This window comes from Chlamydotis macqueenii, chromosome 2 (assembly GCF_036417535.1).
Source record: "Chlamydotis macqueenii isolate bChlMac1 chromosome 2, bChlMac1.mat, whole genome shotgun sequence".
Classification (NCBI taxonomy): Eukaryota; Metazoa; Chordata; class Aves; order Otidiformes; family Otididae; genus Chlamydotis; species Chlamydotis macqueenii.
The window spans coordinates 117,044,894-117,116,982 of record NC_141557.1 but is presented as its reverse complement, the minus strand read 5'-3'; the positions used below and the strand labels follow the sequence as shown (position 1 = coordinate 117,116,982).

At 39.6% G+C, this 72,089-nt stretch overlaps 2 protein-coding genes across 2 annotated transcripts in view; both read right to left on the bottom strand.

Moving 5' to 3' along the window:
• The window catches only part of LOC104474099 (desmoglein-2), a 23,112-nt gene extending 2,060 nt beyond the window's left edge, over nucleotides 1-21,052 (bottom strand). Inside the window, exons 1-15 of the mRNA XM_086742282.1 lie at nucleotides 20,958-21,052; nucleotides 14,824-14,859; nucleotides 13,822-13,956; nucleotides 12,407-12,565; nucleotides 11,997-12,141; nucleotides 10,652-10,812; nucleotides 9,717-9,851; nucleotides 9,386-9,571; nucleotides 8,277-8,536; nucleotides 7,271-7,413; nucleotides 6,361-6,588; nucleotides 5,445-5,675; nucleotides 4,295-4,423; nucleotides 2,829-3,169; nucleotides 1-718 (exon numbers count right to left, since the gene is read on the bottom strand). The exon at nucleotides 1-718 is cut by the window's left edge and continues 2,060 nt beyond it. Coding sequence (XP_086598408.1) covers nucleotides 1-718; nucleotides 2,829-3,169; nucleotides 4,295-4,423; nucleotides 5,445-5,675; nucleotides 6,361-6,588; nucleotides 7,271-7,413; nucleotides 8,277-8,536; nucleotides 9,386-9,571; nucleotides 9,717-9,851; nucleotides 10,652-10,812; nucleotides 11,997-12,141; nucleotides 12,407-12,565; nucleotides 13,822-13,956; nucleotides 14,824-14,859; nucleotides 20,958-21,002 — 3,052 coding nt within the window. The 5' untranslated portion in view covers nucleotides 21,003-21,052. The remainder of the gene's footprint in view (nucleotides 719-2,828; nucleotides 3,170-4,294; nucleotides 4,424-5,444; nucleotides 5,676-6,360; nucleotides 6,589-7,270; nucleotides 7,414-8,276; nucleotides 8,537-9,385; nucleotides 9,572-9,716; nucleotides 9,852-10,651; nucleotides 10,813-11,996; nucleotides 12,142-12,406; nucleotides 12,566-13,821; nucleotides 13,957-14,823; nucleotides 14,860-20,957) is intronic.
• Nucleotides 21,053-31,578: 10,526 nt separating this feature from the next.
• Nucleotides 31,579-56,217, bottom strand: LOC104478843 (desmoglein-4). Its single transcript, XM_010119329.2, has 16 exons — nucleotides 56,166-56,217; nucleotides 49,352-49,387; nucleotides 48,844-48,972; nucleotides 47,978-48,133; nucleotides 47,690-47,837; nucleotides 46,632-46,795; nucleotides 46,239-46,373; nucleotides 45,506-45,691; nucleotides 45,066-45,325; nucleotides 43,988-44,130; nucleotides 43,609-43,827; nucleotides 41,893-42,435; nucleotides 39,875-40,023; nucleotides 39,317-39,377; nucleotides 37,473-37,681; nucleotides 31,579-36,003 (listed from the first exon to the last, which is right to left on the bottom strand). Exons 1-16 carry the CDS (start codon nucleotides 56,211-56,213, stop codon nucleotides 35,029-35,031), a joined length of 3,561 nt encoding a protein of 1,186 aa, XP_010117631.1. The 5' UTR covers nucleotides 56,214-56,217; the 3' UTR covers nucleotides 31,579-35,028.
• Between the last annotated feature and the right edge of the window lie 15,872 nt (nucleotides 56,218-72,089).

The window sequence follows — 72,089 nt, the reverse complement described above, 5'->3', positions numbered from 1 at the left end:
CATATTGGGAGTCAGGGAGATCTTGAACTGTCAGGGCTCCTGGCCCAGCGCCCTCCGATTGCACCAGCCTCTCCGTAACCACCACGTTACTTCCATGCGGCAAGTCAGGGATTTCCACCATACCCTGCAAGCTTGACGCGGGTGCCAGCACTCTCTCTGTTACCACTATGTTCTCCTTAAACTGGGGGTCTAGAAAGACAGCAGCTGAGCGGGCAGGTGCCCCTGCAGAGTAGGATGTTTCTGTCACGGTGAAATTGGTCTCCGCGTGGGCCGTGGGAAGGGGCCGGGCATGATGCTGCCCAGAGTGGGATGCAAAGGTTGCTTCTGTGACCACCTCCTTGGACACGGTGTCTTCTCCTGCACCACCACCCATATGCAGTGGTGGGGCGGGCTGGAAGTGGCTGCCTGAGGCAAAGGCTTGTTCTGAGCTGGAAGCATTTTGCTGATCTAAGAACTGCGACTTTGCGTCATTAAGACCGAAACCTGATTCACTCCTGGAGCTACCGTCTTTCATGTTGATATGCCTGCCTATGCATATTTCTGCCAGAGTCTTAAACTTGTCTCCTAAATCATCGAGAAAGTGGTCGTCAAGGTCACCCTCAATAAAGCTGCAGCAGCCGATGGAGCCGTGGGGGGAGCCTGACTCTCCCTGGCAATAAACCAGGAGACAGTCATTTGCAGCTTGGGCTTCATCTTCATCCGCAAAAGAGACAGCTTTCTACAGACAGAAAACAAAAGCAAAAGTCAGCTCTAGACTTAAGAAATTTGAAAACCAGGAACTCTTGATCAAAAAAGGTTAAAAGAAAAATATTTAACTGAACCCACAGAAACCATCAACAAAGCAAGGGCAGAACCTAAAAGTGCTTTTTGGTTTTTTTTTTTTCAGTTAGTCTGAACTTGACTGCTGATGAGAATAAAAATCTGAAATTAAATTAAAAACCTTGGGTACTATCAGGACCTGCTGCTATTCCTACCAAGAACTGTGCCATTTGATACTGCTCTATCTTCACAAAGAGATTGCTTTTATTTCAGTTCAGTGAATGAACTTCACCTCTAACTAAATGTTTGCGGGCGAGTGCCAAAACCATGCCTGAGAGTATCTTAACATTTAAATGAACGTTTAATGAGTACACGCTGACATGTTATCACCTGCCAAGGCCCTTTTTACTAGCTCTGCTTGCAGGATCACACCCAAGGAGCTCAACAGCAAACAAATCACAAAATTAAATGGCTTGATAAGTACGGGAACAAAGTCCAGCATACACATATTTAGGCTCTATGCAGGCCACTTCGCAACAAGGAGGGCTCACGGGCTCTGACTACAGTGCTTCCAGGGCCAGCTCAGTCTGAAAGCAGCATCTGCAATGGAGTTGCTGCTGGTGCTAGCACAAATATCCGTGTACATGCTTGCACTAGCTCCAGTTTCAGGAGTGAAGACAGCCAAATCCTCTAGGCCTGCTGAACCAGCTTTACCTAACACAGTTGCTGGCTTGTACTCAGAACCACTTTTCTGCCACACTTAAAGTTCTGGAGTGCATACTAGCTCAGTCTTCTGTGTAATGTGGTATATATCCAGACTCGAATTGACTCTGTATATTTATCTGTGTTTGATCCTGGAAGAAGGCACATTACCCGAGATGCTTCTAGAAAAATCATCACACATCTGAAATTATTGGGTTTGGTAACTTGCCTAGTTTTGGGAGTTTTTTTGTTTTTTTCTTCCCTGTAATCTGAGATATTTTCACCTCCCAGAAGTTGTAAAGGTTACTCTAGTACGACCTTTATGAAGCCCTCCTGCAGGACTTCAGCAAGCAGCTGTGCTTAAAATGTATCTTAATATTAGGAAGCACAAAGAGTGGAAGGAAAACAGAATTGCTACTGTTGTGTATGTTCACTCAGAACATACTAGAGGACCATAGCTAGAGCACTTCAGGAGACATGCAAACATCTTAAGCTCAACTCCTTCCCTGGCCCGAGGTGGTGATTGAAAGCTGCACAGCTACTTCCCTGCAGAACTCATTATCAGCCAGCTGCAGGGTGTGAAGATGCTTCATTTGTACAAGTGATGGACAACCTGTACAGTCCCTGGCATACGGAAGTGAAACTTCCACTATAAGCAGCTCACCAGCCTGAGGACTAATGAAGTGCATTACGCAGAGAGGAATAGCAGCAATGAGTAGGACTAGTCTACTTGTCAATGGTTAAGTCACCAAAAAAAAAAAGTCAGAAAGGAGATTGCAACATGTGCCTCATACACCGCTGATGAACAGCCCTTCACTCAGACTACTGGGCAAAGAGCAAGTCCAGCACCACTTACTTCAGCTGCTTTGAAAATGCAGACCCACCCTCTACTGTTTGACATCTATGGCTCATCTTTCAAAAACCTGCTCCATTATAAAGTCTGTAGCAGTGACTCATGATGAGTCACAGGTACCTCCCTACAGGCCAGTTGAATGTGCTTAGGTCCCTGAGATTTGTATCTCTTAGTCTTTCTCATGGCTTCTTCCTGGGCAAAGTGCTCCTTGGTCATTGCTGAATATTCCGGATCCCATTCCCAAGTACCTCCCTTGAGAGAAGGGTCTCGTATTGGGAGACCTTGTAAGCACCTAGTACTGCAAGACTGAGAGCACAGTCATACCGAAGACCCACGTGTAAGCGTAATCGAAAAACCCTTAACGCCCCCAGCTCCATGCACACAACATCGGCCGCTGTATCAGGACTGTTTATACATACAGATCTACTTATCTGTGTATGTAATAACAGAAACAGCATTTCACGATGCTAAATGTAAATATCAAAATAATGTTATTCGTGTGTCATATGCTTACGTCACTGAAGTAGTCTCTTAAAAATTCTTCATTCATGGCTCCTGCTGCTCCCACCATGACTCCTCCTGCAGCTGCCACTGTCTTGCCTTCTACGCCTGCCATGCCTTCAACCTCTCCAGCCGCCATGGCTCCATATTCAGCTCCAGAAAGGAGATGTCTTTGCTCTTCCCATCTTTCCTTGGTAATAGTGTTGTGATGCTCTCTTACATGAGAGACAGAGCTGCCTCCTCCTGCTGCAGTTTCCTCTCCACTCATGCCTGCTGCTGCCGCCGCTGCTGTTACTGCTCCGCTGGTTGCTCCTCTTGAGTTCCCCAGTGCAGTGGGTGGGATGAGGCTTAGCACTGGCTACATAAATAACACAAATTAGGATGTGACATGAAAGCTGCACTGTCTAGCACGTGGAACTCACCAAACCAGCAGCAGGGCTGGGTGGGACCTGGGAGGGTGCCATCTTAGGACTTGTTCGAATTCGCGCTTATACATGTTGCCACAAAGAGTAAATGGCTTCCTGAAACAGGGTGCAGCTTCCATAACTGCATTCCCAAGGAGGATGGAAATGTTTTTACAGATCACTTTTTTTCTTGGAACTCAAAGGGCTGGGAGTGAAAATGGGGAAAAAGCCCACCAAAAAAAAGGGCTAGCAAAACTCCAGGGAGCTCAGCTGTTCCAAAACAGACTCTGACCAGCTTTCTCCAGACACAAAGTGGGGGAGTGTGCACTGCCTGCTGCCTGTATGGTACTGCCTGGCCCTTTCCTCTTTTCTAGCAGTTTGGCTTCCCTGTTAACTTAGTTGTGTTTTATCAAGAATTTGGTGCCAATATTGGCCCTAAGTAAAGTCTTTTACCTTCTGTTTCTTTGTCATTGTGCAAAAGCGTGCCAGTGTCATGCCCTTTTTTTTTTAATTTGAAAACTGGGGTTGTAGCATAACAAGAAAGGGCAAACTTTTCTTGGCATTCACTGTTCCCTTTGCATATTTGCAGTTTTAATGCACTTTTTTTCTTTTAAGAATTTATTCTGTTTAAGAAGGCAAATACACAGGGAAGTAATTTAAAACACAACCTGAAACTTTAAACTAGAAGCTAAGCTTTATAACCCATTGTTTCGCTGCTTTACCATGCTCCTAAAGGAGCACAGAACATTCCAGACTTGCAAATGCAAATGCTTCATTCTTTACAGCTTCAAAGCTGTTCCCACACTCCTGTCTTCTGCTCAGATACCATCAATGCTTGATTGCTTCCTCTTTAGTTTGAGATTTAAACACCATGGTTGGTGTTTCTAGAGCTGCTGGTGGAATTAATCTTCCATGGGTCCTTCACTAAGCCTCACAGGGTTAATTTTAATTAATGTTCATGTGTGGTTAAAATCCACCGTACAGCTCTGAAACATCAGCCCATAGTGTGGAAGAGATGCCAAGTGCCAAACTGAACACTTGGATAGAAATCAAAGAGAAATGCCATTAGGGCTACATGCCTTTTCCTGGGGAGCTGCCCCTTCGCTGTTCCACTGACGCAACATCGCTTCGCTGTAGTCCGGTATCGCAGCAAATCCCTTCGCTCCTGAGCCGCATGGACACAGCAGCAGTAACAGTGGAATAACTACGGGGAAACAGAAGTTTGCCATTAACTATGTAATGATTAGGGTCAAAGCATGCTAACAGCCAGTACTGGAGTTTGGTCAGCTCTCATACCAAAATATATCTTTAGTGAGCTAGTGATGAGTATCAGGGCTTTATCAGCCTGAAGACATGTTCCCAAATATTCAAGGTACTACCTAGAAATGTATGCCAGGATGGTTTCCTAGAGAGTAAACTCACAATTAACCCATCAGGGCCTCAATCCTGCAGATCACCATGCATGCATACAGCTATACCTCTATCAAAGATCTTACATTCCAAAACCAAGCCCTAAGTATCACTGTACAGCCTCAGCATTTCTAACTCCTCCTGCTCTTTTACAACTAGATAACGACACGGCGTCACGTAAATTCTACCTTGCCACTCCTGTGACACATCTAGAGCATTGCCCGGGGAACTCAAAACAATCCAGTTACAGGATTAATGTGGCTTGAACTTTTTTTTTTGCCACAGCTAGATTGCTACTAGTTCAAGCAAGAAACTACTGCCATTTTAAACACAGCACTGGTACACATGGCCATACCCTGACTAGGAGCATTCTTTTATTTCTGAGTTTCTATTTCGCTTTACCAAAGAACAACGTCACGTGCTGCTCAAAGCAAGGCACCACACCTGGGCCTTAAGTGAGGGAGAAGAGAGTGGAGAGACTGCTGCGGTTTGAGTGGGAAGAGTTAGGGTTCACATGGGGAGGTGAGGGAAACACTGACAGGATTCCTTACTGCTTCCCCACCTGTTATTTACAGCGCCATAAACAAATACTACGGTTGTACATACTAATTTCAAAACGCACAGCTTGAAATCCTTTAAGGGTGAAATGCTGATGTTACCAAAATTAGTTGGGGATTTGCCATGATTTCACACAGACTAGGAGTTCATACAGAATATATCAAGATGATAAAACCTGGGAGCTGGACTGTTTCTTTCCTGATGCTTTGCAGGTCATATTTACAATGCTTCTGAAATAGTATGAAATAATTACTTACGCAGCAAAAGTAAAAACGCCAAGATGATTAGTGCAATCGCTCCTGGTCCCAGACCCACTAACTTCGTGCCGATAATTTTCTCTTTGCATGCGCCGTCATCCTCACAGTTACAAACAGTCAGTTGCAGAGACTGTGCTTGAGCACAGCTGAGCCCTTGGAAATCCTTTACTAGGATGGGAACTTCAGTTCTTCCCAGCTTCAGGTTTTGTGGTACCAGCTGTATGCTCGTGCCTGAGGCAGAAAAAGTGTGTCAAAGAAAAAAAAAAAAAGACAAACAGGAAATGAGTGGAGCCAAAGTTGAGTCCTGTAAACTAAGGGAAATAAAATCTTCACAGCCTCCTAACAAGCCCCCTCCAGTTAAGTCCAGCCAGTGCAATAGAATTAAGTTTAATTAGCTGCTGCTACAGCATACACGCTCTTATTCCTATCAAGTAATTCGTGCCGGTAACAAAGCAGCCGTGCTCACTTGCAGTCTCAAATAATTGCAGAGTTTCACACCAGCAGAGACTTATCATGGAAGACAGCCCATCCACCTATACAGCGTTAACCTTCACATCATCTGAATAGTTAAAGGCTGAATTCACAAAAAAAGAGCAACTTCAGTCATAAGGACATTTATCTGTCGTAGGCCACAGGCAGAGATCCATGCTGCTTGCTCCCGTGGCCATGTCACGTCAAGGACACCACTAGGCAAGAGATGCCCGGATGATGACTCAGTTGAGGAATGCCACTCTGGAAAAGCTGTGATCCCTACAATCACTGCTCGTTTAGAACCTGAGTGACGTGTCTTCATGCCTGACTCCATATATACTTTTTTTTTGGTCTGCATCAGTCAAACTGTCAGATTGACTGCAATTAACAAATTATACACTAGGACTCCAAAGAACTGAAAGTAATTAAAAATATATTTTCTTACCATTTTCAGATGCAATTATCCATTCCTTTGCTGTCCCTTCCGGCTCATCAATGACAGTGAAGGTGAAGGGATCACTATTTGGGTAACCATCCAGATCATTAGCTGTAACATCAACTAATTTTGCATCTGAACACACAGTCTGCACTGGGTTCACAAGAAGTGGGCAGTTATCATTCTCATCTTTAACTTGAATAACAACTGTGCCGGTGATCGTTTTCTTAGGAAAATCTAAGATTTTAAAATAGGAAAAATTAAATTGATTTGAGAAGTGCAAAAAATTAATCTTAAAATAATAAAAAAAACCTCCACCCGTATTATTTTCCAAAACCCAAATATTGCTGAAATAAGTTGAAAGAACTCTCCCTGGAGCTTATGGGTGCAGTACTTAATTCCTCATGTCAATAAACATACTGACAAAGTTCTTCTGAAGGTAAGCTGTTTTACTATTTTAACTTAAAGACAATTAATATATTTCCTTTGCGTGGTTACACAGTAACATGCAGATTATAAAAGGAGAATACTAAGTAGATACACAAGGAGTTCAGGGAGTCTTTCTTGCATAGCATTCAAGAAGACAAAGGTCTCTGAAGTCTGCTGATTAGCTGGCAATTTCTACCTTGACAAGGCATGTTCCTATTAGACTTGGTCTTTGCAAAGCTTTTAGAAAAAGTTCACCTCCATCTAGCCAAAGAAGAGAAACAGGCACTTTGGGAATGCATTCCAAGGTTCATCCTGTTTCAATAAGTTGCTTATGTCTCTCCTCCAAATACAGAGCCTATGAGAAACTGCACTAGGCGCCTAACGTTTTAGGCGGTGAAAGACAGGGAGGTTAAACCAACTATAGTTATAGAAAGGCAAATTAAACACTAAACAAAACAATACGTGTGAAAACAAAATTCTCTCAACTTACCAGTGGTTACACCCAACATGGTGATAGTGTAGGTACCATTTACTACATGTGGTGATTCGTAATCCAGTTTTTTGGCAAGTCGGACTTCACCTGTGGCTGAGTCTATTGTGACCCAGTTTGCTGTATCTTTTCCTTTCATGTATCTGATTAAAATTGCATAGAAAGATGTACAAATTTATAACAAGGAAAACAACCAACAGTGGAAAAAGCAGCTTCACAATATGTTTACTGTTCGTTTAAAGCAGAGACCAAAGCCCTAGGTCTGACGCTCCTGCTACTGGAACTGATTTCAACAATAAATCTAGATTATAAACCTACCCTGAATGCTGAAACCTGCTTTTCTCCCTCTAAAGCCAAGATTTAGGTGTGGAGGCATTATAAAAGAAGACTCAGCGAGCGAGACCAGAGCAGGAGAGGGAGCTGCACTGCTGGTCATCACCCTCCTCCCCTCCATTGCTGCTCCAAGCCAGAGCTGAGCAGAAGCCACCCGGGAGCGACTCTATTACAGGGGTGGGGGAGAGGTCTACTGTTGGGTACGCACCTCTGCTGGCCTGCACTATTTGTAAAAGCCATGGTGATGGATTAACAACATTTTAGCTAAGAGCTATGATTCAAAATCTAAACACACACACACAGACTTATCTACTTTATATCCCTTCTGCCCAATTGCTAGAGGTTTCTGTGTATTTCTTCCTAAACTTTCTGCAGACGATGAAGTCAGATGAGTAAATCTGCTCTCAGAAGTACACAAGCGTGACAAAGAGCATGCAGCACGGACAATCTCAGCACAAACACGTCTCACCATATATGACCAAACAAGTAGGATTTTCAAGTCAGTTATTTTCTACATAGTACAATATTGAAGATGATGATGTTGTTTTAGGTGTGAATTATACGCAGTAGAAAATTATTGCCTCTGAAATTATTTCAGTTCAATATACACATTTTTACAGTAAGATGTGACTTCTGACATACTCAGTTATGATGGTTATAAAAAGATTCTTACATTATGCGCTCTGCTACTTTTCCAGTGTCTTCATCATAGGCTTGATACTGTCCAATAACCTGTCTTATCTGCAGGCTCTCACTTGCTTCAATAATTTTTGTGCCACCAGGGAACACAGGGCCTTCTCGTACATTAATCACATTAATTTTGATTGGAATTGTTTGTGCTTTATAACTGTGTTTAATTGACTTGTGGAACTCAGCTTTGTTTGTTACAACAATTCCCAAGTTTAGACTTTGCATTTTTTCATAATCCAGCTCCTAGAGCAATTAAAGAAAAACATTATCACTCAGAATTTGACAGAATCTGATCTCTAGACAACATTCATACATTTAATATTTAAATAATATTTTTAAAATAATACTGTAGCATCCTTATTTAAATAATTATATTATTGAATTTAAATTAATTTAAGGTAGATGCAATATAAGTTCTACCCATATATTGTCTTTACTGTCAGTGAATCAGTACTCATTATTACTTGGCTCTTCCAATTATTTTTTTTAAAACCAATTCATTTACTCAATAACGTTTACCTATTTTTCACACTTTTCAGATAAGGAAACAAGAGCAGAAAAAAAAAGAAAAAAGGTACTTAGGGCACTATGCATCTTCAGTTCTTGCGGACTAAAGGGGAGTGAAATTAATAAAGCAGAAATTTCAATTTATGGAAAATATTTCCATTATTTCAATTTAAGGTAATTCATAAAATAGGCTGTAGCCCATGGCTTACGGAGTAGGTGTTGCCTGCAGTGCTATCTGTGGTCATGGGAAATATGGAAATCTAAACTGAGACCAGCAAGGAGATTAAAAATATGGGAAAGTTCACAGCACATGTTAGCATTGTCATCCAATGACAAGGAAAGTTTGGGGACTTCTGCCCACTAGAGGTATTTGAGATCACACAGAATGTAAACGGTAAAGCTGGACAATATTATTATTTTGCACAAAATTACTGAATACACTAACAAAGAATATACCAAGGGAGGAGTGTCCGCCATGTAAATGTACAGTTTACATACTGAATGAGTGTAAATAATTTGTATGTCAATTTAAATGGAATAAATTATTCTAATGTTTAAAGAAGACTCTCTAAAGAATATGCTAACCTTCAGAAGAGTCAAAATTCCTTCATTTGTTCGGGTATCTGTTACTATACGAAAAAAGCCGCCTTCATTACCAGAAACAAATGAAAAGTTTGCCAGCCAGTTATCAGAAAACTCTTCATCTTTGTCAAATACTTTTATTCGTAGAATTTCCACATTTGCTCTGTTTTCTTCAATGCTTCCTTCAAACTGCAATCGAAAAACATCCTTCTTTAAAAAGTTGTTGTGATTTACCCCATTTCACCAGTGCAAGAAAGTTTGCATAACTTTATATTAAGCAACAGGATACTGGCAGGTGTAGAAACATGCCAAATATTGTGATAAATGTACTTACTGTACGACTTTCAACCACAGGCAGATTATCATTGACATCCAAAATCTTGATTTCTAAAGAACATGTTGCAGCATTCCCACCTACTTCACCACCACGGTCTTTTGCCTCCACCATCAAAGAATAGCTACTTTGTGTCTGCCATAAGAACAAAAAAAGTGTTTAAACCAAGATAATTTTTTTTTCCTTTGTTATATTATCTCTGTTACACTTTGGTAATCCCTCTTACGGCCAATTATAACTTTTCTTCTCTCTAGCTAGTAATGAATCTCACACACAACCACCTTGACAGGCTCTGCTGGAGTAGAACTGAGACTCTGAAAAGGATTTGGAACTCTTGCATCTCCTCCACAAAGAGTCAGACTGTACTTATATGGCAACTGAAAAGTTTCAGTGGCCATAAACAGGGCCAGGACCACTGAGTGATACCTGCATGTCAGGACAGGGCTGGAGGCAGAGGCCTTGCCATCAGCTGCAGAGGTAACATCCAGATCACCATCTGCTGGCCAGTGAAAATTCATGCAAGCACAGGTAAAGCTGCTGGTAATATGTGGCTTGCAATGCTGCCTCACAGCAGCACCCATGCTAACTCTTTGCACTGTGATTTGGGTTGTCTTTGCCATACGCTCTCCAGCACAGAGAAACGATCCCTTGCTTCATGTAACTGCTGCCCTGGCTGCACGGGAGGGACAGAAAGGAACAGGTTTCTAGTGCTGTGCTAGAGAGATGGCAGGCAGAATACAACCTTGATCCTGTCACTCCACCCACTCCACCAAATCCCTGAAAAACATGCATCAGCCAGACAAGGCTTTAATCCTAAGGGAAGTGAAGGAAGGTAAGAGGACCAGCTCTCCAACCTGGTAGGCGGAGCTGGAAGTGACACAATAGGCATCAGAAAACTTCTGTCAACAGATAAAAAAGGGGAGGGTTTCTTTTACCTCTCTGTCAAGGTTTATTTTTGCTACTCGAACCTCGCCAGTATCCTTATTCATACTGAATGCAGCACTAGGGCTTTGGGAAATGATCCTGAAAGCAATTTTGGAATTCAGATTATTTGGTTCATCTGCATCTGTTGCATTTATTCTCATTACAATTGTTCCTGGAAAAAAGAAAACAAAATATATCATGTTTACACTGCCATGCACTGCCAAGTATTTTTACTGTAATGTCACAGATTAAGAGACTGTTGTCAGGTACACTGCACAGTTTTCTGATGCTCTTGCCTTTACCTCCTTAGTGAATAGAGCTGAAGAAGCATTCCTAAAATCCAAATAGTACATGTTAAAAGTATATCCTCTAGCAAACAAAAAGCTGCATCAACACATCTGTAACTCACAGAGATCAGTGCATCAGAATTACACAACGGGTTGAATTCTCACAAAAATTCTGTCAGAAAACTGTAGATACCACACAGAAAAGAAAGAAAAAGTTTTTGAACAACAAACTGCATTTCCCAACAGCTTCACTCAAAATACTTGGTGGTCCCCATGGTGCAACCCCCTTACAACTCATGGCACAGGATTTTGTCCTTTGGGAAAGGGTGTACCTCAGTGGCCAGTGCCTGAGTTTGAACATTAGCTGGAATCCAAGCAAAGAAGCCATTACCCTACAGCTGCTACTGACTTGAAAGAGAGCTGAGGGAACTCAATGCCTCACTCAAGTGAATCATCATGGTCAATAATCTGTTTCTCCAGATTATCGTGACATTGAAGGGATACAATGTCAGGTATTTATTAAGTTGTTTTACTCTAGCTTTCCTTATCTTCTGCGAAATAATCTGCTGCTGCTATGTTTACTGACATCAATAGGAAAACTGCCACTAACTTGTTCTTTGAGGGTTAGGTCACAGCCATCTGTGCTTAACTGTGAAATACCTCTCCAGTCTACAGATAAAAGCATGGCTTTTCATGAGCATGGTAGAGTGGAGTCCCTCCCAAACAGGCTGCGATTGCTAGGCCAGAAGGTAGACTGCATTTCCCCTGCAATTTCTGATGAAGGACTCTGGTGCCTGGATTTGTACTAGCTTTCATATCAAATCAAAGATGCCGTAAAAGGAAGCGTTGTTCTCTGTTGCCTTTATGTGGATGCTTTCCTGTCATCACACCACACAGTTTAGCCCTGGATAAAAATTTGAATTCACAGGTGGATAACCTGGCCTATCCAACCAAAAGAATGCATCCTTGTTACTGCAGATATGCTGCTGAAAAGAGTATATTCACTTGTGCCCTTGCATGTGTTGGGAAAAGGTAAATGAAAAAAAAAAAATTCTAAAAATAACGTTACCTGTTTCACTTAATTCTTCAATCGAACCAACAAAAACTTCGTGTGAAAACACTGGAGAATTGTCGTTTATATCCAGAATTTTAATCGGGAGGTCTATTGGCTCTTCCAGTTTTGCTCCAGTCTTATCTAGTGCGTGACCTCTGAGCTGAAATAATACAGACAGAAACAATAAACAAATTCAGTGAGTGTCTGTAATATATATGAATAAATATGCAAAATAGAAATATATAATAAATATAAAAAAATGTAAGCATAACGTAAACATATATAATATGCTTATAAATATAAGCATGTATACACACACAAAAATCCAGACGCATTAAAACTAATTGAAGCAAACACATTTGAACACAAGAAGGAAAAAATGGATAGATGGGCACCTATAAGGAAAAAGTTACTACTCAACTTACAAGAAGCATTGGAGTCTTTTCTCTGTCAACAATTCCTGTTATGTTCAGGTCTCCAGTCTTTCCATTGATAACAAATAATCCATAAGGGGGTTCTGTTACTCCTTGACCAGATATAGTATAAGTGACCACTACCCCTGTATCTTCAAGATCGGAATGTATCTAGCAGGAATATAACAGATTAAACAGCATTTGGTAAATAAAAACATATTTAAAAATGCAAATATATTTTTTCCACCATTTTTGTAACAAATAAAAAAAATTAATACTAAACACATATTTTTTTCTGCACTCCTTTTGAGTGTGGAGATCTTGAGATGAATGCAGGCAGAGTTACATGTTCTGTGTGAGGATCTCATGCAGGGAGATGAGGAACACGAGGGCCAGCACAACAGCTGGGAACCATGAAATGGAGAGATCTGTGGGAGAAGAAAATTGGTACTGCTTGGACAAAGAGCGTGGGATAGGATGTAAGTGTAAGGAAAGGCTGGAAAACCACCATGACGTGGTGAAAAGCTGGAGTGAGGCAAGAAGGAGGAAACTGGCTGATCAAACAGGCAGGGGCAAATAAAATAGGGAGAAAGACCAAGGAAAAAAAACCAAGAGAGTCTGGAACAATGAGTTGAGCAGGGGAGACTGAAGTTACTTGAGCAAAACCTGGAAATAAAATACGACAATTTTTTAAGGCAGATTAGACTTAATCTAGCGAGTATGACCGGGACTGAGGAAGTGATAGGGTGGAGGAAGACAGGTCAGACCTGGGAAGGAACAAGTAGAAGAGGCTGCATTGACTAGAGATTATACCCTTCCTCTGCTGTCAGCAAATGCCCAAAACATCTGGAAAAGCACACATGCACTGTGCCAGCTTCACCATCAAAGGGCAGTCCAAGCAGAGAGTAACAGCCTGCTACCATCTGCAGTTACTTTATATGCTGGAGTGACAGGTGTGGTGAATTCAGGTTTCAACACTGACGCTGAACCAAATGCGTACGACTCTTGCACAAAGGATAAAAACTTCGTTATTTTTAGCTCTGTTTCCTAAACAATTAGGCCTAGATAATCACGCTCCATGTACACCCTCCTGCCCAATCACCACCAGCAGTTCTGGGACCCATTTGCCAAGTTCAATCACAGCTGAGTAGGGGTGGTGGAGTGGAAAAACTCAAAGATGTTTTCGAAGTTTTATGAAAACTGGTGACTAGGAAAAGATGAGAAACCAAGCCAAATCAGGCTGCAAGAGCAACTCATCTGCTAAAGGAAGGAAATAGAAGGAAATGTGCCTATCTTCAACTGACATTCAACAGTCCTTTAAAATTCAAGAAATATTTGTGCATGTGTTTAGGGCAGCCACAACCTTGTTTTAGATTTTCATCTCTATTTTTATGTGTATTTTGTATTTACCTCTCTTCTGGACTTACTCTAGCAATTGGATTCTTATAGGAATTGTCCTCCTCTTCCCGTATGAAAGCTGGAGGGACTGTCCATTCTCGCTTCTGTCTGACACGGCTGTTGGGGTGAGACAACGCACCACTCATGCCATTTCGATTATAAACCTGTGAAAAAACAAGGCTGAATGTTAGCATTACATTTAGCCATTTCAGATGAATGCTTTATTGCTGCTGTAGCCCAGAATTCTGAATAGCTTTTACTCTTTCAATAACTTCGAAATCATGGAGCAACACTAGCCTTCCGAGCTACAGTCCAAGAGTTATATGTTCCTCAAGTTGTTTGACGAGGAAAACTACTCTTGTCTTTTTATCAAGACAGAATTAGGGAAGATAACTTTTAAATACATGAGCAAGTCCCCATGGCCGGGGTTGGTGAAAACACACCTGTTCTGGAAAGTTTAAGTGCTTGTCACCAGATGTAGGAAGAGGTTTGGCACTAAGGCTTTTTTAAACCATCACTTCTGCCTTATTACCCTGTTAGCCATCCCATCAATACTGCTTTGTACTCAACCTTCTCTCTGAAACAATACATGAAACAGCAGGCCTTTATTGAACCAACCCATTGTCTCTGCTATCCTTGCTCCACTACCTCTCATTCTCATCCTGCATGACAGCCTTCGTCCTTCTGTCCAGCTTAGTCCCAGATTAACAACTAGAACCGTTTCCACAATTAACATATTCCATAAAATAACAGTTGATTTCATTTATGGAGAGCTAAAAAAAGATATCTACAAATCTGCTGTTTTAGAGGAAGTTTCTAAAAGTTGAACGCCACTCAGTTTGACGGATGTAGGAATCTATTCACTTACATTTTGGCTTTTCTTTATTCATTACATAACTTTCATTTTTCAGAAAATATCAAAAATCAAGATTTATCAACTGAAATAAAGCACGCCTTTGACACTTGCTCTGTGCTCAGAGAACCCTTCTTCAGATACTGATAAAGAAAAGCAGTTTTCCATTATTTCCTACCTTCATGTAGAGTCCATTTCCACAATTCAAACAGACCTGCAATGGAAGTTATGATAATCATTATTAATTCTATGTCACTTTATGTACTAAAACTTAACTGACACAAGCACAGCAAAACCGTAAGGAAGAAGGCACCTGACCTCTAACAATTAATATTTACTATTTACTCATAGTAGCTTCTGAAAAATTTACCCATAACCATTCAGATCAAAAACATACACTATAATTATTTAATTATTAAGTTTCGCACTTTTATCCCAGTAGGAAACAGTTAATAAGCAATTAATTTTTTTTTTTTTAAATAAATGCAGACTTCACAGTCATTTAGTACTGAATAATGCTTCAGTATTCCGAAACAATGGAAATTTGCCTTCCATTGAGCTAAGTGTAGGTGGCCAGCAGCACCCTGGAGAAGCTCCCTCTTCTGGGTAAATGATGGATTATTCAGGCTCTGGTGGGTTACCCAGCACATCAGAAAACACCACAGGTTAGGTAACGTTTCAAATCAAGGACTAATCAAAACATCTGCTGAAGCATAAATGACAGACGCAGCCCTCTTCTTAGTGCCTTGCTGGGAGGCTAAATGTCATCCATACATCCTGTACCTAAACAAGGCAGAGACACCTGCATGCTAGCAAGCAAAACCTTACATGCCAACATCCAGTATTGGAACTGCCCTTCTCCTCATGCACCAGGACAGCCCAGGACAGCTACGTGTGCCCTTAAACACCATGTTAGATGGAAGGAACGGGAGCCATCAGCCAAATTACCAGGGACTCTTGTGTTTACGTTCACTTTCTGTGCACCAAAGACTCCGCAAGTAACAAAAACCCCCAAATAGTGAGAAAATGTAGGCACTGGGAGAAACAACAACAAAAAGTAGGTTACTAGAACATGTGAAACTCACAAATAGACCTTTTGAGCTTTGTATAGGCAGAGAATACTTTTAATGTTCTTAAGAATTATTACATCTACCAACATTTTGCATCTTAGGTGATTTTTTTTTTTTTAAATACTAATGCCTAAGGCAAAGCAGGCACAGAAAAGGTGACTTCCTACTGAAATAAGTCAGCGAGTATTTCTTTACATTCTTTTTAACTCGTTTCTAGACTGTTGACTGGGCTCTCCCTCTTCCTCCCTCTGAGTCAGCCTTGATTGCCATATCGACGACAGTTGTTTTTTTTTTTTTTTTCAAAGACATTATCTCTTTCCCACACAATGCAGCAATGCAGCGGACGGTGCTGAGTAATGTAGCAGACTGCTGTTTCGACTTGCACAACAAAACTGTTTTTCAAAGGGCAATTTTCCCAATGTATATATTCTGAAGACAAAAATCAGCAAGCACCAAGTTCCCTAAATAATATGCACTGTGACGGCTACAGGATCCTACACCTTCGACCAAGCTGTTTTCATGAATATTCTTAATCTTGTTTTTATTAGTTATATAGATTTTTCAAATTTATTTTTATGATTAATGAGATTGTACTAACAAGAGTGACAGGAAAATTCTGGTTGATAGTCAAGATTTTCCAACAGAAGCTGCAACTCTTTTGGAAGGTGAATAGCTGTCAAGATGTATTATGAACATTCTTGCTTTTTCTTACCAGTAAACTGAAGGGAAAGGTATTTCTGTGTCAATACTGAATGGAAACAACAGGCACAAGACGAGAAGTTTCCTTGTACTGGAAACCTGAGAACCACAGTATAAACAAAAGTGCCTGAAGTTCGAGAATAAGCAGGTCTTCCACTGAGATGCAAATCAAGAAAGCGGAGAAAATCCCATCAGTCATTATAAACAGAAGGTCTTTCATTAAGATAACTAAAAATAAAAATCAATTTGTTTGCTTAGTAGCAAAGTAGCCTCAAAACACTCTGTTTTATTGTTAAAACAGTAAAAAACACTTTTGCTCTTTTACTTTTCCATCCATAGTCTACAGATAATCTCATAAGGGACTTCTAAGATATTTAGAGAAGGTGTTTAAGAATGGCGATATTATTTACCAAATGCATAAATACTTATGGAATAAATATATAAAGGGATCTTGCATTTTTATTGAAAATTTTTAAAGGTTCCAAAAATTTTACAAAGGCAAAAGCACTTTTCAATGACATTTTCTTCAAGGACAAGTGAAAAGTCACACATCCAATAGGTGCTGAATTCTGAATTTCCCTGTTTTTTTTTTTTTAATATCCTATAGCTGCCTTCTATTAAACGGCTCAGTAAGAGCAGGAAAGTCCTGTCTGTCATTTGAGGTGGATCATAGCTTGGCACAAAAAATAGACATCTACCAATGACAGCTGTTGATGACAGAGCTGAGAAGGCATTGTCAAAAGAAAACTGGATGGTTACAGATAACGATATGGAAAACCTGAGGCCTGCAGTAATAGAAATGGAATGAAAAACTACAGGCAAGCAGCAGGAGCCAGCAAGAGGGCAGGGGAAAGAAGGGAGTGACTGCCAAGTACAGGGAGTGCAAGGCTGCTCTTGCTGAAATCCATGTTCACGTATAGTCAGGAAGTGACTAAAGGACAGATTTAACACACAACTTAGTTTTATAATGTAAAGATGCAGATTGAGTAAGCAAGAAGGTATGTGACCATATTTGCTACACTATGAAACAGTAAGTCCCAGAAATGTGGTCTTTCATGTAAGGTGTACGTCAGGAGATTTGGATCTTGCACCTCCTGTGAGTCAGTTTGGTGTTGAAGACCACGGGCCAGCAGAAATCTTCCATACTTAGAGAAGAAGGCTGAAGAAACCATACAAGGTTATCTACTAGTCCATCTCCTGGCCCTGGGGCAAGATGAACTACACTTGGCTTTCTGACAACTGCTTAACCTACTCTTAAAAATGAGTGATGGAGGTCCCACAGCCTCACTAGCTAACCTAAGGTGCTGCCTAGCTCATCTTACAGATGGAGAAGTCTTTGTTAATTTTTATCCTAATTTTATTATCCTAATTTTTAGCTCTGCAAGTTGATCATATTGCTGTTCGGATGAGATTCAGTTTCAGATTAAGGTATACAAATGTACATGGTCTAAATGAACGCTAAGTTAACTTCTGTTATATTCAACAGAAATATGGCCAATACAGACAAGAACATCAGAGAGCAGTTCACTCCACCCCAAAGCCAGCCCACATCTGCTGTATCTCTCATAACTCCACTGACTGTAGCTATGTCTACTCTGTAAGTTCAATACGAGAGGACTTGTACAGCAAAGCAGTTGCTGCTGAGAACCCAACACTACACAACCCATGTTTTGTGGTTGTTACTTCAGACTAGAATCAGCCTGGTCCCACAGACCAAACACCCATGAGCAGACGGATGCATCTCCCAACGCGGTTTCATGCAGGAGGGAGTAGATTCACACACTCTGGAGATTTGCTTCGAAAGCGCAATTTAATCCAACCAAATAGGTGCACTCTGCGTCCACTGCATCTCCATTTACCATAACAGAAACTCAAACATCTCTATGAGAGATGTCTTAATCTCAAACCAAATCCACCTCTTTGTCATGTTGATAATGTTCTCATCAGTGTAATTCCCTTTTCTTCACAATTGCCTTTCACGTATATGAAAGCTTACCATGCATCTCACTCCTTTCTCTTCTCAGTTCCCAGTTGTAAAATTTCACTTCAAGAATCACAAACAGGATTTCCCGAACTCAGATTGCATTTTTGCTTTCCTCTAGTCTCTCCTGGGTGAGTTCATTTTATTCTGAAATGTGGTGTCCAAAATAATACACCACTTCAGTTCAACAGGATGGATAAAACACTAGATCTTGCGTATTTCTCATCTGCTTTCGTATCTCCCTACAGCGCTGTTTTTTTCCCTCCTTTTTAGAACAATATTAAGTTGTTGAAGCAATGCACTGATGCTTGTAAATATTTTTACTATCTTTCAAGACATCACTGGCGATAGAAGCTAGGCTGCTTTGAATTATCTCACCTTTCCTCTTTCTAAAATTAAGCATCATGTTGTTTTGTTTTTAAATTTAACTTGTTTCTATGAATTTTGAAAAGTAATTGCTGCTGGCACTGACATGACAATAGTCATCTAATGTATTCTGGACTGAATTTCATCATATCCAGCCCAAGTCTAACATTCCAAACATCAAGGAAGTACAATCTGAGAAGACATTCAGAGAAAAAATAAGTTTTGTTCCTCACATAGTAAGATTCATACATCTGTCAACTCTTCTTTCCTCTCTTGAAGATGCGATTGTCCATCCCCTTCAGAAATGACCGAGAAACCTCCCAGCTTAATAATCCTCGATAGCCGTACCTGCCCGGCAGGCCCATGGCTCTGGGTGTGTGCCCTGGACACCCGCCAAGTCAAGCCCAACCCTACGGGTGCGCTATCGTCTGGAATGCCCGGACATCCCTGGAAAAGGGTCAGAGGCAAGGACATGGGGAAAGCCGCTGTGACCTCTGCGAGGTACTTAGGGATGAGGATACAGCGATGTAGCCTGCAGGCAGGGAGGGAGCGCAGATGACCAACAGATACTTCTGGGAAAAACAGAGGGAGGAAGAACTTACAGTGCTGGATATTTCCAAGATAGAAGATGCTTTAGGAAGACACTACTTTCAGACTGATTTTGTTTGTCAGTAATTTCTTAACGTTTTGAAGTTATCTGCATGATCTTTGCATGTCATAAGATATAAATAACCCTAATCTGTCACTCTCCAAGAAGCAACTAGACTTTCTGCCACTCAAATGGCTCTGTCCTCATCAGGGGAAAAAAAAAAAACAAACAAAAAACCCCACCAAACAAAAAAGACAAAACCCAACAGCACCTCTTTCTCCTGACATCAACCAATTAAGGCAGCTTTATTTGCTCTAATGTACTGTCTGATAACAAGGCATTTAGGCACCAAACCAAGTTCACTCTCAATATATCGCACCCTGCCCCAGCTTTAGCTGAGACTGAGAATTGAGGAAAATAATTTTCCGCTTTTCTTCTGGCAAAACCAACGGCATCCTGAGTCAGTGCAAGCCCAGCAAAACAGACAACGGTGTGGCTTCAGGAATTAAAAACTTTGGTACAAGTAGCACTCCACATGTTTCCCATTGCTCTTTTGGGCAAAACAAGGATAAAATATTTTCCAACCAAACCATAAATCCCAGCTTGCTGCAAAGAATGGGGTTAACTGTTGCTGTCCGACTTGTGGCCAGCTGCAACTCTACATTAAAGTTATCGGGCAGCAGGTCTCCAGCTAACAAATCTGATTTTGCAGGAACTCGAGCTGAGGGAGCAAGCTCCCGACCTACAGTACCTGCCAGTCTGACCACGCAACGTGCCGTTACTGAACCCTGCCCAGCTCCCCGGCGCAGCCCATGGCCTGGCCTCCACCCTTGCCTTCATCTGAGCGGCGGCCCGACTTCCGCAGGCATTTTGCCAGCCTGGAAAGGTGAAGAGCTAAAGAACAATGCCACAGATATGGAGGAGAGCTTCCTGTAAAATATCTAGAAAACAGCTAGGAAGCATCAGTCCAAATCAAACAAACCAGGCGTTTTGGTCGCCGTTATAAAACACTCCTTGCTTTTAGCCTGAAAAGGTATTTCACAGGATGGTAGGTCTAAAGGCTGATGGCTAAAGAAGAGTGAGGGCTTGTGAAGGAGAAAGCCTGAAGTGCCTTGGACTGTTAAGAATTTTGTGTAGTTTCTCTAAGGCAATAAAAATTCCCTTAAATCATACTTTATGTTCCATCTTCCCTCCTGGCAAAAGATGTAATGCAGCTTATTAATACAGATAATAGGCTGAGCACGAAGACGGCAACCGCATGAACTCCTCACCGCGTTCCTGTTCCTCCTGGCGCCACAAAAACCCCACCCATTCGAGATACCGCTCTTACTGGGTTCTCCTACCTACACCTCCTTTCGGACGGCAAACAGCGACCGCTTTTACCTGTTTTCCGAAGAATGGGAGAAAAACCCCTTCCCAGTCACAAGCAGCCGGCAGCGGGAGGGCTGCCGAGCCCCGATGGGAAGCGCTCTTCCCCGCACCCGCGCCGCCTTCCAGCACAGCTCCGCGCAACGCCCCCCTCCCCGCTACAAAGTAGCGCAGTCCCCCAGCCCCCGGTACCGGGGGCCCCCCGCGATTAGGCGCGCCCCGTCGGGGCCCGGACTCACCAGCAGCGCCAGCAGCCGGACCGCCGCGGCAGGGCCCCCCGACATAGCCGCTCTGCCCGGGACCAGGTCACCTTCTCGGGCCGCCCGCGAGGGGAAATGGCGGCAGCCCCGTCGAGGGGCTCACAAGTAGCCGCGGGTGGGTGGAGTGTGCCGGGCGGGGAGCCGCCGCCGCGCCGCGACGGCAGCGGGCAGGTGGCGCCCGGCCCGCCCCAGCCCCAGCCCCGGCTCCAGCCCCCGGCCCCGCCCGGCCCGGCCCGGCCCTCAGCGGGAAGCCCCGTCCGCCGCTCCCCCGAGCCGAGCCGAGCCGAGCCAAACCGAGCCGCGCCCGCGGGAGGCCGCTGAGGGCCGCGAGGGAGGCGGCGGTGTAGCCCGTGGGGCGGGCCGCCATTTCCCTGGGGCTTCCAGAGTTTGATTTTTTTATCCCCTCCTTCGGAAAAAAAACCGAGTTGGAGCGTGTAGGAGGCATGCAAAGGAACTATGACAACAAAATGATAAATTAACGAGTAATTGATAGGGGGGAATACAGTCTCATAGGGAAATAAAATCGTGAGTGGTTTTAGCATAACCTTCCTTTTAATCTTCTTTTTAATATGCTCCGAGCCATATTCTTCCTACTCTTATCTGGCAGAGATCTTTCCTGCATACACCTGATTAATTGGTGCTTACAAAGGCATAACTGATTCTTCATGATGGCGAAACAATTAAATATACTTTCTGTACATCCGCTCTTCTTTGAGGCACTTGCCTAATTAATCTTTCTAAAATCACACTCAATTGTCATAAATAATTTCTGGAGCGGCGGGTTAGGATACTGTGTGTAATACTGTCAGGGCTCAGCAGGGGAACCAACCGGCCTTATGGAAGTCTTTCCAATTACATTATGTCCCCTAATTACGTGCTGTAACAGTGCACGTTAAATAATTTCACATTGCGCGTGACATCCGTTGCAACAATTATAATTTACGTGGGGATCACAAGTGAAACAGCTATATTTCACAATTTGCTCTGAAGTTACATATATCTATTTGTGTTATTTACCTAGAATATCACAATTTACAGAGTTTGTCGATACCCTTGCATTAATATAATTTTCGTAACTTAAAGAAAACAAAGGACAGAAACAAAGAAGCCAATATACATGGAATGCACAGTATTAAGGGTTTTCCTGTTCTTGGTTCCGTCACTGCTCTGGATTGATCACTATGTAACCAAACAGAAATGTGTATGTTTGCACAAGAATATACCCCGAGATCATCTGAGGATCTTCTTTGGTATCTCAAGGCTAATGTTAGTAAAAGTACTGTGAAATTCTCTTGTAGTAATTCCTGTTTGACATAAATGTCTTGGAGAGTCTCCCTATTACACTACTTTTAATTTGGTGATTCTGATTCTAGCTGTATGTTACGTTTCCTCGCCCGATGGTTAAGCGAGACTTGAAAGCATTTCTTTACATCAAAAGGCTGAAAGAGAAGAACCTTGATTTGTGTCATCTGCAAGTTAGCTCCCTGGAATTCTGAAACAATTTTTGGTTGCTTATCCAATGCACTGTTAACGAGGTGTTAATAAATACATATATTTACAACTATCTGGCATTTTTAAATGCTGATATGGTGGAGTAAAAAGGTAATTTAATTTCAATTGAAAAATCCTTAGCCTTGATTTCCCTTTCAAGTTACCTATGTGTTTATGGGAGGAATAAGTAGAATCATCTCTTCTTCACGCAGCTCAATAGCCACAGAAAGACAGATGCTCTTCCGCAAACTATTATGCCAAAACTTAGACTTAGTTCTTTTGTTGCTTAGAACTTTCACATGGGTTAGCTACATGTCCTGCACATCCTGCAAGACCCTCAGTCATCATAAAAAAGTTTGGGGCTTTTTTTTTTTTCACATGTTTAATCAATCAAAGCAGAAATAATAAAAATATTATGACTCAGTTCCCATGTATGGAAAACTTCTGTTGATATTTTACAGAAATAATTTGCCTTATTTTAGGAAATAAATGTCAAACAGTACTAATTTATTTCTAACACAGTTAGTAGCTATGTCACTGACTACTGAAGTCGAATTTCTTTCTGCCTTTCCTCCACTTTAACCTGGCGGCTGTTAAACACTCCTCCTCCAATAACCAAGCTGCTCTGCCCCTGCAGTCAGTTTGCAAGGGAGGATCCATGGAGCATTAGATTTTTTTTTCCCTCTGGAGACAGCAGCAGTTCAGAGTTCACCGACACTGCAGAACAAAGAGGAACTTCATCTTTGCTTTTCAAACCGTAAAAGCAGCAGAGCCCTTCAGTGTCTGATGAGGAAAGAGACTTTCCAAGGTGTGAGGCATACACTAGGTTGCTCTTTTCTCAAAGTACAAATATCTGTCTAAATTCTCTTGATAAGCTTTTAACAGCAAATAAATTATCATCTAAAAACAGCCTAACTTTTCTCGGGAGGGAGAGTGCTTGCTTTCAGGAATAATTGTCAGCACAAGTATTCTAGCGAGTTACAATTACGCCGAGTGGCCTCGGTGTAAGAGACAGTGGCTGCCCCTTGGTGACTCCCCCGAAACCTTGCCTTGCCCCTACCTCTGCCCGCCACTCCCTCCTCACACTGAGTAATGCTTTACAGCAGTGCCAGGCAGCTCCTGGGTTCCCTGGGGTGGAGGACAAGGACATGCTTTAGCTCAGACCAGCAGAGCCCACCTCTGCTTCTTACAAAAGCAGAGGTAACTTTACTGCAGCTGTGTAGGTTTGTTTGTTTGTTTTTTTCCTGGAAAAGTACAGTTTCTTGTTTTAGGCAAGCGATTCAGTCCAATGAGACAAGTGCAGTATTTAGCAAATGGTGTTAAGGTGGAAAAGCCAGTGTATATTCTTAGTAATGAAATCTTGAAATCCAGATATGATACATATGAAGCTGTTATGCAGATGTTTCACATTGTTTTAAATTATTTCATTAATCTTTCCTGCATTGTTCAGAGATTCTTTGCTGCACCGTGACCCAGCTCCCACTTGGTTTGTGGAAAAAGATCCCAATAGAAAGTAGTGTATTGAGGCTGTGCATTAATATACCAAAATTACATTTAGTTATTGAAACTATATAATGGATAATGCATATTCTGTGAAAAAAAAATATGCACGTCATAAAGAGGGTTCCTAACCCCCAGACAGCTCTTGGGACCAGAGTGATTCCATCACTTACCAGCTTTGAAGTGCTTGCAGGACCAGGGCTCTTGGGGGAAAAAAATGAATGGACTGAGTGGAGAAGTACATTTACAACAGGGTTTGGTACTTTAAGTAAACAGTTCATGCTTTCAGAAAGGAACCATCATTTTTTTTTCCGTGTATGTTAACTGTGGTTTTGATTCTCCGTGCCTCCTGTCATGCTCCTTAAATGAATTCAAGCTGTTTAGTCCGTTGTGACCACCAGGAATAATCCTCCCTTTTTTTTTTTTTTTTTTCCCTTTATCTCCTCTATCTCATTTAGCTGCTTTCTCCTTATCTTTCTCTCTTCAGGTTTTTCACCTATGTCTGCTCTCCTGTTTCCTGCCTGCTTGGTTTTTCTTTTCCGGTGCGGCTGGGTTGTTTAACTTTCCAGGTGCCAGCTGCCGCCTGCCGAGCCGTGAGCTATGGGATTGGCGGAGCTGTAAAAGCCAGAGCAGATCCTTGCCCTGAACACAGGCGTTTTGTTACTGTCTGACAGCATGAAATATCGTCTTTTACGTGTACAAAACAAGGAGTGGCAGAGCTACTCTTTTGTTGTGTTCCTCTGCATAGCAACCGAGGCCGCTCTGAAGTTGCCTTTAGACTGTTTTTTCAGGGAAGCATGACTTTCTTTCTGGGAAAATGTACACGACAGAGAGTGTTTAGGCAGATAGAAATGATTGCTCAGACTCAGCCGGGCAACTGGTGGAACAGACTAGACTAGACTAGACTGAACCAGAATAGTTCATTTGGAAGGGACCTACAGCAATCGTCTAGTCCAAGTGCCTGAACAATTCAGGGCTGACTAAAAGTTAAAGCATGTTATTAAGGGCATTGTCCAAAATGCCTTTTAGACACTGACAGGCTTGGGGCATCGACCACCTCTCTAGGACACTTGTTCCAGTGTTTGACCACCCTTGCGGTAAAGAAATGTTTCCTAATGTCCAGTCTAAATCTCCCCTGATGCAGCTTTGAACCATTCCTATGCATCCTGTCACTGGATACTGGGGCAAAGAGATCAGCACTGCCTTCTCCACTTCCCCTCCTCAGAAGCTGTAGAGAGCAATGAGGTCACTCCTTGTCTCCAGACTAGACAAGCCCAAAGTCCTTCGCCACTCCTCATAGGACATGCCTTCCAGGTCTTTCACCAGCTTTGTTGCTCTCCTCTGAACTTTAACATCCTTCTGAAATGGTAGGGCCCAGAACTGCACACAGTACTCAAGGTGAGGTTGCACCAACACTGAATACAGTGGGATAGTCACCTCTTGACTGACTGGTTATGCTGTGTTTGATGCACCTCGTGATGCGGTTTGCGCTCTTGGCTGCCAGGGCACACTGCTGACTCTCATGAGGCCTGCTGTCAACCAGCACTCCCCGATCCCTTTCTGGGATGCTGCTCTCCAGCCGCTCCTCTCCCAATTTCTACTTGTGCTTGGCATAAGTAGAAGTGTTAGCCTTTTTTTTGATCCATGAATCTTCATCAATGCTGGAGAACTGAACTGTAGTCAACAGGATGATTATTTTGAAAAGTTGCAGCTTGGGCTATGGAAGCAATCTCTGCTCTTCTTATTGTAATTTGTCAAGTCCAGTATCAGCTGCAATGGTGCAGTACAGTGTAAGTTTTCAGAGACTGCAGATACAGGAATATCTCAGGAGAAAAGGAGTATTATTCTGTATTTTTTTTTCTGTCACATTTGAGGTACATGAGCTAATATACTTAAAATTATTGTGTATGCCTCTACACTAAGTCAGCGGGTAACCTTAGAAAGGGTTGACTTAACAAAAGAAAGAGGTCTTAATTTTAAAAGAGAAGAACAACACAGACACAAAACCAGGTATCAACTGATCTGAAGTTTAGTCTGGAAATTAGAAGACCTGTGAACCCTCAGATTGGTAGGGATTGGGGTGACTTTCAGTTGGAAATGCAGGGACAAGAATTTAACTGTTTTTTTTGGGCAGATTTCAGTCAGCTCTTAAAAAAGATTCTGTAATGTAGTTACCAGTTATCAATGGACTGGATGTGATAACAGAGAAAGTTCCTTCAAATTTTAATAGATTCATAGAACTGTAGAATGGTTTAGGTTGGAAGGGACCTTTAAAGTTCATCTAGTCCAACCCCCCTGCAAGAAGCAGGGACGTCTCCAACCAGATCAGGTTGCTTAGAGAGAGTTGAGAGTCACTGCAATACCATCCATGTGTGAAAACCTCTCATTAAATTATGTTGATGATGGTATAGTGGAGAGGATACTTTGACCTCTGGCTCTGCTTTTTATTGTCTTGGTAATTTGTCTGCATTGCTGTGAGGTTACAGCATTTGGAGCTGATACTCTTCTAGTGCCTACCCTGAATTTGTCACATGAGTCCACAAATCAACTCACAGCCTCTCAGGAAGAAGTCCTAAAATAACTCAGCTCATGCCAGCTGCAAAGAGCCATCTAAGACCACCTGAAAAGCCTTAGAGCAAAAAAACCTGCTCTCACCTTACATGTGGACGTTACCATCTATGATGGTGTTCATCATAAAAAAGTAAAATGTTATGAGAGAGAATCTATGAAAGTGATACAAAATACCCAAGGCTGAAAAGATGTATGGAATTGAAATTTGTCCTATCATTATTTGTAAGATTTCCTAAAATTCCTAAAATGTGTAAGATTGGAGGTGGCCTGGGCTGCAGTGATCATGCACTGGTAGAGTTCGCAGTCCTGAGGGATATGAAACAGGCAAAGAGTAAAGTCAGGACCCTGAATTTTAGGAAAGCAAACTTCCAGCTCTTCAAGGAGTCAGTCAAAAGGACCCCCTGGGAAACTGCTCCTAGGGACAAGGGAGCAGAACAGAGCTGGCAGATCTTTAAGGATGCTTTCCATAGAGCCAAAGAGCTCTCTATCCTCAAGTGTAAGAAATCAGAAAAAAAAGGCAGTAGTAGAATCGCAGAATCCTAGAATGGTTTGAGTTGAAAGGGACCTTTAAAGGTGATCTAGTTCAGCCTCCCTGCAAGGAGCAGGGACATCTCCAGCTAGATCAGGTTACTCAGAGCCTTGTCCAACCTGGCCTTGAACGTTTCCAGGGATGGGGCATCTGCCACCTCTCTGGGCAACCTATTCCAGTGTTTCACCACCCTCATCGTAAGAGGTTTCTTCCTTATGTCTAATCTAGATCTACCTTCTTTTAGTTTAAAACCATTACCCCTTGTCCTATCACTACAGGCCTGGTTAAAAAGTTTCTCCCCGTCTTTCTTATAAGTCCCCTGTGGGTACTGAAAGGCCACAATAATATCTTCCTGGAGCCTTCTCTTCTTCGGGCTGAACAACCCCAAGTCTCTCAGCCATTCTTCATAGGAGGGGTGCTCCAGCCCTCTGATCATCTTTGTGGCCTTCATCTGGTCCATGTCCTTCTTATTTTGGGGGCTCCAGAGCTGGATGCAGTACTGCAGGTGAGGTCTCATGAGAGTAGAGGGGCAGAATCCCCTCTCTCAACCTGCTGGCCACAATTCTTTTGATATAGCCCAAGATACAATTGGTGGCTCATGTCCATCTTTTCATCCAGCAGTACGTCCAAGTCCGTCTTGGCAGGGCTGCACGCAATCTCTTCATCCTCCAGCCTGTATTGATACCAGAGGTTGCCCCAGCCCAGGTGCAATACCTTGCATTTGGCCTTGTTGAACTTCATGAAGTTCACATGGGCCCACTTCTTGAGATTGTCCAGCTGCATCTCTCTGGATGGCACCCTCAGCCATGTCGACCACAGCACTCAGCTTGGTGTTATCTGCAAATTTGATGAGGGTGCACTTGATCCCACTATCTGTATCATTGATGAAGATGTTAAACAGTACTGGTCTCAGTACGGACCCTTGAGGGACACCACTTGTCACTGACCTCCATCTGGACATTGAGCCATTGACCACTACCCTCTGGATGTGACCGTCCAACCATTTCCTCATCCACTGAACAGTCCACCCATTGAATCCATATCTCTCCAATTTAGTGAGAAGGATGTTGTGGGGAACCATGTCAAAGGCCTTATAGAAGTCCAAGTAGACAACATTCATAGCTCTTCCCTTGTCCACTGATGTAGTGACTCCATTATAGAAGGACACCAGGTTGGTCAGGCAGGACTTGCCCTTGGTGAGGCCATACTGGCTGTCTCAAACCACCTTCCTGTCCTCCATATGCCTCAGCATAGCTTCTAGGAGGATCTCTTCCATGATCTTCCCAGGCACAGAGGTGAGGCTGACAGGTTGATAGTTCCCAAGATCCTCCTTTTTACCCTTTTTAAAAATGGGAGCAATGTTTCCCTTTTTCCAGTCAGCAGGGACCTCACCTGACTCCATGACTTTTCAAATATCATGGAGAGTGGCTTGGCAATGACATCAGCCAATTCCCTCAGGACTCCAGGATTCATCTCATCAGGTTCCATAGACTTACGTCTGTTCAGGTTCCTCGGGTGGTCACAAACCTGATTTTCTTTTACAGTGGGAGGGCCTTTACTAACCCTGTCTTTTGGTCCATCCACTGGAGAGGTGCAGGAAGAGGGTCGCTAGTGGAGACTGAGGCAAAAAAAGTTGTTGAGTACCTGAGCCTTCTCCTCATCTCTTGTTACCAGTTTGCCAGTCGTGTTCATCAGGGAGGGTATGCTTTCTTTGACCTTCCTTTTCTGGCTGACATACCTGTAGAAGCCCTTCTTATTATTCTTTGCATCCCTTGCCAAGTTCCAGCCACGCCTTGGCCTTCCTTTCTGATGGAGTACTTACTGATGAAAATACAGGAAAGAAGTAATACTGTGAAGAAGACTCATGCCTGTCATCAAATATTAGTGTTAAAGGCCTGTCACAGATGAAAATACTTTAATCTTAGCTAAATTTAATAAAGGGAATTATTTTAAGGATAAATGAGGAAGTAACCTAAGCTATAGTTTCAGGAGCTTAAAATACCAACTGAGTCAATCTAGTCGCAGCTGATTTCAACAGAAACCTCCTCTGATTGTAAAGTTTAAAAAATAAGCAACATTTTGCTGTTGAGGGGGAAAAGATTTGCTCTCTACATAGTTAAGATTTATTTGTATCTCAGTATATGAGGGAAATCAGGGCATATTGTATTCAGATATTTCACTATATATGCTAACTTTGTCCTGTAAGCTCTTCATTCATGGTGGGTATAATGAAGCCAGTGGAACTTCTGAGATGAAATTTTTGCTGATAATTTTGTCTGTGACATTTATGGCACAACTTTTGATGTATTACATTGAAATGCACACATATAAAGTACTGTAAAGTGCTGTAAGTCTGTCAGTGAGACATGACAAACATCCATTGAGATCTGCAAGGGCATTGCAAGGGCGTACAGACATGCAGTTAGAAAAGCAAAAGCTCAGCTCACATTCAAATAGGGCAGAGATGTCAAAAACTACAAGAAAGAGTTCTTCAGATACATAAAAAACAAGGAAGAACAGAAGGACAATATTGGTCCACTCTTAAATAGGAGAGGTGAATTAGTCACCAAAAATGCTGAAAAGCTGGCAATGCCCTTGTTCTCAGTGGATGTTTGTCCACTTTTCCATCTCTGGTACTCTTCTCTTTTGGTTTTGAGCAGACTCAGAAGCTCACAGTTAAGCCAAGGGGATCTCTTGCTCCACCTGCTTCCCTTACCTTTAAAGAGGATGAACTGTTTTTGTGCTTCCAGGAGAGCGTTCTTGAAAAACTCCCAGCACTCACTAGCTCCTTTATCCTCCATGGAAGCTTCCCATGGAATCCCTCCCAAAGGAGCTCTGAGTCAGCTCAAGTTTGGTCTTCTAAAATCTAAGACCTTTGTCTTAGTACAAAGTCTTGGGGAGATCTTTGTCTTTTGAGTCCCAGTTCGGTGTCACAAGATGATTCACCTCCCTAATGCTGAGTCTGCATTGAATGGTACATGGACAGACCCTCGCCTAGATCTTTACTACTGGATCACTATAAGATCAAAGCCTGCAGGTACAAAATTACTATTTATTTTACCTAGATTTTGACTGGCTTGAATCAAATCTTTAATGGATGAGTTGGAAAAAAGCCTCTAAGTAATATATATATATCTATCTAAAAATATATAAAATATATTTTTTATTTTATTTTTTTAGAGCTAAATAGCTAGCTAACTAAATTTGCAGGTGGGGCCAACAGTGTATGATGAATATCAAAGGTCAGGGTAGGTAATGGATGTCAGTTAAGCAGCTTTTGTTTCCTAAATTGACTCTTCATGACTTTTCCACTTCATAACTTATTGTGCTGTATCCTAAATGACAAGATGCTGTTTAACTACTGGTGGCAACAAGAAAATATGACAGATTTGTCATTAAACAAAAGTGTATCCCAAACTGTCACCAATTATAATTTTGTCATTGGTCTCCTTTTTGTAAAACTTCAGTGCACTTGGAATATGAAATAGTTTTGTGTCTACTGACCCATTTTTGACTTGTATATACACTCCCATAGATTTCAACAAAAGTTGCTTGGGCATAACAAATTGTTTTGTTTAACAGACTTCTGCTTTATTTCCACTTAAGCAGGTTCTAAATACACAGAAGATAAATTGTCTTTGTTGCACAGGAATTATCAGTGTCATCACACTGATAGCAATATTGTTGATATAAATTGGAAGATGGACAATTATTTTTCTAACTTAACTTCCTGAAAAGATATTTAAATCATTATCTGAGGTATGTGTGAGTGCCAAAAATCATGCTGCATGAAATACTAAGAAAAAAGATGTCAAAATATTAAGGCAAAATAAAATGAGACGTTAGACTTAGAAGTACATACATGATTCTCTTTTTAAAAACAATATTTTACTGAGTTCAGATAAATGTTTCTGAAAAATTTCTGTACATTGTTATCATGAATATTGGCCTGGAACATTAGAAAGAAATTTGATTCAGAAATGTCAAAATGTTCAGTTGTTAATTTTAGAACCAAAGTGGTTTTGCTTGGTTCAATTCATCTTGAAATGTATGCACTGAATGTACCTGTGAGGGCTGAGCTGCCCAAATACTGTGATTCAAGTGTCTTTTGCTCTCTTTCTTCTCCGTGGCTTGTACTCCAGCGTTAATCTACACCTCCTCTGAAGCACTGTTTCAGAGTTCCAGGACAGAAGGGTATCACAGAAAAGGCCGTCTAAAGAGAGACAACAATGCAGAGAATGATGGCTTGAGGAAAGGGTACTACAGTTTTTGTGAGACCTGACACAAGTTTTTGCTTGGCAACCTAAAACAAAGTATCTTAGACAATTTGACACATGAAATAGTTTCACCCTGGGATACCCTGACTTTCTAAATCAACACCTTTTGTTTCGTTTTTTTTTGCTTTTTCTGAAAGAAAATTAAAACTAGAATTTTCCCGCACAAACCAGCGCTTTTAAAGAAACTACATTTCCCATTAATAAATGGAAAAAAAAATATCCTGAGCCACTCTATTTAAAATATGATGTTCCAAATGATCATTTATTGTATTTTTTCAGTGCCATTCAGAAATTATTACAAACAAATCTGTAATAGTTTTATTTATGAAAACACAGTAACACTGTAATATTACTTATATTTTAAACAGAATGAAAATGATCCATTTGATTACTCAGTAGTGAGGAGCATTTGAGTTATGCAGTTATACTAATTCAAGCAAAACAGTAGATTTTTTTTTTTTAATTTTTGCTTAAATTGTGTGATCTTTTCATATTGCACATAGTAGGTGCAGCTCACAACAGTTTAAAAGTGTTATTTATTACCACCAAATCAGGACTGAGTAAAAAGTATTGAAACCTGCAGTTCAAATTCAGACAGTGTTCCCAAGATAAAAATCTAATGAGACCATCACCTTGTGGCTCTATTTTCTTCCATGGCAGTGCACTTTTCATGCTGCCAAGATCTCAGTGAGCCTGTGTAGAACTGTAGAATCCTGCTCTACAAAACCCAAGTAAAAAAAAAGAAAGCCATAGACTTAGTGTTGCATGCTGCTGACTCTTTAATAAGAGTTTTTTTCCTTGAATGGTTTAGAGCAGAATTGTATCACTACTCGAAGTTGTCTTTCTTTCCTGAAGACCATTCATTGTTAAAGAAGATGATTAAACTAGACAGCAAGCAGGCTTCTAAATTACACCTGAAGTAAAAGAAACAAAACTAATGACTTAAATATATTCTATTTTTTAATAATAAAGATAGAAAAAGAATTTGCAGAGAATTTTTAATGAACTGAGTATTTGTTCACATTTTCAGATACATTTTTCTCCCACAATTTGTAGTAACCTAAAAATGTCCACATCTCACTAAGAAAACAATTTTAAGAAAGTTTGTAAATATTACACAATAATAGAAGTTAATATTCCAAAATGCACTGGAAATGCACTGAGTGGTAGTGTTGTGATTTCTGTTTGATGTGAGACACTGATATTAAAAAAGCTAGCAATCTTTTAAGAAATTATATTAAATAATACGCTACTTATCTTTTAAAAGTTGATAAAAGGTAGTATTAGAAGTAGACAACCACTACATAACCAAAAGCTGTACTTTGAAAAAACAATTTTTCTCTGTTAATTCTGCCCTTTTCTATTTCTAGACATGCAAGAGACCATAGTTCAGACACTCATACTTCACACAGCATTCCTGTTCAAGAGGTTCCCAAAGAATTCAGCATATGCTTCTGAAGACTAGATATTACTTTGAAGCACAATTAGGAAAAATATTTCTGATTTGCATAAGACGATTACAGAAATATTTACACAAGACTTCATTTTTTTTTTACATTAAAAAAATATGTCTAATAGGCTTTGTCTATATTGCATAGGCTTTCTGAATGTCCAGAGAGTCATACATATTTCAAATATTTGCTTTTTAAAGTAAATGGATGGTTAGCAAAATGAAAGGGAGCTTGTCAGCCTTTTAGTGAATTTCAGCATGAATTCTCCAAATATAAAAGGATACAGCTTTATATATTAGTACTTATTTTGCTTCTTTAAAGAATTGTTCCAGAAACCATACTTACAGTTGGTACATAACATAGAGGAGAGATTAATCCCACTGACGTCAATGCAATTTTAGTGATACTTAAGATAATCAAGGCTACAGGATGGAGTAAAAATAGCAATACTTCAGATATTATGGGGAGAGCATCTAGTACACTCAGTGCTTCAGAAAAAAAAAAACTTGAAGCCACGGAAGGGACCCTTTCTTGAGGTAGCCTTGGATTTGGTCATGACTCCTGGGGATTACTGGTGTTAATGACAATGGCATTGACTCAGAGGGCACTGCAGGTTGTCTTTGACAGTGGATCTAGTCACATTTCCAAAACATCTTTTAAAAAGCCTTTGCCTGATATCAGAGCTGGAAGCTTGTCATCCAGTTCTTCTTAGGTAAGTTAATCTGGATATGCAACTGAAAGTTTATTTTCTGTTTTATAGAGTGGGAGGTTCACAGACAGCTCTTAAACTTTTCATTAACCTATCCATCAAAGCTGAAGAAGGTAAATTTGAGGGAAAACTACTGATTTTGTGGTCTAGCAAAAAAAAAGCTAGTCCCTCTGTATAACTCCATTGTATTTACACTGAAGCGATGTTGCATACACTATGATTACTATACATATGATACAGAAGTAAAATGAGATAGATATTGTATTTCAGTATTTTGCTCCTTCAGATCATATTCTTAGCCATGTCAAGGTATTATTAGAATAAAAGTCCAGTAGAGCTGTTTTTGTGGGAAAATAAAAGCCAGATTTAATTAAGGTTATAGAATCATAAAGACTTTTTCAATTAACACATTCAAATAAACTTTCAAAATATCAATGCAAAATACATTGACATATGAAATAACAATTCTCCACATTGCGTGTTAGCAAATTTATATTGCTTCAAAGTGTTTTTTCCTATTTGTGAAGGACTTCAACTACCAGCGTCAGTGTTTCAATACTTTCAATTGCCTCCTCACATCACAGAGCTTCTAAGACTTTATTTTCTTGTCAGTGCTAGAAGAGGGAACCGGCACGGTATATTTTAGTCCTCGTAATATAACCCGACATTCAAGACTTAAATGGTAGTCATAGTTTGGCACAAAAATCTAAGAGCTCCTTGTTGTCGCTGAAGTCCTTTTAGATTTAAGTAAAGCTGTAATGGTAATGGAGAAAAAATGAAGCCAACATCTTCCTGGGTGACAGTGTCAACGCGGCAGCACCAGCTGTGGCGAATTGCTGGCCATGCTCCTCACCATGAGAGTAACAACATGGCAGGCCATGGCAGAGTGTTTGTTTTACTGAGAACTTCAGAAAGCGATGAAAATGTATTGTGTTTATATGATTATTATTTATAACTATTGCTGGTGATGGGAGAATTGATTGAAAGTGCTGTTTTGTAGCACTCCTTGAATTACATATAAAGTAAAGTGATGCATTTGAAAGTGCTTATTTAGTCTTGAGTTGACTAATTATTAATTATATTATTTTTCTGTCTTGTCAGTGAGGGGCTATTAACCCAAATCTGCTTATCGTGGGAGATCACACAGCAATACAGTATTTTAGCACTCTTTTATATGACATTAATTCACAATGATACTGTATGCACGCAAGGATCCCCTCTCACTGCTCTGCTCGGTAATCAGATCTCTCTCTGAAAACATTAGTATCTGTTTGTATGCTTGTAGCGCTAGGTGGAGAGAAAGAAATAAATTTGAAGTTAACCTCAACTTTCCCTTCACTGACAAACTCCTGTGTTTGACCTTGAAATGGGGCACCCTTCTGAGATCTTCACACAAGTAGGAATCCCTGAAATTTTAGCGCTATTTCCTAGGTATAAATAATGACAATATTCTTGATTGGTGGCGGCTAACGAGTGTTGGTGCAAATGGCGATTTTGGTGGGAAGGGGCGCTGGCAGAGGTCTTACTGACTGGAATATTGTACGGTACTGTACTTTGTCACTCTTCTCCGGGAGGTGCCGGGGGACACCGCCGTACCCATTGCCTGGCCAAGGTGACAGTCGGTGCTGAGCATCTGGCCCTTGCTGCTCAGGCCCCCCAGATTTCCGCCCGCCAGGCTTGTCCCCCCTAGGCTGCTCATCCCAGACCCTGACACTACCCTCTCAGTGACCACCACGTTGTGGGTGTTCGATAACTCTGAGGGAATATTTATTAAGCTGCCTGGCATGCCTGAGGCAGGCCTGAACACCCTTTCTGTCACCACCACATTTGACCCATCTACCAAATCAGGAATGCTCAGAGAGGCTGGGAGCCGGGAGTTAGGTGCGATTACTCTTTCTGTGACGATAACATTGGACCCATCTGCGAGATCAGGGATATCTAGCATGCCACGTAAATCAGAGGCAGATGCAGGACCGACAACCCTTTCTGTTACAACAACGTTGGATGCACGCAGAGGGTCAACGCAAAGAGACGGGGAGCCGGAGGTGTAGGTCTCAGTCACCGTCATGTTGCCATGGAGCAAAGGATCTGGCATCGGCCTTGGGGGCTGTATGGTTGACCCAGATGTGTAGGTGTTTTCAGTAACAACCGTTGTCGTGCCGACCGGGGGAGGCATAGGTGCAGATCCGTTGACAACTATAGTGGTTCCAGGTGGTGGGAGGTTTAGATCACTTTCAGGGTTGGGAAAGTTGACGTTAACGGATGGCCAGGGTGCATTGACATCAGGGAAGGGTTCGATCTCTTTGCCCAGACAGATCTCTGCCAGAGTCTTAAATTTTGGTCCTAATGTATCCAAATATGTTTCATCTGTATCTTCTCCAATAAAGCTGCAACAACCTACAGAGCCAACAGGAGTACCAACTCCTTCATGATCATATATTAGTAGGCAGTCATTTGCCGGGCGACCTTCATCTTCATCTGCATACACAAATGCTTTCTGTAGTTTGCAAAAAAAAAAAAACAGCAGAGTGACTTTTCATCAGATTTTTAACCATGAAGACTGAAAGGACAGTAAGATTTCCCTCACCACAGTAAGGCCCGACTGACTTGAAAAACAGGACATCAACAGGACAAATTATATCATCAGCATTTTTATAACCTTGAAATAAGTTTTATTGAGATGTTACTGATATTTTAGTCTTGTTTCTGCCAACACTTAGCATTGCAAATTTGGTCTGTTGTCAGTGGGTCTGACTGTGTGGTGAAGGGAGAGAGCAAAAGGGTCAGGGGAACCAATGTACTCTTTGTTCAGCAATATCTAGACAAAGCAGTAGGAAAAGGAGTGAAGCAGGATGGCAAGGGAAGCAGTGAAGAAGCCAGGACAGAGGGGATGGAATGGGGAGTTGGCCACTGTGAGGAAGGCTTGGTGAGCCCAGAGTAGAATCCATTCTGAGCAGGATGGAGATCACTGATTTGGGATGGCACTGAAGGTGGTGGATTGGACAGTGCAGAGGGATTGAGCAGGAAATAGTAGAATTTAAAATGAGCGAGAGGTGATGTTGGAGGAAGCAGGGAAGGACAGAAGGGGAGGCCCTGGAAGGAGAGGCAGAGGGTTTGGAGACTGAGACGGTCAGTAGAAGGAGTAGTCTGTGGGAGTCTATGGCTAGCAGACAATATGTAGTGCTCCCAGCCTAGGCAGAGAGATTGCTGACTGGGAGACGTGTGTGCTCCAGACTTCAGGACTGCTCTGTCCTCTCCTCTGTTGAATCTTGTTTAGATTTTGAAATACAGCAATCCTTATGTATTAATTGATAATTTTGGTGACATATGTGATTATAGTATTTATACCTCACAGTTCATGCTAGTTATGAAAATATATCCCATTAAACGATTAATTGCATAAATTCCACAATAGTTTTTTTATCCCATATGTAAAGGCTAATTAATATGTTTCCAATTACAAAACTGCATATTTGTGTCATTTGTAGTTCACAAGTCTTTTAGGGAACAGAAGTGGCAATAAAAATAAGGAAAAAAGTGAACTGGATTTCACAGTTCTTTAAGGGTTAAAGTCACTTCATTAAACAATCTGTAGGAAGCACATGTGAACGATTTCACAAAGTTATCATCTATTTGAACACTGAAAAAAGGTGGCAAATCTATAAATTGACTGGTCACTTATGAAGTTGAAATAATTTAATTGCTTACTACCCACACCTACAGCGTGTTCATCAGTTTTACAAAAAGGCTATGGAGCAATCAAATCTACTACAGCAGCAGCTCAAAAGCAGTACTACTAGTGTCGTAGTTATTCCCACTAGTATGGTTAGCTTTGCTCTCACACCAGTCTTATATCATAGAAGTTTCCATTTGAGTGGAGTTATTTTGGATTTCCACCATGTAACTTGGGGAGGAGAATCTAACAGTAGGCTTACAGATATAACACAGAAAAGATCAGGTAATTACCTCAGAGAAGTAGTTGTCTAGGAAGGCCATATTCACCCCTCCTTCTCGATACTCTCTTATTGTTCCTCCAACTGACCCTTTTACTTCCCCTGTTCCAGAAATTCCTCCAGCTGTTCCATAACCAGTACCAGTGCCATAGCCAACCCCTGTAGTTTCTTCAACACCAGAAGCTACTACTCCTCCTCCTCCATATGTGTTTGTATATATGTCTGAAAAAAGAAAAAGAGAAGTTATCCTTCCTGTGCTCCACAAAAATTTACACAGAATTTGTCAGTTGTTTTTACAAACAGTACAATGACACTCCTGAGTTTTTTAAAGGTATTTTAGACTAATTTCAGTCACAGATCCATGCACATGTGGCAAACATTGAAAATGCAATAAAAATTAAGTGCACAGTAGCAGACATCTAAGACCTTGATTTTATTTCTGAGGCTAGGCAGCATGTGCATATGTGCTTTAGAAAATCAATGATTGACTTGTGTGATGGACTGGAGAGATTCCTCTGTCTGGTGTACATATATGCTGTCATGGTATTTGCATTAGACAATCAGATAATGCTTATGGATATTTATGCAAATACATAAATGGATATTTATGATCACATCGGGGTTAAAATTTTTCTGCCTTAAACTCTTCTAAAAGAAATAGCTTTGTAACTCCTTTCACATTTTCTAGTGATTAGATTGGTAAGGGGGATTTGGGAGAATTACAATGGATCATAATAATGATCAGTGTTCATAAAGCAAAAAGAAAATTACTTTTACAATAAATTATGAAGTCATACAGGATTTTATCTTCTCTAGATTTTTTCATATATGATAACGAGCAATGAATGGCCTTACACATCAGCAGGTAATATAGTAAACCAATTGCATACAGTACTCTTGACTATTATTACATTAAGAAACATAGGCTAAATTATATTGTTTAGTTCATTTAATCTCATTAGTCTGAGTTTATAGAATTTGAAACAGGGGCTTTCACCATAATGGTACTGAACACTGGAAATAAAGTAAAGTAAAGTAAATCACAGTTAAAGTCTTAAAGTTTTCAATTGTCATGGCAGCAGAACTTCCCTGAGAACAAAGACTCTTAATTCATGTTTATGCCCCAAAATGTTCTCTTTTGGTTTTACCTTAAGGTTGAGAACATTTTTGAATAATCAGTAGTCCTCAGAGAAGTTGTCTTGCTGAGTGACATTTCTTCCTGTCTGAAGCTAGTGAAAACAAATCTGTGCCAGCATTCTTCCTTCCTGTTGTGGAGTAAGGAATGGGGAAAAAAGAGAAAGTGGCACTGCAGAGCTTGACTTACTCTCTGTGGCCATCGAATTCCTGGAAAACCTTATCTTCAGGAGCATAAATTTGTTGTGCTATGTACCAGCGTTCTGTCTAGGCAAGTACATAAATGGTCAGTAATTAAGATGGCTACTTGACAGGGAAGCAAAGCCTGGAAATTGGGAAGAACTGAACCTTTCACGACTAAGTTATGAAATAAAATTTTCTTAATCTGTCTTCAAGATTGATTTCTACTAAAACTGATGTCTTGAAAAGAACCTCCATTCACTAGCTGGAATGACAAAGAAAAATTGCCTGAGATTTGAAAGCGTTGGCAGGTATTTCAAAATAAATTCAATTTGCAGAAATGAATCTTCTCAAAGGCTTAAACCTCAGATCCTTTATTAATACTGGAAGTCCTACTAGCATCAGTGTGACTATCTGTAGATGGAGGATTGGAAGGGTTGGGTGGTAGCTGAGAAAACCAAAGTGCTCCTTGAACCAGAAAACATGAAGTTCTGAAAGATGGCTTTATGACAGCATGCACAGGAAATTTTAGGATCTACTTACCAGAGGGTTCGCCAAAATCACCTCCTGCAGCTGTCGTTGGGGCAAGAATGTGTGAGACATCCTGGAAGACAACATTTTGACTCTTTGAATTATGACTTTGAAATTCCCATATGAAGACCAAGGCTTTGCGAATCATGTTAAGAAATTAGTCTAAACTGTTAACAATAGCTATTAATTACCATCTTCATAAAAAACAACCAAACAACCAACCAAAAAGACTCCATCCAAATTTTTTCATTGTGAAGGTAAAATGTGATTAGTGAAGATGGTTTGTGTTAGCTTGTCCTACTTTGCACTGAAAAAGCTTGCTAGTTATTCAACCAGGGGAACAATAACACCAAACGGTTGGGCCAAGCTAACTGAACACAACTTAAAACACACAAGCTCCATCTGCAAACATTAACAAAGAATCACCTTTCATGTCTGCCTGGCAATTGTTGACAATGTCAGGCTTCTTTTAGATGATGAAGTGCTAGAAACTTTGATGCTTCTAGTCAAGTGCAGTCTTTTCTGTAAATATGAGTTACTGTGAATTTTAGAAACTTGGCATGTACTGACCCTGTCTTCAGGCTGTGCACCTTCTATTCCCCATGGATGAATTGCCCCTTCTGTGCATTCAGGTACAGGTTCAAATCCAGTTCCAACTCCACCTGCAGCACCAGGTCCACAGCCACAACAGTCGCTCATTGACATCAAAATTGGAATCACTTAAGAGGAAAGAAACAGGAAATAGAGATTTAGGACATCTCTTCCTCACAGGAATAGTTGCTTTTCCCAGAGGGCAGATGCTCAAGAACTTTTGAAAATATGTATTTTAAAATGTTTCAAACCAAGCAGCCTGCAAGTCTGGCTTTCGGAATCATTAGCTTCTTTTGGAAATGTATGTATTTGGAATTCATACAAATTCAGAATAATTTGTACCTTTAGTTATAGCAAAGCAAAGTGGGGGTGGAGTAGGGCTGTTACTCCACATTTATGCCTATACACCTGGGAACAGACTTTGATCTATTTCAACTGAGTGAATATAAGCTGCATACATATGAAAATTAAACAAACAGAACCAGTCTTGCTACGTATAGCATTCAGTGATATTCATTCTTGGTACACAAGCATACATTTGTCTCTTCAGATATTGTAATTGAAAAGAAATGCACATTAGTAATAATAGACATATGAGAATCTGTGGAGAGAGATGCATCTGGCTTCAGTGATCTTTGGCTAAGGCTCCAGTCGCATTTTTCACATCGCATGTACATAATGCTTGATTTGAAAAAACAGTAGAGACAAACCCCAAACGCCAGTTTTAGCAAATGACTACATAGACTGAGTCTGGTTTCCCAGTGTGCTGTAGTATGCTGAGTTATTTCAAGAATTCAGTGTTGGACATTGCTGAATGCTTTAAACGTCAACATTGAAAATGTTCCTCGTTTTAGAAAGGCACTGCAATGTTAATTCTGACTGTCTTTAGATCCTTAACCTAGACGGCTAAGTTAGTAACCACGTATCACTGCAGAGGAAGTGGAGAGAGACAGTTGCCTACACCAGACTAAGCAGAGCACCTGAAACTCTCAGTTTTTTACATCAAAGTGAACTGAAGAGAAAAGGGGAAAGGGCTATAGAGTGCACAAAGTGCTACCTCACACTGCACGACTCCAGTCTACCAACTCAGAGAGATTTCCAAGGCAGAAAGGCAGTCTACCCTGTAACCTGGGAACCACAAACAAAACTGCTTTTTGCAGCTTCAAAATCTTGTGTTTGTTGATTCCTACTAATCAAAGATCAAAACCTAAAAGAAACCCCCTCCTTAAAAAATCAGGGGAAAAATCAGTTTTCTCTGGTTTTTTAGTCAGTATTTCTGCATTGGGAAATTTCAGATGTAGATTGCTTGATGCTCAGGCTGTGAAAAAAAGGACGATCACATCCGATTGTGGTGGTCTGAGAAGTAATTGCTTGCATAATGTCTAACTTGAGTCATTCTTATCCCTGAAACTCATATTTCTTCAAAAATACTATGTCATATGAATGAATGATCTGTTTTGATCCTGTTGTCACAAATGCTACTTGTTTTAATAGATGTAATATTTGGCAGCAATATCCAAAAGGTTCAAAATTTAAGATGATTATATTTATTGTTCTACTACTGAAATCTGATTTAGAGTTCAGAGGAAGCTTGTTCTTTATAACTTTTCATACCTAACTTGGAGCTCATACTTGTCCATTTCTTTTAAGTATGCATTGCAAACTGTAAGTTGTAAGTGACAGGGACAACCCTTGCCAAAAACTTTCCGATACTTCCACTAAACATTTTAAATCTGTCTGGTGGTCTGAGAACTGGATAATGGCTTAGGAAAAAAAAACCTAAGTCTTTGGAAGGAAATGGTTATTTTTGAATGAAATATGTGGAGTATAAAAGATACAGAAATTCTAATAAATTAAAAGACATTTTTTCCCCTGTTAAATGGCCCTTGGGAGCCAGCAGTTTAACAATCAACCAGAAAAGTCACTGTATTCTAGAAGAATTAAAAAATGCACTTTTTAGAAAATTAATAAAATTGTTTTCTTAACTTTATACTTACGAACAAATATTAATCCGCCAAGAAACATCAGGCCAATGGCAGTACTGCTAAGTGTGGTAGCAGATTGCAAATTTCTGCCATAATTTCCACTTCCATAATAATTATCATCAGTGGCAGCAGTAAATCCATCTTCACCTTCACCGTATCCACCAGTGTAAACCTGCCAGTCTGTGTGGTCCTCAGTTTCACCTCCTCCAGGTCTAAACTCATAATCACCACCACCACCACCACCTTGTTCTGTTCCTCCTTCACCACCCTGGACTCCTCCACCACCTCCAACACTACCAGTGCCACCTCCAACACCACCAGTGCCGCCGCCAACACCACCGCCACCGGCACTGCCGCCACCAGTACTGGCACCGCCACCGACGATAATTATTTCCCTGGCTCCACTGGTGCAGTAGTTACGACTATCACACTGACAAGCTTGCACAGGAATTATTTGTGGTTTGGGGCAGAATCGGCCTTGGTTATCTCTTACATTGATGTAGATCCTATAAGTGTAAAAGTCAATGTTCTGATTCACTAGTTCTGCAGAGGAAGCTTTGGAGGAAAAAAAAAGAGAAAAATATTTAGATTAAGGTATTGACTACAAATACTGTACAAATATATAATTTTTGTGGATCTTGTTCATAGAACAGAATGAAGACTGTGTTCCCATTCTAAGATCTTCAGTTATTTACATGTCTACAGTACTTATTCAAAGCTGAAACTTATTATATTAATCTATGCTAGGTTTTTATTTTGGAAAACCTGAGTCAGATCAGTCTAGTCATCACTTTTTAACCTCAGAAATATAACAGAGGCAAACACACTTTTTTATATCTACTGCTGCCTTTCCTTATTTTTACTTGCACACTGGTGAACATAAAAATTGCAAGTTTTATACTTTTTTTTTCTCTTATAAGGAATTTACATGTATTTTTCAAAAGTTTATTCAGTACTGTAAAACTGTTTAAGTTGCACAATTGCATCTGTTTAAGACAAATAGGGGACATGAGAGTAGTCACAATTATGGTATTTACCATTTAATATAGTCTTCTGTGCATAAAGTGAGTTACACAAATTCTGTCCTTTAGTAATGTGTGAGATTTGATTAATTCATTAGTTTGTTATCTCCTATTGGAGGAAGCTGGAAACTGGGCATTGACTAAAACATTTTTCTTAGAAATACAAGCAAGTACAATTTGTACAATAAATTGCAAAAGCTGTAATATTTATTTGCCATTTTCATTTGCCTCTCATAAAAGTAAAGCCCTGGTAACTAATAACTTTATACTCTAATAAATAAATTTGAGACTTTTGTCATATGCTTAGAATTTTTGGATAATATAGAAATAAAAAGGTACCAAATTACTCCTTGTGAATGATCTCATTAGGTTTAGACCAATAAAGGTACTTACCATAAATACATTCAACTAAAGTACAGTTTTGCTGCTTTATTTTTATCAGTTTATTTTTAGTTTCCTTTAGAAGATGATAACTTGATAAAACACATGTAATTATTCTGATTCTATTTCTAATAGGATTTTTACATATATATATATATGCAAATCCAGAGCAACTTCTTGGATTCATATAAGCATAAAATCACATTTAAGTGATATTTGAATAACTAACTGTTTTGTTTGTTATTAAAAGGTTATCCTAATCTCTTATCTTAGATAAGAGCTTATGACTATAGTTTATTCTGTTATAAAATGTAGGTTAATTTACCATTTATTGATCTGATAATCCATGTAGTTTGAGGTTCACCGTGTATGCTGAATGTAAAGGGGGGACCATATGGACTACCTTCCATATGCTTCGCTGTGATAATCACTGACGGAGAGTGCATACATACTTTCCTTAATTCAGTGTTAATAGTTGGGCAATTGTCATTGATGTCTTGTAGTGAAAGTACAATGGTGCCAGTAGCAGTATATCGAGGAACCCCTGTGAAAAGCAGGTATTTGTGTTCAGGATGGAATATTAATACTATAAATAATGCAGTTTGGGGGAGGGGGAACTAGAAATAAGAACAGAAACAAGAAGTATTGAGAGAAATCTGGAACAAAGAGAGTTTTGTTTCAGAAAACTTAATCTCTTTTCTTACCTCTAGTGATAGCCAGAACCTCTGCTCTGTACTGCCCATTGACTACATAGATTGATTCCCGGTCAATAACTTTGTTCAGTGTGATTTCACCAGTGTTTTGATTGATTCTGAACCAGGCACCTGGATCACGTCCTATACTATATCTGTATTTGATGAGGTAAAAAATACTCAGCATTGTGTAACAAATATATATATTACATAATAATTTTGCAAATAATATTTGTCACTTTGGAATATTTTTCTTTAGGCTGCACTAGGTCCTATTGCACTTCACCCTGTTCAGGCAAAATTCCTGTAGACTTCAAAAGATGTAGACCAGAAGAGTAATTAGGAATAAAGTAAATGTATAGAAGTCCATTATATTTTGAAAGTGTTATCATAGTCTAAAAGTAAAATCTTTTTGGATCCTGTAAACCTTTACTACAACCCTTGTTGATATCAGTAGTTAAATCCACAGCTCTTCCTATAACATTCTACAGTTGTATTTGCTAACATATTTATCTGTTTTGTGAAAACTTTTTAAATCTTTGCGAATTGGATGTATTTGTTTCTACGTACATTAAAAAGCGAATTATGGTCCCATTAATTATCATTAATTTCAGCAGAAATAAATGTCAAATAATTATTATTATTATTTTTTTTTTTACTATAGACTGAGCTGGTAGTGATGACTTCTATTCTGATTTTATAATATTGCCCATTATTGGGGTTTTCTGCTTGCTCTTTTAGATGCTAACAAATACTCTATTTGTAGCAAATGTTCCAAGAAAAAAATATTCTCAGGTTGGGTTAGGAAAAAAATCTGTTCGGATTTATTTAAGTTACAGCCTGTTAGAAAAATGGTGTTTTCTTTGTCTTGTGCACAACGCTAAGGAAAGTAGATCAGGAAACAAAAGCAAGCATAGCATAAAAATGGGCTGCAGAATACACTCTTCCACTGCTATTTTTCTATTGCAAATCTATTAACATTTTTAATGTTGTTTTTTAAAGCACCCTTTAAAATACTTATTCCTTATCCCATTGAAATTTCAGTTAAAATAATTATTCAATCCAGGGAGTTAAGGAGAGCAGAGCTTACACGACATTTGATGCAATAGCTCCAGTGTCTTCATCGATGGCTGTGTAAGTTCCCACAACAGAATACATTCCTGTGCTTTTTGGCATAGAAAACACAACTGAAGGTGGATTAAACCTTGGCGGTTCAATCACATTTTTCACTTCTACTATGAGGGGTGTTCCAAACACTTGGTACTCGTGTGCAACAGACCGGTGGAAGGGAGCTACATTCCTGACACCAATACTCAGTGAGTGAGTTTGGAGATCTTCATAATTCAGTTCCTAAAAGATAAACCACAGAGAACTAGTAATAAATAAAAGTTCCTTTAATTTTATTCCAATATTTTATATTTTAAATGATTGAGTGACAGTGTTTTTACTGCTTGTTTACTTTTGTTAGTAATTAATTAAATTATTTAAAAATTATTATTTCAACAGTTGAATCACAATATTTATTCGTACCTTAATTACTCTGAGGATTCCTTGATTTGTAGCTCGATCTGTGACAATTTCAAAGCAGTTATTTTCATTACCGGATATAAAGAAAAACTCTGCTAACCAATTGTCTGTAAACTCTTCATCAGCATCCAGAGCTTGTATTCGTAGCAGTTCTGAACTGAGTGAATTTTCTGAAATACTTACTGAAAACTGGAATGACAGATAAATACCTATTAGCAAACACTAAAATATATGATGTGAGGAAAACACAGCTGACTGCAGAGGTGCTTTGGAAGGATGTCCTGCTCACAGTCCAGGTCAATTTAATAAAAAGTGTGTTATGTTTAAATTGTGATTCTATTTGTAGATCTGAAGAATTGTATCTTCTCAAGTGTTTGCAGAGGTAGCTTAGAGGAAATGGATTTGTGCTTTCTCTAAGAAAAGATCATACAAAGATTGGGTTGATCTATGCAATCTGGCCATATTGCATGGGTCTGGACACCTGATTCTCTGAATACAGAGAAATCAGTGTCAGGATTGACTTATCTGAATACAAAAATAAACTATGTGTATGTTATCGTAATTGGTGTGCAAGCAATAGATTGGATTTTGAGCATGCTTCAAGGAAACACCACCATTAATCCAGGAGAGCATTCAAATGCAAAAGCACTCTACTGGTCAGTAAGCACTGTTATCAGCTGGGCTTTTAAACAGGATTTTTAACACAGTAAGGTTGCTTTTAGTATTAAAAACTTACAGAGCTTTGAGCAAGGGTTGGGAAGTTGTCATTGACATCAATAACTTTAACATTACAGCTACAAAGGGATGATATTCCATCTGCAGCTCCATCTCGGTCTGACGCCTTCACAACAAGAGTGTAGCTACTATGTTGCTGTCACAGAAAGAGAAATAAACATGTTAGAAGGACCACTTATACATCTTAAACATTATAAATACTTATGTCTTGCTACTATTTCCTAATGCAGGAATTTGCCTTAGACATTTTATTGTCATGTATAGAAAAAAAAATGCATTTCTCCCTTAATTTTTGTAAACCCCACGACTTTTCTCTTTTTTTTTTGTCCTCCACTCTCATAACACATATACACCACAACATCATGTTATTTAACTTCAGAAAGGGAAATGTTACCTCTCTGTCAAGATAATTTGCAAGATGGAGTTCTCCAGTGTATTTGTTCATAATGAACATTGGTGGACCTGAAGGTTCCTGACTCTCTATCTTGAAAGCAATTTTAGAATTCAAATGATTAGGTTCATCTGCATCTGTTGCAATTATTTTCATCACCAGTGTGTCTAAGAATAAAAAATAATAGTTAAAAAAACAAATCAGAAAATCTGTTTTCTTTTTGCAAGCAACTCATCAAGACAATGCTAAAACTTGCTGTATAAGAAAGACAGAGTGTCATCTATCCATGGACACTTACAAAGAAAAAGAAAAGTTTAATTCTGTAGTACTAATTCTGACTGAAAGTTAACGACTTTAAAATGCGTTAAAAGTTAAAGTCAGGTGGAGTAATGCAGATTTTCACTGAACTTCTTTAAGTCAACATAGGGACTATCTAAAACCAATAAGTACTGAACTTGTAGATATTAATGTAAAAATCTCCACAGTTTTAAATGAGAATTTCTAGAAAGTAGAAAATGAGTGTTAGGCACCATTGCCTCAGTGCTATTTGCATGTCTAATGTTGATTGCTGTACTTCTGGTAAAAAGAACTATTTCAGTGGTTTAAGATTTTGTTTAGTAATATTCTGCTGGAATTGCAATACTCAGGCTACAAATACAAATATTTGAAATAGCAAAAAAAAAAGTATTTTATATATCCTTAAAGGAAATAAGCATAGGTGTAATATTTTTTTTTTTAAATGAGAAGGAATGAACTGATGTATTTTACATTTTCACATCTGAATGAATTTACATGATGGTATGGTTAGAAACTGGAATATTCAGTGTTCATGTGTGGGAGGTAAGGGGGAAGGAAGCATTGCTGCTTAATTTTAGGCAATGAGCTTGGGCCCCAGCTCAAATAGCAATTGGAGAAGCATCTTCCACTCTTTCCTCTGCAGTAGCCCTGGCAAATACATGTCATTGCTTAAGAAAAAGTAGAATGAACACCCCAGGTTTATATTAACTGTATTCTGTGAGCTTCACTAACTATACTATAATAGCCATAACATAGTTACTTACTGTCCATACTGCTTTCTTCAACAGATCCTGTAAATACAGTTTGTGCAAATATAGGAGGGTTATCATTTATATCCAGAACTCTGACTCGAAGTTCAAGAGGTGGTTCCAAATCTACACCAGTCACTGAGTGTTTAGCAAAGCAACGTATCTAGATAAAGAGATTCTCATTGTAAAACCAAAAGTGAAGTAAGCGAACAATCTGAAACAAATTAATTTCTCTCCTTCTGCTCTCCCTGCCCCACCCTGGATGCATCGTTATAAAGGTAAAAGAAAAAGAGGAGTACTTACAACAAATACTGGGGTTACTTCCCTATCCACTATTGATGTTATATTAATTTCTCCTGTTCTTGGGTTAACAACAAATATTCCATAGGGGGCACGGTCAATTCCAACTCCAGAGATGCTGTATGTGATTGGATTGTTTTCTTCACAATCTGATCGGATCTGCAATAATAGATAATAATAATAATTTATGCCAATTTACTGAGGAAACCTGCATGGCTTTTATTCCTATTATTAGTTCCTATAAAAAAAAAATTATGTAATTTTAGTCTCTCAACCACATATCACAAGTTCAATTGATAGAACCAATGGAAGGCTCTTCTACAAAACAGTCAGCCTAGAGATCCATCTCCCATTAGGTGCTGCACAGGTTTTCTATTTCTCTTAAATCTTCTGGTAAGGAAGTGGAGAGAGAAACTTCCAAGAGTATCACACTGTGGATGGACCTCAGTAAGGGTACGGTCAAGGGTATGGTCATGGTGAGAGGACAGGAAGACATCTTCTTTGCTCTGTTGCGCACAGCAGTCAGGCACCATCCTTGAACAGGGGTTTCTCAGGGTGAGAGAAAAAAGAAAAATATTGTGATCTAGTACACAGATGCTGCACACAAAGATAATATGGTTGGAGTTGTCTAGGAAGCAGACTGATGGCAATGTTCCGGGAAGCCTTTGGTCACTCCTCAGCAACTACCTGGGTTCACCTTATGAGACTGTCTCAGCAGAGCTGGAAATATTGCATCATCTTTCTTTTATTCTACATTCCTTGCTTTGACTACTCTAAGCAAATATACCTTTAAGTCTCTCTACTTTTATCAGCCTATCTTTAGAAAAACTCGCTTGCCAGTGAACACACTTGTTTTTCTTTCTACTTACTTTGGCAATTGGATTCCTTTTAGAATTATCTTCTCCTTCTCTACAAGCTGCAGCAAATTTGATCCATTCACGTTTTTGTCTTCTAAAGGTTTTCCATCTTGCCATTCCATTTTCATCCCATTCTTTTACCTTTGACAGAGAGTTCCAGAATCATATGACCAGTAACCTCAATACGTTTTAAATTAATACAGACATTTAGAATTTCCAACAATAGGGAGAAAAGGGATTTTTATAGATCATGTGGGTTTTTATATGTCTGCGAGTCCCAAACTCTAAGACTGTACATGTTTTTTTTTAAATTATTCCTATGTATGAGATACTCATTCAGGTTAAGGAGAATTTCTCTTGAGAGGGCAAGCAGGTTGTTACCTGCAACTGTTTAATATTTAAATATGTTTTCAATCTTCAAGTTCAGAAATGTCTTAGTTCAGTAATTTCCATTTCATTTTTGCATTTTGCTTATATTTCATTTGGTCAGAAAATCTGTTTCTAAAGAAATACATATTACCTCTACATGAAATCCTGTGCTGAAATCCAAGAGTACCTGCAAGAACAATAAGAAGATTGGCATATAAAAACGCAGGGCAAAATGCGGTAAGCAAAACCCAACTGCCATATGTTGCTATACTGCAGGACTGGAGTCTCAAGTCTATTGCAATAACCTGCCTAGATCGTAGCTACAGGATTTCCATAAATGCCTTTGTGCAATTCATTTTTTTTTTCTATATGCATCACTTGAGTTCCTTGAGAGTTAACACCTTCAAAATTAATTCTGTCTTTCTAGGCAGAATTTTGAGTTTGAATGGATGTGGCATAGCAAATTTCAAGTTGTATCTACATGAATATAAAGCTTTCAACGCAAGTTTTTAGATCGTAACACCTCAGCTGAAGAGAGAAGTGGATGCAAGAGTTGTTACTAAAAAGTATATCTAGGAAACTAGAAAAGGAGTATCTATTTATTCTAAAGAATTAATTTTTTATTCTTTTTTTTTTTTCTTATTTAGAAAGTCACCTGGAATACTTCACTATGTAGTTTTACCAGAAAGAACAAAAACATTTTCCTGAAACTTCCCACTGAAATTAAAGACATTCAATGTAAGATGGGAAAGCCAACTGCAGTCATCAGGCGGATTTGCCTGGAGTGCAGCAGGCTTTGATTTGATGTCTAACTATGCAACCAAAGTCTTGTGTAAATAAAGGTGGTAGGATCAGATGCAATATGCAATGACTTTAAAATTAAAATAATAGAGAAGGCTCAATTTCTTGATTAGCACAATCTAAAAGAAGGCACAATTTAGGTAACCTTGTTCCTAAATAAGGTGTGAAAACGAAGTTCACTTAGTGAATGTACCTCTTCAGAGCATCTCTTTTGGGTTTAGGACGTACCTCTGCTCTTTTCAGACAATAAAGGGTGAAGAATATGAGATTTTCAGGACTGGATGCTTACTTCATTCATCATTAGGAGAAACAAAATATCCAGGTGACCCAAAAAGTGTTGCAATTTCTCTTTTCTCACCAAATGTGGTTAACAACTGTAGTTATCAATTTTCCACTTTCCTTATCATGTGCCAGTACTGTTCAATAGCTTTTTTTTTCCTGTCTGACGTGTTTTATCTGGTGGGTTTTATATCAGTTTTACTTGGATAAAATCTGTGACAATCTTTTTCTCTGTGATAGCTTTACCTCATGGAACTTTCCTCACTTCAAATTTATTGCATTTTTCTGTCAAGGCTGGAAGATAGGCAGAGACTTTTTTCCACTTAACTTCATGTTAAAACAACCTCTTACGTGCAACAGATTAATGAACAGCAGCTTCACCCTCCTTTCTCTCTCTTCCTCCTTTTCCCCATTTACCTCTATGCTGTAAGTGGTCCACAAAGCAGTGTCTCCAGTGATCTGATCTTGCCCAGAACATTCCCTTAGACCTCGGCACATAATGGTTGCCCCAGTCTGCTTCTGAATGAGGGAATTTAGACTGTGGATTTGTCCATTTGGTGTATATGTACCTTGAAATTTATTGGACTATTCATGGAGCAAAGGTGTTTTTTCTTGTTTCTTTGAGTAAACTATTGACATAAATGGTTAAGAAAAGTACTCTGCATAAAATCATTACAATATATTCATGTTGTGCTAAAAGCATCAATACATCTTTTACTCTGAGTTTATGTCTTGGTGACTATTCAAATCTTCAGCTGCAGAATGGGGGTTCAAATTCACGTGCAGCCATTACTCATCTCAGAGAAGGAACAATATCAGACTCCGTTTCAACTATGGTTTTTTTTCACCCCAGTGGAAGCTCAAGCCAGTCCTTTTATAATCCCTCTTGGAGCTTGGAGAAACATGGGAGTGTAAAAGGAGCAGATTACACCCTCACCAGAGAAGCTGAGTGATGGAGTCTGCCAGAAATAGCACTGATTCAATATCTCTTATCAGTTGATCCCACTGGCAGAGCAGAGGCTCCTTTGGTGAGTACAGTGAAATCTTCTCCACCCTCAGGCTGAAATCCCTTCTGGCATGCAATCAATTGTCTTGACCCAGAAAAGTATGGGTATACACCTCCCTGTGCAATGTTAGTGAATCTTGTCTACTGTTTGAATCCTGTGGCCTATTCTGTTATTTAACAGTGAAACTACTATCTCACATCCAGCCACATTACTCTCATAACCAGCAGGCCTAAATGGAAAACTGTATTGTGTATCTCTGAAATAAGAATTATGCCTGTAAAGATTTATGGTTTTTAAGGACACGAATATTCATAAAACACTTGCTTTCAGCCTATAGGGAGTTTTGTTCTCAAGCAGTGAAAAATATACATTTTACAGTGGAGTTTCATCCTGTGTTTTTGAGCACCAATAGTGGGAATGTCAGGAATTTGTTAATCAGTAATACTGAGGACTGTAAATTTAGGCCCTGTATTTCCACAGTTGTCCTGTGTTGGCTAAGGAAAAACCCATTCTGCTACTTGTTGCTAGTGGAAGAACTTGAAAGAAGTCTTGATGGTTTTGAATCCAAAGTCCTTAGTACAGTTTGTGGTGTTAGTTGAAAAGGCTGATCTAATGAACTTGAGGTCTGCATTTGGTATGTCTTTCTTAGTTGCTGCTGTGTTAGAGGAAGGAGGGCAGGCAGACACCAAAGTTATCTAGTTCACCAGCTAAACCTCAACAATTCTGGAGTGACATCTATCCAACTTGATCCAGGAATGGAAGTTCTTCTGCCTCACCAACTAATGTTTTCCAGTTCTCCACTATTATCAGCATTTAGAAGGCTCCCCCCACCCCAGTCGTCTATTTCTAATACCTCTGCAATGCAACCCCTTTTTTCTAGTGCTATTTCCAGCAGAAAGGTACTGTTTCGTAGCAGCTAACTCCAGTCTGCTTCTAGGTACTGCACAAATTTGCCTTCTAAACTAGAATCTGAGTACATACATGAAACAGTTTCCATAGATTCAGTGATTAATGATAGATAGTTCAAGCAAAAGGAGCCACTAAAATACATGGGATGCATCCTGAGGACCTTGGGGTAGGCAAACCGATCATAATGATACCAAGATTTGTTTTTTTTGTGAGTCTCTGAGGGACTGAAAAAATGGAAACTGCAGCGAAGCTAGAGGCTTGTTGCACAAGCTGTTTCTGGCTTGGATTGGGAGAGATGCAGACAGGAATCAGGCTTATGGTGATTGTCATTTGCACACTGGCCTGTCTGAAAGCTTGTCTTTTACTGCAATGATACAGAGCCTGAACCTTGTGTCGAAAATGACACCTTAGAGTCACACTGGATTTCTTCTGGATTTATTCTGATGTAACTGGAAACAGAATTAGGCCCATAGGATGTGTATAGTTCTTTGCACCTTCAAAGCCATTTACAAACAAGAATTAACTAATCATTAATTGACTGCCAAGCAATATTATGCGCAATTACGGAATCCTCCCTCCTCCACCTACTCAAATCTAAATGACTGAACACGCCTTTAACATCTTCCCAGCATTATTCATGTTGGATCTGCTCCTCTCTCTTTGAAGTCAACAGTGGTATTGTTATTGGCCTGGATGGGAGGAGTGCTGAGAACTCACACATATTATATTAGTCATCAGGGTGCCATGGTAGCTCTGGTTGTGTCAGCGTTTTTGGGACTTTTACATCTTTCTTACTCAGACAAAGCTCTGACTAGTAAAGGATTGAAATAATGAAACCTTTCATTCTATATTCATTCTATATGTCTTTAAAAAAATGATAAATTAGTGCACATGAAATAATGAGAAGCAGCATTGAAACATAAGACAAAACCTTATATTTAAAAAAGAAGCCATTTGATTGCTTTTAAATTGAAACATGAATGTGGTTTTTTCTATACTTTTCATTTTTGTAAGTCACTAATGAAGATGCTTCTTCCAGCTTAAAGGGAAAGCTTTTCAAATGATTTTTGTAGCATTTTGTTTTCTAATTCTGCTGAAGTCAAGTGTTTCTATTGCTTCCTGTGTTAGCAACTGACGGCAGTATTTTGTATTGCACCCAGGATGGACAATCCATTGCTATTTTAGCAATGCTAAATAGCAATTGCTATTTAGCTCATGTTAGTCAGAAGAATATATTCAAAAGTTTTATTTATTTTAAAATAAGTTTATTCAAAGAACTGTCCATTTTGGGAAAGTTTCTGCTGAGATGATTGTTTCTGTTCTGCTGAGCTAAATAACGCAGCACAAGTCATATAGAAATAATGAATTTCTGTACAGTAACTAAGCTTAACAATTAGAAAAATGAACAGAAAAGTAATTTTGATACAGGGTGTAAGCCATTATAATTCAAATTTGAGTTTTTCAAATTAGTTATGCTAAGTCTCCTCAATAAATCTCTTCAGTAAAACCTGAATTCCAATATGAATTAGAATACCCTAGCTGCAAATGCACATTTGCTTAGGGATCATTTTTACTATAGGAAAGTAAAACTGCAGACTTAAGAGCCTAATCTTAGGTGGTAATTCTGGCATGTGGAATTGCTTTAGTTTCTATTTCTACAGCAAAATCCTTTGGCAGAAGAGCCTGAAGGTTCCTGGCTACATCCTGGCAGATGTTTCCTGTGCATATGCAAGGAGAGGATTTGTCCCTTTAATATTTTTGCATGCAATCAAGTTACAAGTAAGAGGTTTAACCATAGCCTAATAACTGGAGAAAATAAAAAAAAAAAAGCAGTGTAGATAACACATGGGAAAATGTTGCCAGACAAAAGTGCATATGAGAGATGCGGTGAATTTAAAATTATTAGGTGTCACATGATAGCTGGCAGGAGAAGAGCCATACCTGATCAAACAGGTTATTTCCATAAAACATGTCTGTGCAAGTATCACAAACAGGACTCCCTTACTCATGAGAACAACACCTTTGAAGTCATGTGAGCAAGGGTTGCAGAATCAGTCCCACCAATGGTGAAATGCACATAGAAAATTATTAGTTTCAGGACTGGTAAGTTTTCTGTTTTTGAAAGTGTAGTAGTGTACTAAATATGTATAACTCCACAGCAATTTTATTTTATAGAAGTTATTATTAATAATATATTAACCAGACACACCATTCAGACAGGTGATTTTCCTGAAAGATGAATCAGGCTGAACACCAAGACTTTTTCTCAGAATACAGTAAAACTGTATAAATTATTTATTTAATCTCTACAGTTTGTCTCTCAGCTTTCTGTAAAGTGCTGAAAGATGCTACAAAGCTGTACAGGCCACCACGAATACTGCTGTGCAGAAGAATGCATAATAAGAACAACAATTGGTTCCTCTGTGTAGTAAAAGTTCAAATATTTGAAAGGCATCAAAACATAATGGCAATTTTCACAATAACTCCTTTTTCCTGACCCAACACATATCCTGCATCAGTCACAGCTTTAACAATAATATACTGAAAGAATTAAAATGGCTCCAGAGTCGCCAAGAGATGATAAAGCAGTAAAATCTCTCTTGAATGGACAGATCTTAGGTATGGTACAGTCAATTGTTTTTTGAACTTCGACACATCAGGGGTATGCATCACCAGGTAACTGAGTAAAGCAAATAGTCACTAATGCTGCAAGAAAATCCAGGAGTGTTAGTGTGATGTGCAACATGCCAATCTCAGAGATCTCTGCGCCACATTAAACAAGCAGAAACTCATCTGAACCCTAACTTGTTTTTGCCAAGTCTTGTCGTTGTTTGCTTGGCAGCTACCCCGTGTTGGTTAGTTCTACTTTACTGACTGCAGAGCTGTCACCTAAAGTTAATGGATTATCTTCTCAAAGTAAGTCTTAGAATTTCACATTCTATAACAACAAAAACTTTTTCTGTGACTATAACATTTCTAGAGGGATCAGTAACAAAAAGTTTACTAACACTTACACTTTACTATTACATTGTGTAAAATGAAAGACACAGAAGGACATAACTATAAGAGAAATCCTGCTCTTTTCAATCTTCAGGGCCTTAAACTTCTACCTAATTTTAGAAGAGCAGCACAGATGAGTAAAAATAATCCACACAAAAATCAGATTGCAGAACTAGAAGGGCTTCCATAATTCTTTTAAGTAATTTCTGGGTAATTTCCATGCCTTGATGAACACATTGTACAACGATGCCACTTGACCATGGCCACAACTTTCCTTTTACAGTAAGAAAAACAAACCTGAAGAGTGACACTTTCATTCGTGCATTCACTTGCTTAGCACATGGCGGCTCAGACGCCAATGCACGACAAGACAGGAATTCTTTGTAATGTGAAATAATAGGCCAAGTCTTGATTTGTACTCAGCTAGCGTCTGCACTAAATTTCACATTTTTCTCTTAAAGATAGCCGTAGGATTTGTTTAGCTCTGAATTGCTCTTGCTAATCAGTTTAGAAAAAGAGATTTGCTCTTCATATTCCCTCAATTGATTAAAAAATAAAGACATAGAACCAAATAATATCCAATTAATTTATTAGGATTTTTATAATGATAGGATTTTTATAATAATAAGATTTTAATTAATAGCAGTGGCTCTTCAAATAGTAGCCACAGACAACATTCACCTGAAAAGTCGTGCAATAAAAATAGGAAGTTACATATTGAACATCAACAGACTGCAGAAAGTCATAATTAAAATAAACATTTGTCAGCATTTAATGAAAACTGAAATTATTTGTATAGAATCTACAGAAGTGCAGTTTAAAATAAGCACAGGGTTTTTTTCTATATGCTAAATTTCACAAGATTTTTTTTGAAGGGTAGTTTACACTGTAAAATCTAATGCTCTATTGAGGAAAATTCAACTGGCATAATCACAGAGTTTGCAAAAACTGTTTTAAAGTCTGACTTACCAATAAAAGGAATAGAAAAGCAGCTGTTCGGTGAGGGAGCCAATCCATGGCATCTGACTTCTCGGATACAAGTCCAACTGAGTTATGGTTACAAGCCTGTTCCTTTTCCCCTCCCCCCCCCACCACTGGTGTCTATTTAAAAAGACACTCCGTAGATGTCCTTATACTCAGCCCTTCAAGGTGTCTCTGCCTCCCTCTGAGGGAAGCACTGAAGATGCTGTATAACAAAGTGTCTTTCCCCACCCCAAAATCCTGGGCTGGTCTCAACTGAAACGCTTGACAACATCATTATTGCTTGCAGGTAAAAGCTAAGAGACACACCTTAATTCTTATTGCACTGAAACCCTTTGTTGGATACGAAAGGGTACGTTTTAAAAAGAGAAGGGAAGCTTCGCCGAGAAGATACCGAGTGATTTATAAATTACTCACAACATAAGGAATCATTAAAATGGTAACTTATCATTGCTGTCAATGGAATTACCAGTTTTCTCCTTGCACCGAGTACAATAGAAGAGCTTAATGAATATTACCGTAAAGAATATGGACTTTAAGAAATTTTTAGTTTAAATTAAAATATAAGCCCATTTGTTTTCTTCCAGGTGCAAAGAAGTCTGTTCCATGCATATAAATTTGGGGGGAAAAAATGTGGTTTATTCATTAGGCCGCAAGAGTATCTGAAGCAGAGGAAGGAGACTTTCTGCTTTCACCACCTGCAAAGCCTCCTCATGCCATACCTCTCCCTTCCTATGGGTTGTGCTCTCGCTGACACGGTGAGGAGGGTGATGTGCACATGCTCCGTGCCAGAGAAACTGGAGAGCTGCTCAAAACAACAGCAAAGGGAGGATGTGCTGCACAGCTCACTTCTGGCCTCATTTTGGATGGAAGAGCAGAGATATGTGAAGGATGGAGAAATCAAAGAGGATTCCCCACTTTGCTCAGCAATAGGTCTGTCTGTTCTGCGGCAGAGGCATTGTAAGTCCCTCCTTGCGTTCTTGGGATACCTGAACCACCCGCAATGGGCAAGAAAAAAAGAGTGAGCTTCTGCTCTGCCACTGAACTTGGGAGTAGGGTACATGCTTCATCCCCAAAAGTGCAATAAAACTGGTGTGCTCCTGAGCCTGCCAAGCCCACTACGGTGCTGGGCATCTCCCAGGGCTGAACTCATGCTGGGAAAGGAGGACTCAGCACCTCTGAGGTTGCTCAGCACCTCCCAGGACGAGGCCCCATGCTCCTGCTGGGTAAGCAGCTTCGCAGTATGCCGTGCCTACACACCGCTTAGCACGGGTGCTTTGCTGCCTTGTAGCTGGCTGGGGCTGCCAAAGCCAGTCATGCATGTCCCTGCTGTCACTCAGCTTTTGGTACCAAGCGCAACATGCCCTGCAGTGAATCAGTGAGGCAAACTGGGATAGGCAGTGTTAAATGGATCACATCTAGATTCTCCCTTTCCTGGGAAAATTTCAACAATGTGAAATTTTCCTTTGGATTAAGTAAAAATTTGAAGTTATTTATTGTGCATATAAAAGATGGATATTCTTTTATGAACCAAAGTATCTTACTTCAGAACTATTGCTTAATCAAATATTCCAAAAGATGCCAATTTTAAAACATTTTATTCTAGATTTTTCAAATATTTGGTTTAAAGGGTTTATATTTTTAGTTTGCAGATTTTTCTGTATGCTTATTAATGTTTCATACCATTCTGATGTCATCATTATTACAGTAACATGGAAAATATCCATATTACTAATGCAATAGTCAGTGGTTGAAGTGGGTCAGTATTCTGGCATTTCAAAGTTAGTTCTATACTTTCTCTGTAGGGGAAATACATAGAATAAGGGTAAACATGGCTTCAGAATGAGTAATTCTCAAACTTCTCTACTGATCTTCAGAGACTTGGATCAGTAGACTATTTTTGCAGTATCCTTGAAAGAAGACTGTTAAAATTTATTTTATTTAGATTATTGAGAAATCACTGCATGTGAAAGCTATATAGGAGCCTTGATAAGAAACCAAGAAAGGCTGAAAGTGTGTATCACTCAAAATTGCTCCTGCCAGCTCTAGATTTCCATTTTGACCACTGAAGAAGTTCTTTCTTGCAAATGTAAATTATGCATGTTCTTTTACAGACCAAAATATCTAATTTTATTGTGTCATTTTTAAAATTATAACAGAAGATAATTTGATCTACAAAAGATGATAAAATGACTCAAACAACTATAATAATCCCAGCAAAGGTGAAAACAAAAACCTCAGCTGTTACATGCTTTCTCTCTGTGACATACCTCATTATGAAGAGTGCACACAGACTCATCAGAAAAGATACTTAAGAACAATTGTTAAGTAGGAAAACTTGTCACATAACTTCAAATCGAATTTCAAAACAGATGTTCCAACTTTCAAATATATAATTTGCAGATTAATAATTAAAAAATAGTTAGTCTAAACAAAAATGACCAAAAAAGGTACAGTAGTTTGATCTAGCTTGAAGAAGAAACACTACTAAACCACCGACCATTACCCTTGGGAATAATGGAGTTAATAAAACAGAATTACTGTCACCCACCTAACAGTAGTTTTGAACGCTTGGGGCTTTTTTCTCCTTTACATTTGGTATGAAGATTTTTGTGTTTTTTCTTTTACCCTTCTTAACACATTGCAGAAGAGTAGAGGAAAAGGCCTTGGATTGTTGTGTAGATAGAGCTGTATGATTTAAAATATAATTGGCATATAATGCAGTTAATTAATATTTCACTTTTTTTTTCATGGAAAGAGTTTTCAAATATATTTTGATGTCTTAAAATCAGTCACTCACCCACTGATAGTGCAAAGCCAGCTAAGAGTCCAGTTCCTAGAGACTTTCACTTGTGCGAGATAACTAACATGCTTGAGTGCTTTTGAAAGTACCCTTTTCCTATTGCAATGGTCTAATTACTTTTAAAACACTGTTCTTGAGTCTTATTTTAAAATTAGATGTAAGCTTTTAAACCTCCAAGACTACATCATCAGTCCAAACCCGCAGCTGATTTCAAACCTGCTTCATCCATATTTGATGCAGTCTACTTTCACACAAATACACACACATACACACACACACACACACATATCTTAAATCAACTTTCTGAGCATCTCACAGGAAAATGTTTGGTCCTGCACTCCTCCTGGCACAGTTCCCAATATGACCTACACCTGCCCATGTCATGGGGCTCAGAGAGGGAGCTTTTGCTCCAGGTCAGCAATGAGTTAGTCCCTCAGTCAAGGGTCAGTTGCTGTCCTCACTGGGTCAGCACCCACTCAGTGCCTTTCTGAATTTCAAAATAAATAAATCTGCTCCACATTCAGAAAGACTGTTTTACTTCCTGTCTATATTATTTTCATACTTAAAGACATTGTAAATAATTCTTTTTTAATATTTCCCATGGTGCACAATATACAGGAGCAAAAAAGAGCTTCACAGGACCTGGAAAAAAAGACCACGAAGTAATGAAGAATGACATGTTGAAATAATAATAAATATCTTCATTACAGAAAAGCTAGGGATATTTGTGTATTCTAATAGAATTTTACTACTTTTCATATTTTGGTGTTCTGAGAACAATTTAGGTAATGTGCTAGGGTAGCCCTTTGTCCTGGTTTCAGCTGAGATGGAGCTAATTCTCTTCTCAGTAGCTGATGTATTTTGGATTTAATATGGGATTTGGTATGTGAAGAATGTTAATAATACACTGATGTTATGAGTTTTTGCTAAAGAGACCAAGGACTTTTTCCAGCTTTCCAGGTTTCACTAATGTGCAGGTGCAAGAAGTTGGGAGGGATATAGCCAGTACAGTTGACCCAACTGACCAACTAAAGTATTGCATACTATAGACATCACCCTCCATATATAAGTGGGAGTTGGCCAGTGGCCAACTCTCTCTCTTGCTCTTTTGCTTGCTGCTCAGGATCATTCTGGGATTGCTTTTCAGAGTCATTTCCATGATCACTGCTCAGGACAGGCTATAGCAGTCATCAGGTCACAGAGTGGTGAGAAATTGTGCATTGTTCTTTTTGTATATTTTATTATCCCTATATTTTGTTATTATTATCATGTTCCTTTACAATCCTAGTAAATTGTCTTCATCTCAACCAATGAGTTTTTCCTTTCTTCCCAATCCTCTCCCCCAGCCCGCTGGGGAGGGTGAGGCTGAGCGAGTGGCTACGTGGTACATGATTGCTGACTGGGGTTAAACCACAACACCCTTCTATAAACTGGCCAGATCTCATGGACACAAAGGTTGACTTTTTCCCAGAATCTGTAAGATGTTCAGTGAAAGTGAGACATGCAGAAAAGTTAGTGGTGTAAGGTATGTATGAAAGTGGTAATAATAATAATATAATGCTACTCTGTGCATTTAATTTCAATAGAAACTATCTTAATGTTTAGATGGCTAAGTACAACTTTTGTGTCTTATCTAGATGACAAAACATGATAAAATTTTTCACTTGATAAAATATCTGGCAATACTCAGTGATTGTTAATTGCATCTCTAAATGAGTGCTCTTCATTGAACAAAACTGACCAACACATTATCTGTCATTTGCAAAGTGCATGAAAATGAAATCAATATGATCTGAAGTTACCCATAAGCTTGTTCTCGCTGCAGATAGACTGAAGAATCAGTATCATCCCACAGTGTGATATGATTACAGAAGGAAAAGCTACATGATTTTTTTTTTGGCTTGTTTGTGTCACAGGTGAAGGAGGTAGTCCCTGATGATGAAGAGATAACTGAATTGCAGATAAGAAATTCCAACTGACATAAATCCATCTCCAGCACTCGCTTCAGTGTAGGGGCTCACAAAAAGCCTTGCTCAAGGAGAGCTAATCATCAGCTCTCCAGGCCCCTTCCCTTCTGGATGAGTGATGAGGTTACCAAGTGGGAATGCTAAAGGACTCAGGGAAATGGGATATCAGACTGGGTATCTCAATCAGATGTATGTTGTAGGTATTTTCATATATGGCTGACATGAATGTTCCTGTAGGGTAAATCTCACAGCCTTAATTCAAGAGTTGTACTATAAGGGGAAAACACATGAAAGAAACTAAATGTGCCTTTAAAACTAAGCATCATCTGGGATGATAAACCCAGAACTGACTTATGCATAAATTCATCATGATTGTATTAGACTATTACAGAGCAGGCTAATGTGGATGTCTTAATTTAGTTTTTAAATTAAAAGATCTATCATTTTTAATTTATTCCCTTTAGTTCTTCAGTTTCATAATATCGATCACATCTTGTAAGCTTTTTCTTTTTAATTAATTTTTTTTTCTGTTTAATTTTTTTTTTTTTTTGCTTTACTTCACTTCAGTCTTTTTGTTAGGGGGCATTTCATTCTGATTTTTCATTAGGCTTTTCTAAAACTTTGTTAAATATTTTCCCAGATTTTCTTTCTTAACTAAGTGTAAATATTTATACAATTTTATATTACCCATGACTGTAAAGAGCATGCATATATTCTCTTGTGAGAGGCTGTATATAATTTTCAGATTTCCTAAATGGCTTAAACCCTTCATTTTTTAAAGATACTAAACATCCAGAGCAGATGGTGTCAGGGAGGAACAGCTGCAGGTGCCAAGCCAGGGGCAGAGGATGGGTGGGACAGCCCCTTTAGACTGCAGCAAGGGCTTGGATCTACATGAGATAACCATCAACACACCCTCTACTACTACAGTCTCAGACTTAGCCTTGAGTGAAAGTCTCCTGTGTGGGAAGTGAAAAACCCCAACAACTTAAATAATTAAACTTTTCTGCTGTAGCCTTATTGTCTTGATTAAAGGAAACGTGTTTCCCCAGCACTCACCTGGAGGACCTGTCATTCCTAAGTCAATACAGACCTCCATTCTGAAAGAGGAAGCCAGCCTAAGTCTTTCCTAAACTATCTGTTTTCCGGCAAGCACCCAGGAATGTAGATTTAAATTATTTTATGAATGCTATATTCAGACCTACATGGAAGGCTAAAGAAGATAGTTTCTGTAACAGCAAGAGAAGAAGAATGGAAAATGTCATCAGCTCTGTCAAAGCAGTGGATGAGGAAGTCAGCACTATTTGCCCTGTTTTAATATGAGGAACCCAAGGCACAGAAAGATGAAGCGACTTGTCTGAAATACCTCAGCAAAGCAGCGGCAGGGGTCTGTCTTACCTGGTACACTTTAAGATATCTTACAAGTGGCATACGGCAATGCACTCACCTCTGATGTATCTTATTTTACATTTACGGAGTTGGAGCTCCTGGGAATTACTTGACAGGTAAGGCGCACATTGCAATGCTTATGATATGCAGGTCTATGTTTCATCATATACTTTATATTTTGATATGTTTTGGGAATCTCACTTGAATATCAGCAGGATCACCATTGTTGCTGATAAGATTTTTATGGAGCATGGGCTTTTCCTGTCAAGATTATTTCAGACTGCTAAGGATCCTTTTCAGTGCAGAAGTTCTCTCTAACAAGAAGAGTTGCTAGCAGAGGTAGTATCTCTTGTTAGAATCATAGAATGGTTAGGGTTGGAAGGGACCTTTAAAGGTCATCTAGTCCAGCCCCCTGCAAGGAACAGGGACTTCTCCAACCAGATCAGGTTGCTCAGAGCCCTGTCCAACCTGGCCTTGAACCACATCCAACCTTGTTATTGGCCTCATTAACAACACTATTATATTATCAACCCATCTGTCTGGATATGAAATTGAATGTTAAAATTTTATTTAGGCAAGATCATGTCAAAGGCAGTTTTTCAACTTCCTCAAAATAGATTATTTTTGCAGCCTATTTATTCCAATTTACTTATTGTTAGTAATAATCGTGATGATAACATTGTAATTTCTGAGTTGCTGAAGATGTGTGGGGCAAACCTAGGGACAAAATCAGAAAGATAACCTTGCAACAAAACTAGAAAAAATAAATATGATGCAAGGAGTAGAAGGTAAGGAAGAAAAATAAGCTGTGTAGAATTGAGAATGATTAGAGCAATGCAATAATGAAATTGCTTACTGTGAGGTGATGCCCACCTTCTCTGTCAAACCTTTGGAGTCAACAGAACAGAAAAATATTCAGATTCATAAGTCCCCTGGGGAACAGTCACTTGCTACTTTTTCAAGCAGTTAGCATCTCCTGGCTGCATTCATATTCTCCCAGTCTGGGGTACGATTTTTCTTTTAAGTATAATGAACAGCTACTGAGTTTTATCTTCTGGTGAAGCCAAATTCACTGACTCTAGATTTGCAGTGGGGTCTAGACTTAGGTGCAGGTTAATGTTGCCTGCATGAGTTACTGCCATGACTTCTTCTGAATGATGAGTCCCACCATTGAAAGTCAATATTAATGCTTTTGTTTTTCTGCTATGACAAGCACAAGAGCACTTCCCAGCTCCTGGGCCTGGCTGCATGGCCCAGGAATTCTCCAAGGCCCATGTGCATGCCACCCCCTTGAGTTTTCTGTGTAAGGCAGGTCTGCAGCCACAAAGCACAAAATTCTGGTATAAGGCAGAAAATTCACTGACATGTCCCCATGGTTGCAGCAGTTGAGAGGTAAGATCAGAGAGCACATCAAGTGCTGACCAGTGAAGTTCTTCAGAGGTCTTCAAGTTTTGTGGTGGAAAGTCAAGAAAGTCTTAGAGACACGTAGCGCTCCCCATCTCTCTCAAACCTCAAAGTTATCCTCTCTTATCCATTATTAGCTCCTGAGGAAGAATTAATTCAGGAGGTAGAATTAGTTTTGCCCTCAGAGCCTCAAGAGAAAATGGTTGGCCAATATGGGCATGAGTGGAAGACCTGTGAAGAGCTAACATGTCTATGAGTATTTGTTTAGATTCACTTACTACTAAACCATCCCGAGTTTCCTCACTTTCTGCCGCTACACCTCTTAGAGTAAAAGAGGATAAACAGATGTTTTTCTCTCGTTGCGTTTACTTAGACTATCTTCAGGGCTGAAAGACTTTGGACTGCCCAGTTCCCTAAGTTGTAGGACCACCAGTGTGGGAACAGTGATTTTCCATTTGTGGACACTGAAGTTGTAAAGGATTAGTTAGATGTCCATAAGTCCATGGGGCCTGATGAGATTCATTCCAGAGTACTGAAGGAGCTAGCGGATATTATGACCTTGATCATCCACCAAAGGTCTTGGGAGTCAGGGGAGGTCCCTGCTGACTGGAGGCTGGCCAATGTTATTCCAATTTACAAAAAGGGCAGAAGGCAAGACTCAGGAAACTACAAACCTGTTAGTCTAACCTAAGTTCCTGGAAAAATTATGGAGAAGATTGTACAGTATACTATTGAAAGGCATTTAAAGGATAATGCAATCATCAGGCACAGTGAACATGGGTTCACAAAGGGAAAGTCTTGTTTAACTAATTTGTTATCCTTCTCTGAAAAGGTCATCCGCCTAGTGGATGAAGGGAAAACGGTGGATTGAGTTTTTCTGGATTTTAGTAAGGCTTTTGATACTGTCCCTCATAGCATCCTTCTGGACAAGTTGTCCAACTGTGGGATGAGTGGGTTCACAATGCGCTGGGTGAAGGGCAGAGCTCGAAGGGCAGAGCTCAAAGGGTTGTAGTGAGTGAGGCTACATCTGGCTGGTGACTGGTCAACAGTGTTCCTCAGGGTTCAGTTGTAGAGTCTGGATGCAGGAGTTCAATGCACCATTAGCAACTTTGCTGATGATATTAAACTGAGAGGTGCTGTTGACTCTCTTGAGGGACAAGATGCCTTGCAGAGGGATCTAGATAGACTGGAGCATTGGGCTATGATTAGTGGGATGAAATTTAAACAAGTTCAAATGCCAGATTCTGCACCTAAGACAGAATAAAGCTGGGCACAAGTATAAATAGAGAGAGGAGTAGCTGGAGAGCAGCATCCCAGAAAGGGATCTGGGGGTGCTGGTCGACAGCAGGCCTCATGAGAGTCAGCAGTGTGCCCTGGCAGCCAAGAGCGCAAACCGCATCATGAGGTGCATCAAACACAGCATAACCAGTCAGTCAAAAGAGGTGATTATCCCACTGTATTCAGTGTTGGTGCAACCTCACCTTGAGTACTGTGTGCAGTTCTGGGCCCTACCATTTCAGAAGGATGTTAAAGTTCAGAGGAGAGCAACAAAGTTGGTGAAAGACCTGGAAGGCATGTCCTATGAGGAGTGGTGAAGGACTTTGGGCTTGTCTAGTCTGGAGACAAGGAGTGACCTCATTGCTCTCTACAGCTTCTGAGGAGGGGAAGTGGAGAGGGCAGTGCTGATTTCTTTGCCCCAGTATCCAGTGACAGGATGCATAGGAATGGTTTAAAGCTCCATCAGGGGAGATTTAGACTGGACATATTAGGAAACATTTCTTTACTGTGAGGGTGGTCAAACACTGGAATAGGCTTCCTAGAGAGGTGGTCGATGCCCCAAGCCTGTCAGTATTTAAGAGGCATTTGGACAATGCCCTTAATAACATGCTTTAACTTTTTGTCAGCCCTGAATTGTTCAGGCACTTGGACTAGATGATTGCTGTAGGTCCCTTCCAACTGAAATAGACTATTTATTCTATTCCATTCTATTGTATGCTAAGGCAGGATAATAGACATCAAATAAACTCTAGAAAGCAGCAGCAAGCCAGGAGCAGTAAAGATCAAAGAGATCGTTGCTCAGGTGGCAAGGCCCATATGCAGTGTCCAGTTTCACAAGTTATTCCTTTAACAATAGGGATGATGACCATCTTACTTTCCTTTACTGGGTTTTACTGATGATTGATGCCTTCTCTCTTTGGTTTTCAGAAACACCCCAGACTCAGCCTTCCTCACTCCCTCCTGCAAGATACAAGGGTGCTTGGCCTTGGCCTTGTAGCAACCTGAGTCTCCAAAACAGTAGCTGCAATTGTGTATAAAAGGTTTCTGGTATTTGTCCAGACTAGATTTTGCTTTTGTTTCTGGTGAAAGAATATCTGTTTGAAGGCAATGGACTGTGCCTTGCTGCTATCTCACTTTCACCAGAGAAAGTAACAGAGAGGCCCAGGTTCATAGCTCTGAGCAGGAGGCAGGAATATTGGAGGAAGGTGAAGGCAATGGCCTTCTGGCACAGAGAGAAATTCTAAATGCATCTATCATGAACAAAGCTTAGCCTAACTTTTACTTTAAAGTCAAACAAAAGGAAGGAGACACTCAGTAACTTCTGCACAGTTGTGACCCAAGTATCACAGAAAATAATAATGCTGGAGACTTATGGTTCATATTAATGAAAGATGAACATCTTTTACTCCTGATGGGATTAGGCAAGTCATTATGGATCCATATCTTCACTAGCTTCAGCCTGTGATGGTGACTTTGGAGCTGCTGTTTTGGAGATGTTTGGATATGAAGACAAGTAGCCTTGGAGCAGGGAACTGAAACTAGAAGAGACGCATACTTGGGGCTGAGCTGAGGAAGAAGGTTCATATGAGAAGATTAGACAGGTCAGTGGCAGGACCTGTGTGCTGCTTCACTGCAGGTTACTAATAACTGGGATGCTGCATGGAAAGGACAGAGCTGCCTGTACGATGTGGTCTGATTTTTCCTAGTTTACTAAATAAAGAAAGATTATAAAAAGTTCTGATACAATGGAAGAAAGAAAACCTATTTAATTCAGACAGTAAGCAAAAGTTATATGAGTGCAAAATAAATGGTTTATATTACTGTTTTAAAAATATTCACAATGACTAAAACATCATTTACAATTTATAATTAACTTCCCTCTTGTTAGTCTAATACATTGGATTAACAGTTTTACCTGAAGACCAGTCAATTTGATCTATCTCAGCTGGTAACTTGCCTGACTTGCTTTGGCCATGGATGAAGTTGATGTACTTTCCTGTGCTGTGCCAACATTTTGACAGCTTTTTGAAGCTTCTGGACATAATCCACTGCAAGTTTCCATTCTTATGTAGGGTTGGAGACAAAGAACCAAACTCGCAATAGAGATGCATAGATTCAGGAATAAAGGGGATTCTGTTATTTGTTTAACTTCAGAAGCACTGAAGAGTGATCAGTGTCTTACTTTAAAATGGATGAAAAAGTAAAAAGCAGATTTGTAAAAAAAAAATGTGAAGAAAACCAGCACACTTCTGGAGTTATTTCGTGAAAGATACAGAAGAAAGATATTCATTAAAAGATATAAAATAAAATACTTCATTAATAATGAACTCATTATTAATGAATTCCTTAATAATAAAGATATTTATTAATAATGACTTCATTAATAATAAAGATGCTTCATTATAAAGATATAAAAGAAATATACTTCATTAAAAGCTACTGGGAAGTTGGTCTTTGCAGGACATGTCACATAAGTATAGGCAGCTAGATAAATAATAAAAGATTATCAGAATTGAAGAGATCGTAATATTGCTTGAAATATCCATCAGAAGCCAAGAAATGTGTGTTTTATTAGAGGCCAATGCTGTATTTGATATCATACTGAGCATCAAAATCAAACTGAAGTCACATCATTAACTCATGATTTAACCTGTGTGTTCCAGTAGCACGCAGAAACTGCCCAGAGGCTGCCCTTGGCACCAGGCCCCATTGTGTTTGTTGCTAAAAAGCTCATATTAACAGAGTATCCCTTCTGAGGAGCTCAGAGTAGGTTTCACAGTTTTAGAAAAGAGTTTTGAACTTCAAGTCAATCAGTCAGAACTCCACTTCTACACTTGTAATCCTGCTTTCCTTTCTGTTCTCTGAATTGAGGATGCACTTTAAATTATTTTTATAGGTCAGTATAATACCACTGTTTCTGAATAAATGACATATTCACTACAAGAATACTGTAAACCAAGTCTATAATTATTCAGGTGGTACTACGTACCATGTATCCATCTACATGCATGGGTAGGTACCTGATGTGTACAAAGAGGCAGAGCAGAGAAAGAATGGCATCTCAGGAACATCATCCCTCTGCTTCCCTCAGAGAGTGTGTAGTACTTTCCAAAGTACTTATCGCTAAAATAAAGTATCTATACACATTTGGTTCCAGACATCTTGCAGCCATTACAGCTTATTAAACAAACAAAAAAATCTACTCTTTACATGAAATTGCAAATATTTTAATATTATTATCTCTTCAAGTATTTATTTCAGTTTTTTGAATCATCAGTGTTATATGAAAGATAATTACAGATATCTGATTACAATTATGGAAGTTAAATAATGCCAAAGGCTTATATTATATCCACAGAAGCAAAAGAAAAAAAAAAGGGAAGCATGTGCGAGGAAAGTTAAAGTTAGGTTTTGCGAATAGTAGAGTGGCTAAACCAATGTGGATAAATAAAACTCAGTCCTAATGTTTTAAATGTGTTTTATATTTTACTGTTTAGATCAGGCTTTTCAGTGGCTAAAGAGTGAAACACTAATATTCATTTGGAAAAATTGCTTTTACTCTGTATTTTTTAAACTGAAAATGCATTAGAAATCTCATAAGGTATCCTGCTTACAGACTGTCGTGGCTTAACCCCAGCCAGAAACTCAGCCCCATGTGGCTGCTTGCTCACTCCCCCCTGGTGAGATGAGGGAGAGAATCAGAAGAGCAAAAGAGAGAAAACTCATGAGTTTGGAGTCTGGACATTTTAGTAAATAAAGCAGAAGCCATGCATGCAAGCAAAGTAAAACAAGGAATTCATTCACTACTTCCCATTGGCAGCAGGTGTTCAGCCGTCTCCAGGAAAGCAGGGCAAACGTCATGCATAACGATTACTTGGGAAAACAAGATGCCATCACTCCAAATGTCTCTCTCTTCCTCCTTCTTCCACAAGCTTTATATGCTGCACATGACACCGTATGGTATGGAATATCCCTTTGGTCAGTTGGGGTCAGCTGGCCTGGCTGTGTCCCCTCCCAACTTCTTGTGCACCCCGAGCCTGCTCACTGCTGTGGTGGGGTGAGAGGCAGAAAAAGCCTTGACTTTGTGTAAGCACTGCTCAGCAGAAATTAAAACATTCCTGTGTTATCAACACATAGCCCCATACTAGCTACTATGAAGAAAATTAACTCTATTCCAGCCAAAGGCAGCACACAGTTAAAGAAGAGAACCTGCACGCTGGGACAAAGAACAAGCATAATCCTAGATATAAAGGAGAAAAAAAGCCAAAGAAGTAAGAAAAGAAAGAAGCTCTAGGAGCTATTGGAGCAATCTGGAGCTACCCAGGACCAATTCTGTGACAAGTGGAGGCTCAGCTTCAAGCAACATTTCTAAAAGGCATGTAAAGTCATGCCTAAGGATCTAAGTGGCACGACTTTCAAACATGTCAAGCATCTCCAGATTAGTGCTGCTAAAATCAGGCCTACTAATTAGAAAACCAAGTTGGGTAACAGTATCACTTCAAAAGAAGATGATTTTAAGAGTCTAACTTCAGCAATCGCTAAAAAAATGCAACCAGAAAATCTTGGCTTGGCATTCTAAAGCATGAACCTCTATGCTTATGTGATTTAAAAGTCAATTTGCTTTCGATGGTGCAAAGTTAGGTATCACTTTCAACAAGCTTGACTTCAGATAAGCCAGTGGAAGAGCAGAAGCATGCCTGGGCATAAAAGACAACGTTATAGAACTGTGTCTGAAGCACTTCTTCACTCTTCCAGTGTGCCTCCCTCAGCTGACTTACTAGACTTTTGCACATGGTAAGGAGAATTTTTTCTAGGCTTTAGGAATAATTTCACTGACTTTCAGTGTTAAAGTGTGGGGTACTCAATTCAATTTTGCAGTTTGTTCTCTCAACTAAAAAAGAAAAATCTATACTGACATTTCACATTTTTGTAATGTGAATGTTAGTAAGACCCAAAGGTATGTGCATTTAGCCTTTTGATATCAGTTGCAGCTAAAAATTCCCATCTTACCTCAAAATAATCTATTTTCTGAATGGTGAAGCTAACTCACAGATGCGGCAGAAGATCTGACTTCACAGGTGGAGGGCATGCAAGGACACATACCACTTAGGAACTGGAGAAGTAAACACCAAGGATAAGGTGTGTGTATAAACTTGAAAAGCTGAACACTCATGGTAAAGTAGTCTGGAGTTTTTATATATATATTCATATATATAAAAATACATATATCTATATCTATATCTATTCCAACCCCATGATCAGCCCCGAATAAGCCAGGAATGTATGTTTAAATTCACACAAGCAATCTTGCCATATCAGTTTAAATATATTGTACTAAAGCATCCATGTTTTCTAAACTCTGAGTAATGTTATGTATTATCCAGTCTTACTGCTTTTGGTAGCCAAAGGCAAGTAAACCCCTGAAGCATACTGCTGTCATCCTAGTTTTACTTTCAATTTTTTTCCATGCTTGCCAAGAGAATGTGATTGAAAGTCACATTCCCATATTGGCTCAAGCAAAGTCTTGGTTGTTTGGATGACTGTGTTATCTCAGACACCCTGCACAAGTTCTGCAGCTGGATCCTCCCCCCTCAAAGCTGCTGAGCAGGATGGGCAGACAGGAGGGTGCTGAAGGCAAGAACTGATGAAGACAGTGGGTCTGGGGAAGGCTGTGTGTTAGGAGTGGCACTAGAGACGGGCACCCGCAATGGATAGCAGCTTAGAGGAGACATCTTATGGTTTTTCACTTGTGGGTTTTAAAAGGCAGGGCATTTTAATGAGGTTTTCCCATCCTAATCTCCGTTTGCTAGCATCAGACATATCTCAAATAGACTGCTTGTCAATCTTAGCACTTCGTACATACACGTTTACTTGTTTCTGATTTTAATTACCAATGAAATACCAGGTTAGGCTATCTGGTATGGTGTCCTGTCCCGCCTCTATTTCTAGCATAATTTGAGAATATCTCTTCCTCTCAGCCTATGTACGGCTCTAGCCATCTGTTTCCACCTGCAAGTCATGTGAGAGACAGACAGACAGGTAGGCTGTCCCTCCAGCTCTCACTGCAGTGGTGCTAGAGGAGAGGTTAGCAGGAGTTTTGCTGGGCGAATGCTCCTCCCAATGCTTTCACACATGGTGGGAGAAGAGCTAATCCCTTAACTGCCCCTTTTCCTTGGAAGAAGGGAAAGATGGATGAGAGAAAGGAAACCAGTGACTTTCCTGGTCACTAGACCAGGAGCTTTTAGAGCCTGTACTCTAATTAATCGAGTACGCTTGAAGGTGATTACAGAAATCCCAGGCTTTAGGTAGCAATGACCAGATATTTGTATACACTGCTGCAGGGCATGGTCAGCGATCTTCATCTGCTGCCTTTGCTGAGGCTCGGGGAGCATTTACACTTCCATAGCTCTAACAAACCAGCTGTCATGACAGTACCAGGAGTGTGATCTCTTCTTTTCAACTGACTGTGTAGAGCAGATGCATGAGCCACAAGCAAAGCATGCAGTTTCTTGTTTAATCTGACTGCTCAGGCAGTGATTGCTGTGTGAATTGCATGACTAATAGCACAAAGACATTCTGGATCCAGCCTTATTCAAGTATGAACTGGGCCCCTGAAGAAGCAGCCATTTGCTTGAATGTTTTTGCTGTCTTAGTCATCATTGCATTGATAATGGCTTCAGCTGCTGCCCTGCCCCTCCAAATTATTTTGCTGTACAGTTACCAATGTATTTTTTTTCAGAGCAGATCTTTGTGGTGTAGCCTCTGTCTGAGTGTTGGGGCAATGAGAAAGTGGAAGTCCTATGGTTCAGCAATCATCATTAAAGTACCCCCATTAGCAACAGCAACTAGTGAAGTCAAAATCATCTCTCTAATATTATTACATTATTAAATATATTATTAAATTTTATTAAAAATAGTAATTAGACATGAAAATCATTGAGTAAAATTAAGGTTATTTAATTTTTTCCTTTGAAGAGAGAGAATTGTGGTATTTCAATTCTCTGTGACCCATAGAAAATACTGAATTCCTAAGTAGTGACCCCTGTTCTTTTCATTTCAGCAACTAGCTTT

Bases quoted from the DNA above. Each gene is read 5' to 3' on its own strand.
- LOC104478843 (XM_010119329.2), bottom strand. From the start codon at position 56,213: ATGGATTGGCTCCCTCACCGAACAGCTGCTTTTCTATTCCTTTTATTG. The intron at 45,692-46,238 runs GTAAGTTTTTAA...CTGTCATTCCAG, and splicing joins CAACCCTTGCTCAAAGCTCT to TTTTCAGTAAGTATTTCAGA. The intron at 39,378-39,874 runs GTCAGTACATGC...GTTGTCTTCCAG, and splicing joins GTGCACAGCCTGAAGACAGG to GATGTCTCACACATTCTTGC.